Consider the following 72,089-nt stretch of genomic DNA (forward strand, 5'->3'; position numbering starts at 1 on the left):
CTGCAGAACCCACTGAGCTACAGCCTGCAGAACCCACTGAGCTACAGCCTGCAGAACCCACTGAGCTACTGCCTGCAGAACCCACTGAGCTACTGCCTCCAGAACCCACTGAGCTACTGCCTGCAGAACCCACTGAGCTACTGCCTCCAGAACCCACTGAGCTACAGCCTCCAGAACCCACTGAGCTACTGCCTGCAGAACCCACTGAGCTACTGCCTCTAGAACCCACTGAGCTACTGCCTCTAGAACCCACTGAGCTACTGCCTGCAGAACCCACTGAGCTACTGCCTGCAGAACCCACTGAGCTACTGCCTGCAGAACCCACTGAGCTACAGCCTGCAGAACCCACTGAGCTACAGCCTGCAGAACCCACTGAGCTAAAATGTTTTTAGTGGAGCAGTTCAGGGCTTTAGCAGCAGATGGCGCCACTGGAGAAATGAATGAATGAAATTATTTCTATGTATGTAAAAGTGTATATGTAAAATGAGCCACGTGTTCAGGTAAAATGAGCCACATGTTCAGGTAAAATGAGCCACATGTTCAGGTAAAATGAGCCACATGTTCAGGTAAAATGAGCCACATGTTCAGGTAAAATGGGCCACGTGTTCAGGTAAAATGGGCCACATGTTCAGGTAAAATGAGCCACGTGTTCAGGTAAAATGGGCCACGTGTTCAGGTAAAATGAGCCACGTGTTCAGGTAAAATGAGCCACGTGTTCAGGTAAAATGAGCCACGTGTTCAGGTAAAATGAGCCACGTGTTCAGGTAAAATGGGCCACGTGTTCAGGTAAAATGAGCCACGTGTTCAGGTAAAATGAGCCACGTGTTCAGGTAAAGTGAGCCACGTGTTCAGATAAAATGGGCCACGTGTTCAGGTAAAATGAGCCACATGTTCAGGTAAAATGGGCCACATGTTCAGGTAAAATGAGCCACATGTTCAGGTAAAATGAGCCACATGTTCAGGGAAAATGGGCCACATGTTCAGGTAAAATGGGCCACATGTTCAGGTAAAATGGGCCACACGGCTCAGGTAAAATGAGCCACATGTTCAGGTAAAAATGGGCCACACGGTTCAGGTAAAATGAGCCACGTGTTCAGGTAAAGTGAGCCACGTGTTCAGGTAAAATGGGCCACATGTTCAGGTAAAAATGGGCCACATGTTCAGGTAAAATGAGCCACATGTTCAGGTAAAATGGGCCACATGTTCAGGTAAAATGGGCCACATGTTCAGGTAAAAATGGGCCACATGTTCAGGTAAAATGAGCCACATGTTCAGGTAAAAATGGGCCACATGTTCAGGTAAAATGGGCCACATGTTCAGGTAAAATGGGCCACATGTTCAGGTAAAATGGGCCACATGTTCAGGTAAAATGGGCCACATGTTCAGGTCAAACGATCTGAGCCGTTTTAAATGAACTTTTCATGAACATTTGAATAAAAACAGTCAGTTTCACAGAGAAGTTTTTACTTTCAGAAAAACACTACGACAAACGACAACAACGTCCAAAGCATTTTATAAAACCATCTAAACAAAATAGAGCCAATATTTACACAAAGACAAATATTTACAGCTAAAACGGGCTAAACACGGGCAAAATATATATAAATGTTAAAATAAGTACAGCATTTATTGCAGACAAAACACACTGAACGCTTTGATGTTCAACACGGTCACTCCAGCGTTGCCATGGCAATCTCATTTTGTTCATTAGATTAATTAACTCATTATTTTTAACAGGTTTAACTCGGGACAAATATGAATAATTTAAAAATAAAACGAGTCGTATAAAACTTTGCCCTTCGCAGCTATGTCAGTCGTACAAATCTAAACTTTCGCTCGTGAGGTCATTATTTTTATTTATTCACAAAACTGCAATGTAAAGGAAAACCCCATACGTGCCCTTTAATGGCCCTTTAATGGTGGACCAGGCGTAACATTATGACACGCTGCTGAACGTTTCGCGTGGATCGACCCTTTAAAGACGCACTGCAGGACTTTGGCGTCCGCCGTCACCATAGCGACCACGGTGAATGAGATGTTCTGTGAGTGCGGCTCAGTTTGTGTGAGACGGGAACTAAACTCAATCACACGGGTTTATAGAACACGGAGCTAACGCTAGTGAAGAAAACAGACTCCAGAGGGAAAACTATCCATCTTTTACCTGCTGACGCTAGCGTTAGCGGCTAGCGTTAGCGGCTAAAGTTAGCGACTTTACGACATGACTCTTGAATAAAACCGAGTGGAAACAGGAGCTTTCATTCTGACACTTCTGGAACACGACGTCATGATCCGTCCAGTAAAAACGCCACTGCGCAGACGTGACGCGTGAACGATTGACCGTGGACGGCTCCGCCCACAGGTTAAAGAAAGACAATGAGAAGGTCCATCGCGAGTTCCCACTTCCTGTTGAAAGGCGACATTTTCAGGACTTTTGCCCGTTCAAAAGATTCAGTTTTTGTTCATTTTCTTGCTAATGTTCCATCTCTGAACGATTAATGCGGAACATTTCGGGACATTCCGGGACATTCCAGGCCTCGGCAGCGATTACGACTGCGACATGTGCAGCAGCTGCTCCTTGAAGTGCTGCGAGTGCTGGGACAGTTCCGTCACGCGGTCGACCATCTCCTGCACCGCCGCCGTGTTGGGGTAGTTGAGCGCCGCCTCTTTGGTCGCGCCCACCACCGTCTTCAGCAGGTCGCAGAGCACGTTGCTGGCGTTCATCACGCGGTTGGCGAGCTCGGGCATGGACACCTGGCGCGAGAGCGTGTCGCCGATGAACACCAGCTTGTGCGCGCTCAGGATCACGAACTTGCTGTGCGCCACGAAGATGCGCGGCGGCTGCCCGGCGCTCACGCACGAGAAGAAGGCGTCCATGGCGCTGAGCAGCGTGAGGAAGTGTTGACCGCACTGGTCCGAGTAGAAGACCAGGAGCTGCTTGTCCCGGGAGCAGAGGTGAAGGGCGGGGCCGGAGCCGCCGGGCGTCGGCTCGGGCTTTTTGGCGCTCAGATTGGGGGCGAGGCCAAAGCGCTGCTGCGTGATCCACTGGGAAATGTCGTTTTCCACTGGTTTGATCACTTCCTGTTCCAGACGCTTGAACTGGTTTATCTGCGAAAACCAGAGCGACATGTGTCAATGAGACGTGTCAATGAGACGTGTTAATGAGACGTGTCAATGAGACGTGTCAATAAGACGTGTTAATGAGACGTGTCAATGAGACGTGTCAATAAGACGTGTTAATGAGACGTGTCAATGAGACGTGTCAATGAGACGTGTCAATGAGACGTGTCAATGAGACGTGTTAATGAGACGTGTCAATGAGACGTGTTAATGAGACGTGTCAATGAGACGTGTTAATGAGACGTGTCAATGAGACGTGTTAATGAGATGGTTAGCACAGCAAGGGTTAGCACAGCAAGGGTTAGCAAAGCAGCGGTTAGCAAAGCAAGGGTTAGCAAAGCAGCGGTTAGCAAAGCAAGAGTTAGCAAAGCAGGAGTTAGCAAAGCAAGGGTTAGCAAAGCAGCGGTTAGCAAAGCAAGGGTCAGCAAAGCAGCGGTTAGCAAAGCAGGAGTTAGCAAAGCAAGGGTCAGCAAAGCAGCGGTTAGCAAAGCAAGGGTTAGCAAAGCAAGGGTTAGCAAAGCAGCAGTTAGCAAAGCAAGGGTCAGCAAAGCAAGGGTTAGCAAAGCAGGAGTTAGCAAAGCAAGGGTCAGCAAAGCAGCGGTTAGCAAAGCAAGGGTTAGCAAAGCAAGGGTTAGCAAAGCAGCAGTTAGCAAAGCAAGGGTCAGCAAAGCAAGGGTTAGCAAAGCAGCGGTTAGCAAAGCAAGGGTCAGCAAAGCAGCGGTTAGCAAAGCAGGAGTTAGCAAAGCAAGGGTCAGCAAAGCAAGGGTTAGCAAAGCAGCGGTTAGCAAAGCAAGGGTTAGCAAAGCAGCGGTTAGCTGCGGCGCTAACGACATACACTTGTACACGAAGTATAAAGGCGGTAAGTGTCACCTGCTCCGGCCCCAGCGCCACCTGGTGTTGCTTGATGATGTTCTCTTTCTCCAGCAGCGCTTTCTGGTGCCGCTCGAAGTCTTCTTTGCCCTGAAAGTTAAGGAAACAGATGCGTGTCACTCAACGCCAAAACAGACGCCAAAACAACGCTAAACAGACGCTCTAAAATGTGTTTGTCGGCTGTATTTTAATGTGTAACACTTCAAACGTGACACATTTACGTTAAGAAGCTTTTTTAGTCATTTAAATTCATATACTAAACTGTTTTTCTCCTCGTCACATACAATAATTCAATAAAAACACTTATTTACGGGGAATATTTCATTTTAAGTACTTGATCATGTATTTAAAAAGTCTCTGTGTTTGCGCAGTACCGGCGTGTACCTGCAGGTGGACGTAGTCGTAGTCCTCCATCCAGCTCTTCACACACTTCTCGCTGTGGTTCATGTTGTCTTTGTCCTGGAGGTGGGCGGCGGCGGGGGGGAGGGGCTTCCTGTAGCTCTCGTTGTCCGACGGCGGCGAGCCCAGCGCGGCGTGCGTCTCGTCCGCGCCGCCCTCGCCGTGCGGCCTCGGGAAGAGCAGCTCCGCGTTGGCGCCGATCGTGGACGCCAGCTGCTTGGCGTCGTCCGGCACCGTCCGGGACACCATCACGAACCGGTCCAGGTCGTCGGTCTTGTTGTGCCGCGCGGCGTTGGGCGTCGCCAGCGCGTTGACGGCCCACCCGCCGTTGTCCAACACCTGGTAAATCTGTATCACGATCTGCTGCGAGTCCTCGAGACGCGCCAGCTGCTTCCGGAGCTTAGCGTGGAGGCTACCGTCGGACAGGGCGCTAGCGTTAGCCGCCGCGCCCCTCCCGAACACCACGAAATCCGCCACGGCCGCTCGAACCCTGTCCATGATGGCGCGCACGTCGTTGGCGTGTCTCTCCACGAACGCGAACGTCCGCCAGTGGGGAGACGCCGCCATGGCGTGCAGGTTCCCGACGGCCGCCTCCACGTTCTGCAGCAGGCGGTACGACCTCTGCAGCGCGCCGTCCAGGTCCAGGGCGAGGCGGCCGTCGGACCCGGCGGAGGAGGACGACGTGGACATGCTGCTGCGGGTGCTGCCGGTGCTGGAGAACGAGAGTCTGTTCACGCCGTCGGTGAGATCGGACACGCGCGCGTCCTGCACCGGGACGTCGTAAATCCCCCGGCCGTCGGTCGGAGAGCCGCGACTCGGGACGCTGCCCCGGGGAACGTCGTAAATGTCCGACCCGGAGCTGGCCGAGGCGGGCGGGGGCACGTCATAGACCCCCTCGTTGTTGTTGTTGTTGTGGTAGTTGTGCGCGGGCGGGGCGGAGAGCTCGGGGTTGTTGGCGGGAGGGTAGTCGTAGACGGACTGGGGGGACGTCGGCGCCGGTTTGGTCAGAGCGGGAGGCGGGATGTCGTAAATGCCCTCGGCTTTGAGACACTTCTGAGGCTGAGGGAAGTCGTAGTTGGCGTCCTGGTGGTTGGAGGCGGTCCTGCAGGGAGGGGCGGAGTAGATCTGCGGACAGAGACGGAAGAGGTCGTTATTTCGGCGCAATTTTACCGAATCTCGAAGGATAACGGTCTCCAAAGGCAAGCCAAAGGGTAAGACATTCTGGTATTTAACTAACTTTATGTATATTTCTAGAGCGGGGGTTCTTTTTCTCATGATATTATATTTGTGTTATGGTGCACACGGCTAAATCAATGTCCGTTTACCGTATTGTCCGGAGTATAAGTCGCACCAGCCAAAAAACGCATAATAGACAAGAAAAAAACATATAAACATATGAAACAGATGAGAGAACATTGTGAATAGGTGTACGTATGCTAACATGCTAACGCTAACAGCTTCAGCTACATGACGTATGCTAACGCTAACACCTTCAGCTACATGACGTATGCTAACGCTAACAGCTTCAGCTACATGACGTATGCTAACGCTAACACCTTCAGCTACATGAGGCACAGACAGAACTGTGGTAAGTGTCTGGTATGTTAACGTAACATATGAACAGTTATTCAGATAACTATAGCATAAAGAACATGCTAACAAGTTTAGCAAAGCATCAGTTTTACCCCAAATCACTAAATCCATTGAATTCTTCTTCCTCTGTGTCACTTCTAAACAACTCCACAAACTCCAGAGGAAGAGGAAGTGCAGATTCTTCTTCTGCGTCGCTTGGAGACTAGAGCGCCCTCTTGTGGTTGCCAGTATGAAAAGTCGCTCTGGAGTATAAGTCGCACCCCGGACAAAACTATGAACTACGGATAAACACGTCGGAGCAGTTTTGGTTCAAAGTCCTCGTTTTGACGCTTGAGTCGACCCGCTAATGTTTTTGGAGCGACGCCTACTTCCTGTTTGGACTGAGCCACGTTCAAGCTGCGGGAGGCGTCGAGTTGTTTTTGAACGGGCCATTAAAGTGTAAGAAAAGGACAAGAATAAACACGCAGAAACGCCAAAAGTGTGTGGACGATGGAACTGACCAAAACCGTGAGTAAACGGTGTGTTTATGGGTCAAAAAGCAGATTTAAACTCCCAAATGTCTAAATAATCCACTCCACGTCGTCTCCTTCTGTTGCCGTGACGATTCCTCCTTTAAACCCTCAAAACAACGGCATAAAACTCCATAAAGAATGTGTTTGAGTCCTCACCCCCTGAGCGGGCGCGGCCGGGGGCACATCGTAGACCCCCTGAGACCCCCGCGGCTCCGGCTGGCACGGGGGCACGTCGTAGACCCCCTGAGGCCCCTGAGACCCCCGCGGCTCCGGCTGGCACGGGGGCACGTCGTAGACCCCCTGAGGCCCCTGAGACCCCCGCGGCTCCGGCTGGCACGGGGGCACGTCGTAGACCCCCTGAGGCCCCTGAGACCCCCGCGGCTCCGGCTGACACGGGGGCACGTCGTACAGACTCTGCCCGGCCGAGCGGCTCTGTGCTGGGTACGGGGCGCTCAGGGCGTGGCCCGGAGGGACGTCGTACACCTGGAGACGAGAAGGTGCGAGTCAGACCAGGCCAGGCTGTTATGATGATGATGATTATGATTATCCAAATGACAGTTGTATTACAGCTCCCCCTACAGGTCACATGACTCACTGAACTAAAATGCAGTTAAGATACTTTCATTTTGAATTTTGCAAAAAATTAAAAAAATGTTATCACGGAATAGAACATTGTTTTAGGTTTATAACGTCACTTCCTGTTTGTAATCAATGACATCACACAAGGAAATTACCTAGCAAACACTGGGCGAAAACTTAAAAAAAACACACAAAAAAAACATATGAGAGCGACTTTATTTTGTTGAATTAATGTTTTAGAGTCAGAAAAGTTGTTTCTTTGTGTAAATTCTGCATAAACTTTGATAGGAATGTGTGTCCCTGGTGTTATGTCACTTCCTGTATGAGTGTCCTTGCTGTGATGTCACTTCCTGTATGAGTGTCCCTGCTGTGATGTCACTTCCTGCCATTTTCTACAAATTTTTCAAAATTTTCTCCACAAATACCTGCTCGGTCGGTGTGAAACTATCATTTATACGTACGACAGGTACAAATACACCAAATAAAGTCAGAACTAGAACATGGTAAAAACCTGTCATGGGCCCTTTGATAATAGGGGAGGAGCCATTGCAGTCCAAGTAAGAAGTAAACATATTTATTTCAAATTTGCAATGAATACAATGACAAACTAACTAAGACAAACTAATCTCTTCTCTTAAACAGCGTAACATGTTTTCATGAGTAAGTGGGCGTGTCCGTGGGCGTGTCCGTGGGCGTGTCCGTGTGGGTGTAAACACAGTTAAAGGGCCCTCACCCCCTGAGCTCTGGAGGCCGGCACGTCGTACAGGTCCTGCTGGTTCTGCTGAGCGACGCTGAAGCTGTACGACTGTCCCACACGAGACGGGGTCACCACCTGTCAATCAAACACACACACACCTGTCAATCACAAGTGAACAAACAAACACACCTGTCAATCACAAGTGAACAAACAAACACCAGATAAACAAGCAGCAGCAGCAGTTCTGAGCCAGACGCGGAGGAGACGAGAATGCTTCATGTCTCCCCCGAGTGTCAGAAGTTTTGTGTCACGAGCAACAGAAAATAAAACTCTGGAAATCTTCTGTTTGGAAATGTCTTTAGAAAAACGTGAATCACAGAGAGAAAAATGTGTCAGTTTAATAGAAATGTGTAAAAGTGTCTTTAACTGTAATAGTTTAAGTGTCGGACAAAAGAGCAGAAATATCACTCATCTTCAATCGAAAATGTACAAGCAACTACAGCGCTCTGCCACACGCCGAACGCTCCGCCCACACGCCGAACGCTCCGCCCACACGCCGATCGCTCCGCCCACACGCCGAACGCTCCGCCCACACGCCGAACGCTCCGCCCACACGCCGATCGCTCCGCCCACACGCCGAACGCTCCGCCCACACGCCGAACGCTCCGCCCACACGCCGATCGCTCCGCCCACATGCCGATCGCTCCGCCCACACGCCGAACGCTCCGCCCACACGCCGAACGCTCCGCCCACACGCTCCGCCCACACGCCGAACGCTCTGCCACACGCCGATCGCTCCGCCCACACGCCGAACGCTCTGCCCACACGCCGAACGCTCCGCCCACACGCTCCGCCCACACGCCGAACGCTCCGCCCACGCGCCGATCGCTCCGCCCACGCGCCGATCGCTCCGCCCACGCGCCGAACGCCTCGCCCACGCGCCGAACACTCCGCCCACGCCTCACGGGAACTCCCACAAGCATTTCAACACTTTCCAAAACTGTTCAAAATGTCTTATTTTTAACGACTACTACTACTACTGCTGCTACTACTGCTGCTACTGCTACTGCTACTACTACTACTGCTGCTACTGCTACTACTACTACTACTGCTGCTACTGCTGCTACTACTGCTGCTACTGCTACTACTACTACTGCTGCTACTGCTACTACTACTACTACTGCTGCTACTGCTACTACTACTACTGCTGCTACTACTGCTGCTACTGCTACTACTACTACTGCTGCTACTACTACTGCTGCTACTGCTACTACTACTACTGCTGCTACTGCTACTACTACTACTGCTGCTACTACTGCTGCTACTGCTACTACTACTACTGCTGCTACTACTGCTGCTACTGCTACTACTACTACTGCTGCTACTACTGCTACTACTACTGCTGCTACTGCTACTACTACTACTGCTGCTACTGCTACTACTACTACTGCTGCTACTACTGCTGCTACTGCTAATACTACTACTACTACTACTACTACTGCTGCTACTATTTATTTAGGTCAGTCACGATTATGAAGTTGATTTGTATTGTATTTATGGTGTATCCGTGGGTTACAGTTAGTGATGTGATTCAAAGCGCCCCCTGCAGGTCGGACGACTCATTAAAACGCAGATACGTTTTATATAGTTCAAGTTTTGCTAAAAAGTATTAAAATGTTATCACAGAAAAGCTCCTTCTTCAGGTTTATAATGTCACTTCCTGTTTGTAATTGATGATATCACACAAGGAAATGACCCAATCGTGGCCTAAATGGGGCAAAACACGCTGTAGTTTGCTCCAGGCTTAAATGTGTCTTTACTTATTTATCCTTTACTTTTCTCTTTACTTACTTATTATTTACTTTACTCGTTACTTTCTCTAAAACGTCCTTAAAGTAACTGTATGGTCTGAAATGGGATTATGGTTCCCACAGACGCGCACGACCTCCCGCTAACTCGTCTGTGATGTGGATTCCCGTTAGCGCGCGATGCTAACATTCCGAGTGCGCGCGGCTGTGACGAGAAGCACATGTGCCGTAGTGAAAGGTTCCGAGCAGCAGACGGAGGAGGAATGTGGGAATGTGACTCATCCACCGACCAATGAGAAACACACGAGGAGCTCCGCCCGACACGCACTGTGACCACGCCACGCCGGGAATGTGCCGCCAGCAGGGCCGGCGGCCACGTTTGGGCCGGCGGCCACGTTTGGGCCGGCGGCCACGTTTGGACCGCCGTTTGGGCCGGCGGCCACGTTTGGGCCGTACGGCGAGTGTTTGTCCTGCTGCTGCCGGACAATGACCAAAATGTCTCGAAATCAAGAGTTTAAAGGCCAAAAAGCGTCCAAAAGTTGAGGTTTGCAGCGCCCCCTGCAGGTCAGTTTAGCCCTGGTTTAGTTCATCACCTGTTTATGTTTGTGTGTTTTCATAGTGACAGTGGGTTTGGTGGAGGACGTCCATAATCTGTCTTCTGGACTCACGTCTGGACGTCCTGCGCCTGAGGTGACGTCCACCAGGAGTTTGGACACTCCAGACTGATGATGATGATGATGATGATGATGATGATTATTATTATTAGGCCCGAGCGCCACAAGCTGGCGAGAGGCCTATTAATCTCGTAAGGCCGTGCGAAGCACGGCTGCGAAAGTGCGTACGTAGTGCGCACGAAATCGAGCGCGAAGCGCTCGCCCACTTCCAAACACTCACTAACACACTCCTCCACTCACGCACGCCCCGTGCATACTAATTAGTTGTAGGAAAATGGAACATTACCGTTGTAAACGGGCGAAGCCCGTGCAAAAGTGCGCACTAAACGAGCACTTTACATTGAGATGACGACCGCGAAGCGGTCGTCATCCCCATATAAAGCACTCATTTGCGCTAAGTAGCTCACGAATACGTTCCCCATCTCTTGCATGTTCCGTACATATAAGCATGTAATGCAAAAATTGAACATTATTACTGTATAGAGGGCCTAAAACACAAAGTGGGCGGAGCCCACTCAAAATTAACGAAAGTACCCGTCAGTGACCAGGGACCCACACCATGAGGTAGGAAAGCGCGAGCGCTTTCCGAAAATGTATAGTTTATGATATTTGAAAAATGGGAAACATTATTTTCGCATCGGAATATTCTTCTTCTTCTTCTTCTTCTTCTTCTCGGGACCAACCCCCCTATTTTTCACCCAGTGAACATTGACGAAAAGTCACAGTCAGTGCCTCTCTACATTCTGGCTATTTCCCTTTTCTAAAATAAAAAAAATTGGCGCGTCAGCGCCCCCAAATGTACCAAAAATGCATTGAGAGATGGGAAATGACCCAAAAAAAATCTGATCGTAGAATCATGAAATTTGGCGCAGAGGTAGATGGTGACAAGAGAAGTAAAAAATATTATTACGGCAACGCCGTCCGCCCAACCAAATGTCGGCCATATTGCTTCAAAAATGGCTAAACATGATTTTGGAGTTTTTTACGAACTTTTACGAACTCCTCCCAGGGCGTTGGCCCTAAAAAGCTGAAATTTGGTGAAAATGCTACTGAGGAGTGGGACATCAAAAGTTATCCAAATTACATTGATACCTCTCACGGTCTCTGTGCGGCGAAGCCGCAAACTGTAGCTAGAATTTCAGAAATCTCCCATATTTAAAATTTCTGCCGTTTGCGCAGATAAAGTCCGAATTGCGTCAAATTAGAATCAGTTGTTAAACTCTTTGCCCTAAACCTACTTGAAGTGAAATAAATTTATTTGGAGCCACAGCGCCCCCTACAGATTTTATATGGAGGTTAAATGTTTAGTTTTGCGAAATTATATGAAATTTGACACACAACTCAATTTTAGCATCCCCATCAAAAAAGTCAATGAGAGCCATGTCATAATTGTTATGGCGTTGCCGTAACGATGACCGAAACCTTCCATGTTATTCCAATGGGGAAATCGCCAGAACATGTTTACACTTTATACTTTCACAAACTCCTCTTAGGGCGTTAGCCCTATTAACCTGAAATTTGGTGAGACTCATCTTCAGGGGTGGACCATCAAAAGTTATCCACATTTTTATTCAAAGAGTGACGGTGTCTTTGTGCCAAGAATTCAAAATAAAATAGCTTTTTGATGGTAAAACAAAGGGGAGAAGATGTGACAGCGTCACAGATTCAGCAGTAGGCGCAATAAAAGGACAATTGGGGCGCGTTAGCGCCCCCTCCTCTTGCGGCGTGGCGGCGGCGTGGCGAGGGCCGATCATTGCCGCTTGCGGCTATATTTATTATTATTATTATTGTTACAGGACGACTTAAGACAGCAGCTCGTGTCATCGTAAGATTTACACAACGGGTCACGACAGAAGCTGAAGTCATTTGACCTGGTTTAGTCCTGGTTTAGACCTGGTTTAGTCCTGGTTTAGACCTGGTTTAGACCTGGTTTAGTCCTGGTTTAGACCTGGTTTAGTCCTGGTTTAGTCCTGGTTTAGTTCTGGTTTAGTCCTGGTTTAGACCTGGTTTAGTCCTGGTTTAGTCCTGGTTTAGTCCTGGTTTAGACCTGGTTTAGTCCTGGTTTAGTCCTGGTTTAGTCCTGGTTTAGACCTGGTTTAGTCCTGGTTTAGACCTGGTTTGGTCCTGGTTTAGTCCTGGTTTAGACCTGGTTTAGTCCTGGTTTAGTCCTGGTTTAGTCCTGGTTTAGACCTGGTTTAGTCCTGGTTTAGTCCTGGTTTAGTCCTGGTTTAGTCCTGGTTTAGACCTGAAAGAAGACATGGCCGTAGCACAAATATTGCTGATTCATTCTGTTCTCCCCCTTTTGCTCTCTCCTCCTCCTCCTCCTCCCTCTCTCTCCTCCCTCCTCTCCTCCTCCCTCTCCCTCCTCTCCTCCTCTCCTCTTCCTCCTCCCTCTCTCCTCCTCCTCTCCTCCCTCTTTCTCCTCCTCCCTCCTCTCTCCTCCTCCTCTCCTCCCTCTTTCTCCTCCTCCCTCCTCTCCTCCCTCTCCTCTTCCTCCTCCCTCTCTCCTCCCTCTCTCCTCTCTCTCTCCTCCCTCCTCCTCCTCTCCTCCCTCTCTCCTCCCTCTCCCTCCTCTCCTCTTCCTCCTCCCTCTCTCCTCCTCCTCTCCTCCCTCTCTCCTCCCTCTCCCTCCTCTCCTCTTCCTCCTCCCTCTCTCCTCCTCCTCTCCTCCCTCTCTCCTCCCTCTCCCTCCTCTCCTCTTCCTCCTCCCTCTCTCCTCCTCCTCTCCTCCCTCTCTCCTCCCTCTCCCTCCTCTCCTCTTCCTCCTCCCTCTCTCCTCCCTCTCTCCTCCCTCTCCCTCCTCTCCTCTTCCTCCTCCCTCTCTCCTCCTCCTCTCCTCCCTCTCTCCTCCCTCTCCCTCCTCTCCTCTTCCTCCTCCCTCTCTCCTCCTCCTCTCCTCCCTCTCTCCTCCCTCTCCCTCCTCTCCTCTTCCTCCTCCCTCTCTCCTCCTCCTCTCCTCCCTCTCTCCTCCCTCTCCCTCCTCTCCTCTTCCTCCTCCCTCTCTCCTCCCTCTCTCCTCCCTCTCCCTCCTCTCCTCTTCCTCCTCCCTCTCTCCTCCTCCTCTCCTCCCTCTCTCTCTCTCTCTTTTCCCTGTGGACCTGCTGAAGTCTATTAAGCACCAAACTCATTAAAACAGATAATGAAGTCTGGACCCGGCGAGACCTCCACGTCTCCACGACAACCGCCACTCGATCGGCCAATCAGGATGCGGAACGCGACCCCCTCTGGCAGATCGGCCAATCAGCAGCCGGCTCATTCCAACACAGGGATTAAAGCGCTCGTTTAATCCGGTGAAAATGTGACTTCTGCTTTTGGGGAAAACAAAAGCCATTTAAACACAAACTTAATCCAGACGTTTGAAGGTTTTTATCTCTGAACGTGGAGCACATCCTTCTGTGCGTCGTCATGGAAACGGGATGGAAACGTTACATTTGTGGGAAATCTATAGTGTTTTTAAAGGCGACAAACTGAACTTTATTATGATGGAAATAATCAACACTAATTAATGCTGAAAATCAAACTGTGACGTTTCCTGACACTTCATAAAACGCCGACTGAAACTCGTTAGCATTTAATAATAATTAGTCATGGAAAATAGTTTATTACTTATTCCACTCTATAAAGCTCCAGTCTTGTCATTCACAATAAAATAAACTTTAAAAATCCCCATTTAATGAAAACTAAGTCACATTTTGACCTTGTTAAACCTCTTTGTACAGTTAAAATTATGGTAAAAGTTATAAAGACTATATTTATTATTCCTTTTTATGACAATGACGTCGACAATATTAAATAAAAATGTCAAAAAACAGCAACAGAAATAATCATGTTAAAGTTACAGAAGAAACAAAAACATTGAAATCATGAAATTCGTTGGTAAATGACACAAACAAACGTCAAACGTTTCAAATGTGAAAGTTCGAGGAGTAAAAGTAAAGTCTGTGAAAGGATCGACTGTTCCAGCGGTGACGCCGGGGTCAGAGTTCAAAGGTCGCGCGCCGCCCACTCCCGCCTTATATGGGCACTTCCTGGACTTTGGAGATAAATGTGGGTTTTTCCGGTTTATATTCCAGAGAACGAGCAATAAAGAAATCACCAACGATGAGATAAAACGGTCCTGGTTTAGACCTGGTTTAGTCCTGGTTTAGTCCTGGTTTAGTCCTGGTTAAGTCCTGGTTTAGACCTGGTTTAGACCTGGTTTAGTCCTGGTTTAGACCTGGTTTAGACCTGGTTTAGACCTGGTTCAGTCCTGGTTCAGGAGTTTAGTGTACTTCAGTGTGTGTACTTCATGTGTACTTCAGTGTGTACTTCATGTGTGTACTTCATGTGTACTTCATTTGTACTTTGTGTGTACTTCAGTGTGTACTTCAGTGTGTACTTCATGTGTGTACTTCAGTGTGTACTTCAGTGTGTACTTCATGTGTACTTCATGTGTACTTCATGTGTACTTCATGTGTACTTCAGTGTGTACTTCAGTGTGTACTTCATGTGTACTTCAGTGTGTGTACTTCAGTGTGTACTTCATGTGTATTTCATGTGTACTTCATGTGTACTTCAGTGTGTACTTCATGTGTACTTCAGTGTGTGTACTTCAGTGTGTACTTCATGTGTACTTCATGTGTACTTCAGTGTGTACTTCATGTGTACTTCAGTGTGTACTTCATGTGTACTTCATGTGTACTTCATGTGTACTTCATGTGTACTTCATGTGTACTTCAGTGTGTACTTCAGTGTGTACTTCATGTGTACTTCATGTGTACTTCATGTGTACTTCATGTGTACTTCATGTGTACTTCAGTGTGTACTTCAGTGTGTACTTCATGTGTACTTCAGTGTGTACTTCAGTGTGTACTTCATGTGTACTTCATGTGTACTTCATGTGTACTTCAGTGTGTACTTCAGTGTGTACTTCATGTGTACTTCATGTGTACTTCATGTGTACTTCAGTGTGTACTTCATGTGTACTTCAGTGTGTACTTCAGTGTGTACTTCATGTGTACTTCAGTGTGTACTTCAGTGTGTACTTCATGTGTACTTCAGTGTGTACTTCAGTGTGTACTTCATGTGTACTTCATGTGTACTTCAGTGTGTACTTCAGTGTGTACTTCATGTGTACTTCAGTGTGTACTTCAGTGTGTACTTCATGTGTACTTCAGTGTGTACTTGGGCTCGACGTAAGGAAACAAACTGGACTGACTTGAAACAGGTTAAACAGGAAGTACAGAGAAAGTCTAAGTACTGCGTTTCCAACAAAACAGAACTGCAGCGGCATTCAGGCAGGACACACTCTTAAACCGGGACTAAACCGTGACTAAACTGGGACTAAACCGGGACTAAACCAGGTCCAAACCAGGTCCAGACCGAGACTACACCAGGCCCTTTCTAAACACAGACAATGGCTGTGTCTGCTTTCGAAGACTTTCTGACTTGTGCCGTTTGTTTCGAGATGTTTCAGGAGCCGGTCTCTCTCGGGTGTAACCACAGCTTCTGCCGCCACTGCCTCCAAAACTTCTGGCAACAAAACCCTCGGCGAACCTGCCCGATCTGCCGAAGGAGATCGTCCAAGGAAATGCTCACCGTGAACTTTGCCCTGAAAGAACTGTCCGTTTCACTGACGCAAAAGGCCGACGGGGAAGAGGCGGTGCAGTGGGAGCGCCACCCGGAGGAAATCAGGCTGTTCTGTTTGGACAAGGGACGCTTTTTGTGTCCCGTCTGTGAGTTCTCTCGACATTCGCGTCACACGGTGGTCGAGCTGGACAAAGCGGCAGCGGAAGTGAAGGAACAGATCCGACGGCGGCTGAAGACCTCGCGGCAGGAAAGGGACATCGCGGCGAAGGCGGAGAAGAGTTACGTCGAGCTGAAAAGGCATTCGCTCGAGCAGGTGGAGGAGTGCGAGCGGCGAATCCACGCCGAGTTCAGTCGCTTTCATCAGTTGTTGAAGACGGAGGAGGAGAAAAGCATGGAGGAGCTGAGGGAGGAGCAAAGGAGGCAAGAGCAAGCGATACAAGAGGAAATGGACCACGTGCAACGGCGGCTGGTGGAACTAAACCAGAACATTTCCAACATGGACGATCAGATCGCGTCCATCGACCGGAACGTTCAAGCAAGACACGGGAAACTGGCAAAAACATGGTTGGATTTCCTGAAAGATTACGGCAAATCCAAGAGCCAAGTCCAAGCGCAAGAGTCCAACCCGGTTCTGCCAAAACTGGGCTCAGGACTTTTGATAAACCAGGCCAAAATCGTGGGCAATTTAGGCTTCAAAATCTGGAAGAAGTTGCAGACTTTGGCGGAATATCGTCCGGTCATTCTCGACCCGAACACGGCGAGCCCTTCGCTGCGTCTTTCCCACGATCTGACCAAAGTCGCATTCGCGGAAGGTCAAAGGAACGTACTTCCGGATAATCCCGAACGGTTTACGAACGAAGAGATTGTCCTGGGAGCGGACGGGTTCGACGGCGGCGCGCACGGTTGGGAAGTCGAGGTCGGCGACTACCCGAGGTGGGACATCGGCGGCGTCCGGGCGTCCGTCGACCGAAGGGGGAAAGTGTTCAGCGACGGGGAATACGGGATTTGGTGCTTGTGGTGCGGCGACCGGGTCTACAACGACGGCGATTCGGAGCGCGTCGTCGCGGTGACGAAGAGGCCGGAGAGAATCCGGATCGCGCTGGACTTCGATCGAGGTTTCCTGACTTTCTACGACGCCCACGACTCCACGCATCTTTGCATGCACCATCACCGATTCACCGAGAAGCTCTTCCCGTACGTTTCCATCGGCGCCGAGGCGGAAGCGACGACGAAAGAGGTCAAGATCTGTGTCAAGCCCCTCCCCTGAGCGTTACCGTGGAGATCGCCTCACTAGTAACTCATGTAATACGTTTGTACGACACTTCGATAAAACAATTCGGCCATGTTGGCGACGTTTATAATGTCACTTCCTGGTTTGACATAGACAGAGGTCATTCCATAACTGTTACTTAGCAACCAGACTGTAAACAACACGTCCGTTTAAATCGTACAATAGTTAAAAGTGAACAAATAATTACACCCGACGACACTTTTGTTTTGTGAAATGATCATTTAAACTGTCGCAAAAAGGTCTTTGTATTTTCGATGGAACGGCGCTTTTTGATGACATCACAGAGGGGTTCAGTGCACTTCCTGTTTTTTTTATGATAATCATTCACCACAAGGACAAACTCACCAAACGACGCCATAATTAGAAAAACACGGCAATTTAATTTGTACAACTTGTATTTTGTTCAGGTTTTAGTTTGTTTTAGTTTGTTTTAGTTGACGCTTCAACTTTGGCTCCGCCCACACCACAAAGTTGCGCTGTGATTGGCCCAGTCCCAGTCACACTTTTATTCTTTCTTCTTTACTTTAGTCCCTTATGAAACCTTCTCAGATGAAATGAAATAAATCCAGATAAAGACACATTTTCTGACGTTCGTGTCGGAGATAAAACCTAAAAAAACCTTGTGCGTTTTGAGAGCGTTTTTCACAGAAACGTTTCAAGGTTTTCTGATTGTTGCAAACTTTTATCAGCTCCAAACTGCGGCGCGTTTCCGAGGGCGACGAGACGGAGACGAACACGGGCGTTTTACTCTCGTTTCCACGACGACCACGTCTCAAACTCGACTCTGAAAACACCACGAAGACAAGAGACGTTTCACTGCCATTTTATGTTCGAAGATTTGCCGTTTTTTATTTTCAAGACATTTAGACAAATCAAACGTTCACCTTTTTTGCGTCGTTGGGTCTTCGCGCAGCCGTTAGCTTAGCCGCGCACAGACTAACGTTATGTAAACAAACTCATTTTTCGTGGAGTCATTAAGATATAAATGCTAGTTTGGTCGAAAGATGCTGTGTCTGGGTTTTAAATAAGGATTATTCTAGTGATCGACGAGACCAAAGGTTATTTAACTCATTTATAACATTTATAACACATTTATAACTGTTATAAATGTGTAAATGTGGCGTATGAAGAGAGAATATTCATGATTAAAGTGGATTATTGATGGAAATAAGAAAAGATTTATCTCCTTTGACATTTGGATGTAATAATCCTGTCGACTTTAAAAGGTCTTTGTGTTTTAGAGTCTGTGATGTCCAGAGAGTGATTAAAACACGACTGTGGTTATTATTATTTTGATACATATATTTTGATTGAGACTTAAATGCAGAGAAAACGTTACATTTTTTCCTCTAAAGTCTGAACTCTGCTTTTGTTTGACTCTCAGAGGATCTGCAGAGACTCGATCTGATCGTTTAGAGTCAACGTCTGAAATGTTTGATTGACAGTTTAATTCTGCAGGATTATAATTCCGGGTGACACGTGAGGCTCCGGGGCCCCAGACGCACGCCGGGGCCTCAGAGGCGAGGCTCATTTCAACCCGGGTTAAGACGATTGAGGAGGAATCAGCCCTGAGACGTTTAAACTCATCCAGTGAGTAATTACAGCCAGAGTCCTGGAGCGGCTCGAGCGGCTCAAACTGCTGAAACGGCTCTACGCTCCGACACACCAGGAGTATTATCAGTATTAGTATTATCAGTATCAGTATTATCAGTATTAGTATTATCAGTATTATTATTATCAGTATCAGTATTATCAGTATTAGTATTATGAGTTTTAGTATTATCAGTATCAGTATTATCAGTATCAGTATTATGAGTATTAGTATTATCTGAGAAATTAAAGAGGACGCATTTATAAAGAAGAACTGGTTGATGTAAATTATTAAAGAAAAAGATCTGGAAAAGACATTCAGCTTATATTTTTGACATGATATTTTCTCTAACAAACAGTGTTGAAACTGCACGGATTTTATACAAGGTTTAGACCTGGTTTAGTCCTGGTTTAGGCCTGGTTTAGTCCTGGTTTAGTCCTGGTTTAGACCTGGTTTAGGCCTGATTTAGACCTGGTTTAGACCTGGTTTAGTCCTGGTTTAGGCCTGGTTTAGTCCTGGTTTAGTCCTGGTTTAGACCTGGTTTAGGCCTGATTTAGACCTGGTTTAGACCTGGTTTAGTCCTGGTTTAGGCCTGGTTTAGTCCTGGTTTAGTCCTGGTTTGGACCTGGTTTAGTCCGGGTTTAGTCCTGGTTTAGTCCTGGTTTAGTCCTGGTTTAGACCCGGTTTAGACCTGGTTTAGACCCGGTTTAGACCCGGTTTAGACCAGGTTTAGACCTGGTTTAGACCTGGTTTAGACCTCTTTTAGTCCTCTTAAATGGCGTTTGCTCTGCTCTCTGTGGCACTGGGGCCGGTCTGTGGTCCAGGACTTGGCCCGGTTCAGACCAGGACCAGACTAGAGCCGGGACCACGCCCTGTTACAGTTTAGAAGAGGAAGCAAACACAGACCAAAAGGGACAAAAGCGAGCGACAGACGAGTGCAAATACAGATGTCGGAGCTGGCAGCGCAATAAGAGCCAGACTGAGGATTAGAACCAGACCAGGATCATCTGCTGGTTCTGGCACCGGTCTGTTCTTTGTAATGAACCAGGACTAAACCAGGTCTAAACCAGGACTAAACCAGGACTAAACCAGGTCTAAACCAGGACTAAACCAGGACTAAACCAGGACTAAACCAGGACCAAACCAGGACCAAACCAGGTCTAAACCAGGACCAAACCAGGACTAAACCAGGACCAAACCAGGACCAAACCAGGTCTAAACCAGGACCAAACCAGGTCTAAACCAGGACTAAACCAGGTCTAAACCTGGACTAAACCGGGACTAAACCGGGACTAAACCAGGACCAAACCAGGTCTAAACCAGGACCAAACCAGGTCTAAACCGGGACTAAACCGGGACTAAACCAGGTCTAAACCAGGACTAAACCAGGTCTAAACCAGGTCCAAACCAGGTCTAAACCAGGACTAAACCAGGTCTAAACCAGGTCTAAACCAGGACTAAACCAGGTCTAAACCAGGTCCAAACCAGGTCTAAACCAGGACTAAACCAGGTCTAAACCAGGTCCAAACCAGGTCTAAACCAGGACTAAACCAGGTCTAAACAGGGTCTAAACCAGGACTAAACCAGGACTAAACCAGGTCTAAACCAGGTCTAAACCAGGTCTAAACCAGGACTAAACCAGAACTAAACCAGGGCTAAACCAGGACTAAACCAGGTCTAAACCAGGTCTAAACCAGGATATTTCATAATATTATTATTGTCGTGATAAAACCCTTCACAATGAGACGGCGACGCCCATCACCAAAGGAAAGCTCCGCCTCTGCGTTTCTTACCTTGTGGGGCGTGTTGTCCATCGAGAGGGCGGTCCTGGGGGGCACCTGGTACACGCCCTGCTGCGGGCTCTGGAGCGGGCTCTGGTACAGCGCCGCGGCCCCGGGCCCCTGCGCCTGGACCGGGGTCTCAAACATGGGCCCGATCAGCAGCTTCAGCCTGTTGCCCGGGGCGATGCCCTGGCGCCCGTGCAGCGAGCAGAGCCACCAGCCCTCCAGGCCGCCCGTGTTCTGCTCGATCACCGTCAGGATGTCGCCCTTCCGGAACGCCAGCTCCTCCGGCGACTCGGGCATGTTGTCGTACAGCGCCTTCGCCATCAGGTTCTGCGGGACGACACGGAGAGATCGGTTCAAGACGCCAGTCCACAAACTGTGAGAGGCGTGTCACGTGTGAGGGGCGTGCCACGCGCGAGGGGCGTGCCACGCGTGTCACGGGTGAGGGGCGTGTCACGTGTGAGGGGCGTGTCACGGGTGAGGGGCGTGTCACGGGTGAGGGGCGTGTCACGGGTGAGGGGCGTGTCACGTGTGAGGGGCGTGTCCACACACATGTAGTTTTCATCATGTCCTGTTTTCGGTGTAAAAACTGCCATAAATGTCACATATTTGGAACATTTAAATCTGAAAAATGGTTTAAATGTCTTTATTTTGTTGACTTTTTAAATACAAAAACATTTACTGAGAGGATTTGAGATTTATTATTCACTTTTTGACTTGACTGGAAAATTTCCCCCCCCCCAAAAAAAAAAAAAAAAAGCCTAATTTTTTCAAATTAAAAGTGAAATAAACCAGTTGTAGAATTGGAAATGAAACACATCCTTCTGTGGCTGGTCCAGGATCGTAGAGTTTGTGCCACTTTAAGGCCTGATCTTTGTGTCTCTGAGAGGAACATGTCCCAGAGACACATCTGGACACTTCAGTGGAAGAAGAAAACAGATTCAGGAAAAGATTGGACAGTTTCGTTGTTTCGATATGAAAAGCTTTTAACTCAAATTAAAAACAATAAAACTCTCTTTTCCTGAGCAGAGAACGACAGTCGGTTCAGTTCTTCCTCAGAGTTCAGCTGAAGCGTTTGTGTTTATCGTGTTCCGAGACGTTTGAGGGTCAAAGGAAGTTCAGGCTGAATATAAAAAATAAAAATGTTTGACACGTTATTGAGCGCGTCACGATCCGAGAGTTCAACGATCGCGCTCCAACCAAAGACCAGAGCGTTTTCTCTTTCCAATGACGCCAAACACAACAGTTCAAACCATCTTCTGAAGCTCCTCTCGGTGAATGTCCCATGTCGTTCTTCCTTCTGATCCTGAACGTTCCCAGAGTTTCCCGTCCTCTCGACCTCTCGTCCTCTCGACCTGCCATTACACGACTAATCGCGCTAATCGCCTCTAAATGCCTCTAAATGCATCCGTCTGTTTCCGCCATTTCGCCAAAGGAAGGAGCGAAGTGGGCGCGAAGCCACGACGCCCAAACACGTTTTGTACAGTACAACAAACAAAGACAGTGACATTATTAAACTAAAATGTCAAAAAAGAATAAACTACTTCAGATTCTCATCAATAATAGACTTTATTCATATTATCTCTCTTGAATCCGCTCGACTCTTTGGTCTTTCTCTTCTTCAGGCGTTTGTTCCCATGTGAAACTCTCTTTATCTCTAATACTGCACATGTGCGGCCCACGGCCCGCGGCCCACATACACACAACTACAGTTCCCACAATGCAACACAACTAGGTCGTCCCAGAGATCAAACAGGTTCATCAAAGTCAAGACAAAACAAAGCAACAAAATAACAGAATTGTCCTTTTAAATGACCAGAGTTTGGACTTTGACCCGGACTTTGACCCGGACTTTGACCCGTACTTGCCTGACTTTGACCCGTACTTGCCTGACTTTGACCCGTACTTGCCTGACTTTGACCCGGACTTGCCTGACTTTGACCCGGACTTGCCTGACTTTGACCCGTACTTGCCTGACTTTGACCCGTACTTGCCTGACTTTGACCCGGACTTGCCTGACTTTGACCCGGACTTGCCTGACTTTGACCCGTACTTGACCCTTATCTCCCCCCTCTCCGCTGAAGCTTCTGAATCCCCGTCGCCCACGGTTACCGCCTGCATTGTCCCCGCGTTGTTCTGATGCCCAGACGGCGAGTGAGTCGGTCGTTTGTTTTGGCGAGACAAGAATCAGCCGGCGACAGACGGAACGAGCTCACGGCGGAGACGGCGGCGGCTTTTGTCTTTGCTAATTACAACGAGCCGCGGCTAATTCTCTTTAAACGAGGATTTGAGCTCGTCTTTGTCAAGAAAATATGATGGGAGAAAGAAACAGACGTGAAAACGATTGAACGTGGAAATGTGTAAAATGTGTAAAACAATGAACGTGAATATTATCAGGAGGTCGTTATGGCGACGGGCGACATGACATGCCAACAATTATTACTCTTTTTAGTCCGGTCTTAATCATTTAATTAATAATATCTCGGATGTCGTTTTGAAGATAAGCTCAATTTAAATATTGTGTTTATCGTTTAAAGTAAAAATGCTACAAAAAGAGTCGGTTAAAAATACAAATGAACAAAAATGTTTGTTGTAAACGTTCAGATAAAGAGTATAATGTCATATTTGTGTATAATTTTACAGACGTGTCACGTTTATCCGACACGTTTAACACATTTATGTCACTCTTATGTAACGACACAATTTTACACACAAGTTTTTTAGTTTAATACGTTTTACATTTGTTTTACGTCAAACATTTACTGCATTTTTGACGTTGGCATTTTGTATTTTTCTAAACGAGATGTGATTTTTTAAACCGTTTTCCTGTAACCCGCTTTTGATGGTTCACGGTTACCACGACGACCGTCCTCTGTGACGCCGTGACCCAGTGGCCTGGTTTAAACCCCGTAAACTCACCCTTCGCATCGACCTCGTCTTTGTCAACAATGGGCTTCCTGTGCGGCGTTTGCACGTTCTGCCCGTGTCTGCGTGGGAGGAGTTGGGTGTTTCCGGCTCCGCCCATCGAACTCAAACACGCGCAACGGGTCAAATGCTCTGCTCCTGACAGGTTTAACCCAGAAACACTGAAGCGCGGGTCAAATACAGAAGACACATTTCACTAAAAAAAAAAACAAAATACTAAAAAATACTAAAAAAACTAAAAAACAAAACAAATCTCAGCTAAAACTAGAATCTAAATTCAAAAAACATGATTTAAATTGAACTTTAAGAATGAACTTGTGCTGATATAAATGTTCATTTTAATGCAACATCAAATAACAACAGTCTTGACGGCTGCGCAGACAAAAGGCTGTTGTTTGTACGTTTGTTAAATTCAAACGCTTAAATGTCAATAATTTATGCGGAATTTGTGACGCTTGATAAACTAAAACAAAAATGTCATTGTCAAACTGCGGCTCACTCTGTTTGTGGAGCGTTATTGTCTAGCGTAACGTTAGATTTGAGAACTGTTTGTTACGGGGTCGTTAGCATGTATGCTAACTTCTGCGCTACAAGAGTAAGCTAAACTAAACGCGTGGTTAGCTTTAGTAACGCTGGGTTTTCTGTCGCCAAAACAGCCCTAGATTTTCATAGTTTGTGATGCTAATGCTAACGTTCCCATTGAAACTGCCCTGGATTTTCATAGTTTGTGATGTTTGTGATGCTAATGCTAACATTCCCATTGAAAGAGCCCTGGAGTTCCATAGTTTGTGATGTTTGTGATGCTAATGCTAACGTTCCCATTGAAACTGCATTGGAGCTAACGAACGGAGGTGTTCTGTTTACAATAAATGGTATAATATTATGGAGACGATAAACTAGCAGGAGTTTACCACAAATTGTAACGTTTTTTTTGTTTGTTTCTTGCCCAAAATGTGCCGTAGTATCATAGCAACAACAACGCATGCCCTCCGTTTGAACCGCACAGGGCTAACGCTTCCCAAAATGGAAGAAACTAAGAAAGTGACGTCAGATTGTTTTTTGCTGACAAATTACCACGACTCATCATCACATTCTGTTCACTTGTGTTTTGGATTAAACCGTTTTCGCGCGGCGCCGCGGCGAGAAAAGACTTTTACATATCTGTGGTTTCGACACGTTGTTTTTCTCAGAGACTCGCCCGTTTCTCACACTGTGGCATCAACCCACTTCTGCTTCCCTTTACGGTAAAGTTAGCAAACGCCGAGCTAATCAGAGACGTGTGGTGTTTTTAGCGTCTTTAGCTGAAAGTGGGAGTTAACTGCAAAACTAATAAGTCTAATTGTATTAATATGATGTTCAGATTGCTTTATTTGTACCAGTGGGTCATTTGTTTTGCAGTTTAAACTAAAGTCAATCCCATAAAACATATTAAAAACCTGTTTACCATTTGACCAGGGACCACCACAAATGTAAGGTTATTCATTTGGATGTAATTGTGAATACATTTGTGATTTAGACTTCAACACGAGCGTTAACATCTGAGAGAAAACTCAAATCAAACTAAAATAAGAGTCCAGTGCATTTCAGAACATTTTGTAGCAGTTTAAGATTCAGAATGTGCAGCTTTTACACAAACGTCTGATGGAAATAGTGAGACGTTTAGGCCACGTTCCACTGATGCTAACTTATATGTCGAGCCTTAGCAACGCAAAGCGCCTTAGCGACAGCCGTTTCCTGTTCACTCGCTTTGTCAAGAGCCACAATCTGATATTTCCAGGTCATAAAGCGTCTGACATGATCCTAAGAGTATGAAATACTTATATACTCATGTTTTTGTCGTTTAAAAAAAAAAAGTAACGCTTCAAGTAAATTTTTTGCCACTATTAGTCACATTTTTGTCACATACAATCGAGTTTTTGATTCCTCTACTCACATTTTTGTCACACTCATTTGTCGATTTAATTTTTTTTTGTCACTATTAGTCATATTTTTCATTGGGGTCACGTTTTTGTCCCTTTTAGACACTTTTTTGTAGAATTTCCCCGCATTTATTTACATTTTGTTGCTTTTAGTAGTGTCGCACGGCAATATCCAAATCTGATATTTCCAGGTCATGATGCGTCTGACATTAGCATTAGCATGACATAAAGAGAGGTTCAAACGCGGCGTAGAGGCTTTGAGAGAAGTCAAAGAAATGAGGCAAAACTGTTCCTGTGCACGCTAGCTTAAGCCACGCCCCTCACATGCAGAGAAGTCAAAGAAATGAGGCAAAACTGTTCCTGTGCACTCTAGCTTAAGCCACGCCCCTCACATGCAGAGAAGTCAAAGAAATGAGGCAAAACTGTTCCTGTGCACTCTAGCTTAAGCCACGCCCCTCACATGCAGAGAAGTCAAAGAAATGAGGCAAAACTGTTCCTGTGCACGCTAGTTTTAGCCACGCCCCTCACATGCAGAGAAGTCAAAGAAATGAGGCAAAACTGTTCCTGTGCACGCTGGCTTTAGCTACGCCCCTCATATGCAGAGAAGTCAAAGAAATGAGGCAAAACTGTTCCTGTGCACGCTAGCTTTAGCCACGCCCCTCAGATGCAGAGAAGTCAAAGAAAGGAGGCAAAACTGTTCCTGTGCACGCTAGCTTTAGCCACGCCCCTCACATGCAGAGAAGTCAAAGAAATGAGGCAAAACTGTTCCTGTTCACGCTAGCTTAAGCCACGCCCCTCACATGCAGCGAAGTCAAAGAAATGAGGCAAAACTGTTCCTGTGCACGCTAGCTTTAGCCACGCCCCTCACATGCAGAGAAGTCAAAGAAATGAGGCAAAACTGTTCCTGTGCACGCTAGCTTTAGCCACGCCCCTCATATGCAGAGAAGTCAAAGAAATGAGGCAAAACTGTTCCTGTGCACGCTAGCTTTAGCCACGCCCCTCATATGCAGAGAAGTCAAAGAAATGAGGCAAAACTGTTCCTGTGCACGCTAGCTTTAGCCACGCCCCTCACATGCAGCGAAGTCAAAGAAAGGAGGCAAAACTGTTCCTGTTCACGCTAGCTTAAGCCACGCCCCTCACACAGAAACACTGGAATAACTAAACTTCTTTTTGTGACAGCTCAGATCGACAGCTCAGATCGACCTCAGGAATAATTTATAGACTGGATTTGCTAAAAAAAAGCATTTGTTATGTTTGTTGATGCTCGTTACCATGGAAACACAGACCGCCATGAACCTAACTGAGCTTAAGAACGATCTAGGGGGCGATCTAGAGGACATTATAATACCCAAACACATTGCGATGTGCTCGTTATGACCACCAAAACGTCTTCAACACGACTTTTTGTTTCTCCGACGCCGTGTTGTTGCTAACGGCGAAACAGGAGGCGCGCTACAGTCGCTTCTTTGTGCAGCTGATGCGTGGAAGCCCTCTGTTTGTATCGGGAGCGACGCCATGTCATTAAAACCAGGTGGAACCCAGAATTAGCCCCGTTCTTCAGATCTCCGGACGTAAACATCTGCCCCCGTCTGACTCCAAACATGTGCGCGGCCCACGCTTCGCCGAGACTCCCGCGCGACCTAATCTGGAACTGCTCCCACCAAAACAAAAGCTAAAAGAGGATTTGAGGTCGAGAGAAAAGAGGAGAGAACATTCGGAGGTATTTCGGGAAGAACGCGCGGCACGAATCCTAAAAATAGAGGAGGAAGTTGCGCAAGGGTCGATCCGCACGTTGCCAGGTTTTTCCGCGCGGAGGTCTCGAGCGGGCCGAGCGCTTCCCTCGTGTTTTCCTTGGAGAACGGAGCGTTGTTTTGATCGTTCTTTAAACCGTTGTGGTCGCAAATGTGACTGCGATAGAACATTTGGTACAGTACGTCGTGTTCTCGCCGAAGGAGTCAACGAGGTGGTCGAAGTTTGGACTTTTTAAAATCGATCGAAGCGCAATGAAAAGCGACCGATCAAAAGCGGCCTCTGCAAACATGTTCCCATTTCAGATGTTAACGCCTCATTCAAGCAATCATTCTCTTAATGAATGATTCATCCATCGCGTAAAACAAATTACCCCCCGGATTCATCTATAGCTCACCACAGAGATAAAGCTAAAGAACCTGAGGACATCTTTACGAGTGGATTTACAGAACAAAGACGGTTTTGCATCAGAAACACTAAATGTTCATGTCATTTTGATGTGATTCTCGCCTGTGTTTAGTCCAGATTACGACTATTTGGCGTCTAAATGAGTCGACAATTACCTCAACAGGTCCATTAGTTGTAGCAGTAGTCGTCTCGTCTTAAGCAGTCGTAGACGTCGTAGTAAAGTTCTGATTTAAGCGGCTCCCGTTTGTTGACACAGAAACTCCCACATTCCTCCGAGTCTGTGTCACTGCAGTAAAAAAGCCCACACAGTTTTACAGGCCGAGCCCACACCTGGGTCTGGATCTGGATCTGGGCCTGGACCTGGATCTGGACCTGGATCTGGGCCTGGATCTGGGCCTGGATCTGTGGATCTGGGCCTGGGCCTGGATCTGGATCTGGACCTGTGGATCTGGGCCTGGACCTGGATCTGGACCTGGATCTGGGCCTGGATCTGGGCCTGGATCTGTGGATCTGGGCCTGGGCCTGGATCTGGACCTGTGGATCTGGGCCTGGATCTGGATCTGGACCTGGATCTGGACCTGGATCTGGGCCTTGATCTGGGCCTGGATCTGGGCCTGGATCTGTGGATCTGGGCCGGATCTGTGGATCTGGACCTGGATCTGGACCTGGATCTGGGCCTTGATCTGGGCCTGGATCTGGGCCTGGATCTGTGGATCTGGGCCGGATCTGTGGATCTGGGCCTGGGTCTGTGGATCCGGGCCTGGGTCTGTGGATCTGTGGATCTGGGCCTGGATCTGGGCCGGGGTCTGGACCTGGGCCTGGATCTGTGGATCTGTGGATCTCGGCTTGGATCTGGGCGTGGATCTGGCCCTGGACCTGTGCCTGGATCTATGGATCTGGGCCTGGATCTGGGCCTGGATCTGTAGTCCGAGCCGTGGACCTTCTCAGTGAGGTTGAGTCCTGGTCCGAGACTTGGATCTGGGCCCGGTCCCGGCTGTAGACCCTCTAAAGCCCCCTCCTCAGTGACTCACAGGGTTTTTTCCACTACAGTCTGGACCACGGCACAAAAGGGCCCCAAGAGTCCTAAAATCACAGACACTTATGTAACGCGTTGTAAATGGATGACGAGCCGCAGAACTAAAACGTTCGGCGGTTATTTATAGTTTTTATTTGGTGTTTCATAAGAAGTGAGCGCACTACTCTGTCGCGCACTACTCTCTGTCGCCCACTACTCTGTCGCGCACTACTCTGTCGCGCAATACTCTCTGTCGCGCACTACTCTGTCGCGCACTACTCTGTCGCGCAATACTCTGTTGCGTACTACTCTCTGTACTCTCTGTCGCGCACTACTCTCTGTCGCGCACTACTCTGTGTACTCTCTGTCGTGCACTACTCTCTGTCGCGCACTACTCTGTCGCGCACTACTCTGTCGCGCAATACTCTGTTGCGTACTACTCTCTGTACTCTCTGTCGCGCACTACTCTCTGTCGCGCACTACTCTGTGTACTCTCTGTCGCGCACTACTCTGTCGCGTACTACTCTGTCGCGCACTACTCTGTCGCGCACTACTCTGTCGCGCACTACTCTCTGTACTCTCTGTCGCGCACTACTCTCTGTCGCGCACTACTCTCTGTCGCGCACTACTCTCTGTCGCGCACTACTCTGTGTCGCGCGCTACTCTGTGTCGCGCACTACTCTCTGTCGCGCGCTACTCTGTGTCGCGCGCTACTCTGTGTCGCGCGCTACTCTGTGTCGCGCGCTACTCTGTGTCGCGCGCTACTCTCTGTCGCGCGCTACTCTGTGTCGCGCGCTACTCTCTGTCGCGCGCTACTCTCTGTCGCGCGCTATTCTGTGTCTCGCACTACTCTGTCGCGCACTACTCTGTCGCGCACTACTCTGTCGCGCACTACACTACTCTTTGTCGCGCACTACTTTCTGTCGCGCACTACTCTCTGTCGCGCACTACTCTCTGTCGCGCACTACTCTGTCTCGCACTACTCTGACGGGCACTACTCTCTCTGTCGCGCACTCTCTCTGTCGCGCACTCTCTCTGTCGCGCACTCTCTCTGTCGCGCACTCTCTCTGTCGCGCACTCTCTCTGTCGCGCACTCCTCTGTCGCGCACTCCTCTGTCGCGCACTACTCTGTCGCGCACTACTCTGTCCCGCACTACTCTGTCGCGCACTCCTCTGTCGCGCACTACTCTCTGTCGCGCACTACTTTGCCGCGCACTACTCTCTGTCGCGCACTACTTTGCCGCGCACTACTCTCTGTCGCGCACTACTTTGCCGCGCACTACTCTCGGGTTGGTTTTTCGAGCGTTAAGCAGCGTTTAGCCTCCATCTTGTCCGGTTGACGCCACAAACGCTGACTATTCCCTGATATTTTGTCTGGAACCCTCTTTTCCAGAACGTTCCCACGTCATTCCACACCGGAGCGACTCGGCAGAATGGACCGCGCCGCTCGCCCGCCCTGGTTTCTGATAAAAATAGAAGGTAATTATAGTAACGCCGGCGCTTAACGAGGCCGATGACTTGCGCCGGCGCTCCGTTCCCGCTGGGTCAGAGCCAGGTCAAACAAATGGGCCGCGTGCGGAGCGGCGACGGCCCGTGGGAAAACGCGGGCCGGCTCCGTGCGCGGGCCGGTTCTGTCGCCGCGGCGGTTTGGGCCAAAAGGTTGGGTCTGTGATTAAACGCCGCTTTGTGACCAAAATTACACGAGAGGATTTCAGAGTTTTGCTGGACTTTTAGTTTTATTTTCGGGGGAAGGTTTTGAAGCAGATTTTCCCCGTCGGATTTTAAACACGTCCGATGTATTTCCATAAGTCACGGCGTCAACAAGAGCCATTTAATTTACATAGAGAAGAGTCACATGGGCCCACTGCGATGCTAGCACGGCGCTAGCATGGGCCCATGCTAGCACGGCGCTAGCATGGGCCCATGCTAGCACGGCGCTAGCATCGCAAGTTTTCTTCTCTTCTGACCCTGTTCTCTCTCTGTTCTCGCTCTACAAATCATCACCAGACTCATCACCATCAGAAGCAGTTGCATTGACAGATTTCAAAATAAAAGCTCATTTACTTTGGCGTCCCTCAAGGCTGTGGCAAAGTGACATTGTATTTGTCAAAAAAAATGAAAAAAATACAATTTGAAATGTCAAAGTAAAAGCCCTGAAAAGCATGTTTAAAGGCCAATAACAAAAGAAATAATCCATAATGTTACTAATGCATAATGTATATTACTTTCTACAATATAAACCAGGCAGAGCTTTAGTCTGAACTTTTCACATTGTTTTTGCTTCACAATTGGAATAAATTCAATGTTTTACAAAAGTTAAACCTCTGATTATCGACACTTTTCTTGTGGAATACGATCATATTTTCTCCCCGAATAACTTCAAGTCGTTTAGCGTCACAGAAACTACAAACACAGATTGAAAAAGGGACATATTTGACATATTTGCCGTATGTGGGTCAGAGCTCTAGTTTGTGGTCAAACGCGCCGCTGCCGGAGTCGGAAAATAAACGGGACACAATCGATCGACAATCCCACGAGTGTCGACGCAATATCATGATCATCCATGACAAACGAGGACGATTTCAATTCCACAGCGACGCAAAGTTCAGAAATGTGTTGAAACAAGAGATTTAACGATCAAAGTGTCAAATGACCCACAGAGATGCTGAAATATCACCTCAAAGTTATTAAAAATATCAATAATCAGCATTTTCTATTATAAACGATACAATCAATCTTCAAATGTTGCTGAAGCTTCAACTTTCATGTCACTTTGGCTTCTACTTTGAATATGAGTTAAATAATCAGTATTAATACATCGGATGCACCGGAGCGTTTTACACGTTACAGCGCTTTGACACGACTCGTCCTCTCGCTGCAGAGGAAGCGCCGCATGGAGAGTGAAACACCGCAGAGCGAAGCGGCTTTGCAGAGCGAAGCGGGCTAAAACCGCCGCCGCCGCGCTCGGGGGGGAAGCGGCGAGCGAAAGCGACATTTCCCGCGAGTCGAGTTTGTGTCCAGAGGTGTTCACAAGGAGAAGCCCCACTCAAATATACTATAAAAATGTAATAAATAAGTTTAGAAGTCTTTTTAGATCAATTTATCGTCCAGAAAATAGACTTAAATGTAAATAACTGTTTTTATCTGGCTGTTTTTGTCACGTTTGACTTTATTTTGTCTTTCAGAGAGTTAAATTGTGTAAAGTCGGTCACAAACTTGAGGAACAGTCACATGTCAGACCGCGGGAACGGAAGAAGAAGAAAGATTTCACTCTCGTTCGGTCTCGATAATCGTGAATAATGGTTGAATCGCGATAAAACGGTAACATTCGATATCGTGGCGTCGCCGTCGTCCCAAAAAGCTGCAACAAGTATTTTGAAAAAAACACAAATCCTCGAGTCAAATCCTAGCTCCTCGAGTCGTTTAAAGATGTGGATTATGATTATGTCACATCTCTGCATTACGCGCCTGAATAACGTCATAAATCTACAGAAACAAGGATTCAATACAACACATCGGTTTCTCTGCTTCAAACGCTGGTTCTTGAGATCATAAACGACGCTCTGAGTTCACGCGGCGTTTGTTTGGATCAGATTCTGGATCAGATTCTGGATCAGATTCTGGAACTACGAACGGCACGATTATTGTGGGAAGAATTTTTGAATTTTTTACGTGTGATGTATCAATGTTACTGAATTTGTTCTTTTAGTTGTCTTTTTTTGTGTGTAAATATGTGGTGAAGGTGGAATATTTTAGTTTAGTTTCGCGACTGTCATGTTAATTGTTGTTGTTGTTTAATTAAAACAAAGAAAAAAACGTCACGATTTAACGATAATTCGCCGTTATCAACATCACGACCAAAACAAAAACTAAATCCTAAATATTCTCTCCTTGTTGTTTTTGTCACACATGATATAATCAAACCTTCTGAACGATCGATTTGACATTTAAAAAAACGCTTTAAATTAAAAGAGCAGAACCGACCTCATTTCACTGCTAAAATTTAACTAAAAAACGCCTAAATTAGTTGAAAAACTTTGACTTTTCTACCAATTAAATAATTAAAAAAATAAATAAAAATCCTCTAAAACTGTCACGATTCTAATGCTTTCCGTCTTTCCCGTTACATCGTGACCTCCGTCGCCGTGGTTATCGATCCATTTCACTTTGCACATGAAACGCAGTAAAATTGTGAACCCTTTTTTGATGGTGTTTTTTTGGGTTGTTTTTCTGCAGATCTTTGTCGTTCTTCTGCAGAGGTTTCGCTTCATCTGAGGAGGAAACGGCAAAGGAAACGACTTCAGCCCAACCATGTAATCCACTCTTCAAACGTGGCTCTTAACAACGTTTAAAATCCTCAGGTTCTCGCGAGATGAAGGAGGCGACGCCCGAAGGGGCACTTTTAACACTTCTCTCCGGGCGAGTTTGTGTGTCTGAACTCGCCCTCTTCGCCCGGAACGTGTCGGCACCTGAAAACACGCCACGTTCTGCTTTCTCGATGGTTTGTTTTTTCAAAGCCTCCAACGCTTCCTGCTTTTCGAAAAACACCTCGTCATCTGCGGCGAACGAGTGAAGTGTGAAGTGTGAGCGTGGAGTGTGATCAAAAGACTCGGAAATGTGTCAAATTTAGCACAAAGCGTTTTATCTCGTTCTTTTGATTCATCGAAAGGATAATTGCAAGACTAATAAATGAGTAAAAGGATGAACTGGGCCAACGATTACGATTCTAGGGGAAAAAACATCCCGATTTAACCATTATTCACGATAAAAACATCACGATTTAACCATTATTCACGATTATTCACGACAAACAACAGTGAAATCTTTCATTTTGTGACCGACTTTATGCAATTTAACTCTCGGAAAGACAAAATAAAGTTAAATGTGTCAAAAACAGACAGATACATAAACTTTCTTCACATTTAATCTATTTTCTGGACAATAAATTGAACAGAAAAATACATAATTTTGTGTCTAAAATGGTCACGATTATTACTTTTTGGTTCTTACATCGATAAACCTGATAAATCCCGACTAAAACGTCTTAAATCCAGAATGGACCAAGAATAAAAAATAACCGTTGGACAGAACACATCAAATAATCTAGTATAATAATAATAATAATAATAATAAATATAGCCGCAAGCGGCAATGATCGGCCCTCGCTACGCCGCCGCCACACGGCAAGAGGAGGGGGCGCTAACGCGCCCCAATTGTCCTTTTATTACGCCTACTGCTGAATCTGTGACGCTGTCACATCTTCTCCCCTTTGTTTTACCATCAAAAAGCTATTTTATTTTGAATTCTTGGCAAAATGTGCGGCTTTGCCGCACAGACACCGTGACTCTTAGAATAAAAATGTGGATAACTTTTGATGGTCCACCCCTGAAGATGAGTCTCACCAAATTTCAGGTTAATAGGGCTAACGCCCTAAGAGGAGTTTGTGAAAGTCTAAAGTGTAAACATGTTCCGGCGATTTCCCCATTGGAATAACATGGGAGGTTTCGGTCATCGTTACGGCAAAGCCATAACAATTATGACATGGGTCTCATTGACTTTTTTGATGGGGATGCCAAAATTGAGTTGTGTGTCAAATTTCTTATAATTTCGCAAAACTAAATATTTAACCTCCATATAAAATCTGTAGGGGGCGCTGTGGCTCCAAATTAATTTATTTCACTTCAAGTAGGTTTAGGGCAAACAGTTCAACAACTGATTCTAATTTGACGCAATTCGGACTTTATCTGCGCAAACGGCAGAAATGTAAAATTTGGGAGATTTCTGAAATTCTAGCTACAGTTTGCGGCTTCGCCGCACAGACACCGTGACAGGTATCAATGTAATTTGAATAACTTTTGATGTCCCACTCCTCAGTAGCATTTTCACCAAATTTCAGCTTTTTAGAGCCAACGCCCTGGGAGGAGGTCGTAAAAGTACGACGTTTGGAAAAACTCCGAAGTCATGTTTAGCCATTTTTGAAGCAATATGGCCGACATTTGGTTGGGCGGATGGCGTTGCCGTACTAATATTTTTTACTTCTCTTGTCACCATCTACCTCTGCGCCAAATTTCATGATTCTACGATCAGATTTTTTTTGGGTCATTTCCCATCTCTCAATGCATTTTTGGTACATTTGGGGGCGCTGACGCGCCAATTTTTTTATTTTAGAAAAGGGAAATAGCCAGAATGTAGAGAGGCACGATTTTTAGAGGTGTGCAAATTTTTGTGACTTTTCGTCAATGTTCACTGGGTGAAAAATAGGGGGGTTGGTCCCGAGAAGAAAGAAAGAAAGAAGAAGAAAGAATAATATTCCGATGCGAAAACAATGTTTCCCATTTTTCAAATATCATAAACTATACATTTTCCATGGTGTGGGTCCCTGGTCACTAACGGGTACTTTCGTTAATTTTGAGTGGGCTCCGCCCACTTTGTGTTTTTGGCCCTCTATACAGTAATAATGTTCAATTTTTGCATTACATGCTTATATGCACGGAACATGCAAGAGATGGGGAACGTATTTGTGAGCTACTTAGCGCAAATGAGTGCTTTATATGGGGATGACGACCGCTTTGCGGTCGTTATCCCAATGTAAAGTGCTCGTTTAGTGCGCACTTTTGCACGGGCTTCGCCCGTTTACAATGGTAATGTTCCATTTTCCTACTACTAATTAGTATGCAAGGGGCGTGCGTGAGTGGAGGAGTGCGTTAGTGAGTGTTTGGAAGTGGGCGAGCGCGTAGTGCGAAAGTGTGCACTACGTGCGCACTTTCGCAGCCGTGCTTCGCCTTACGAGATTAATAAGCCTCTCGCCAGCTTGTGGCGCTCGGGCCTAATGATCTAGTACATGCTCTTTTAATTATATAAATTCACACCTTTTATGGCCAATGCTAATGCTAAATGCTAATGTAGCCAAGCCAATATTTTATTTAAAAGCCAAAATAATGCAGTTTTTTAATTGCTAAAATGCCTTAAATAAATTGTCACAAGTCGCCTCTAATTTATCCTAATATTAGTCTCTTTTCTAGATCCATAAAACATGAGCTTTCATCCTCTTTGTGCCCGGCGCACAAAGATGGCCGCCCGCCACACGTCGGCTTTGTCGGGCGGCGTCTTCTTCTTTAAGCGTGAAATCGATGAGACGTTTGGCCGATCGCGCTCCTGGTTTAGGATCTGTGTATGTAAAGCCTCCTGAGCGGGCGGGGCTGAGGCGGGCGGGGCTGAGGCGGGCGGGGCTGAGGCGGGCGCATGTGCCGCTGTGGCTAATGCCGCGCGCAGAGGATTAGCTCGGGGGCGGGTAGCGTAGCGCGCTCATGTATATTTTGGCATCGGAGGTGAATTTGAATCCTCGTCTTTCTGGGATTTTGGCTCCAGAAAACTTCACGTGAACTTTTCTTGCGTCGTTTTATTCAAAAATGAAGCTTTGATCAGTTAAACGTGCCACAATCACATGATCAGCACGAGACAAAAGAGAAAACTGGAAATAAATGGTGATTGTTTTATACATATTAATCAATAAATAATCAATTGATCAGAATTTGTCCAGATTAAACTTTATATTCAATATATTAAAAATACAGGACCATAAAGGCAAATCGTGTGTTTTGTAGATTAAACCAGGACTAAACCAGGACTAAACCAGGTCTAAACCAGGACTAAACCAGGTCTAAACCAGGACTAAACCAGGACTAAACCAGGACTAAACCAGGTCTAAACCAGGACTAAACCAGGACTAAACCAGGTCTAAACCAGGTCTAAACCAGGTCTAAACCAGGACTAAACCAGGACTAAACCAGGTCTAAACCAGGTCTAAACTAGGTCTAAACCAGGTCTAAACCAGGTCTAAACCAGGTCTAAACTAGGACTAAACCAGGTCTAAACTAGGACTAAACCAGGACTAAACCAGGTCTAAACCAGGACTAAACCAGGTCTAAACCAGGTCAAAACCAGGTCTAAACCAGGACTAAACCAGGACTAAACCAGGACTAAACCAGGACTAAACCAGGTCTAAACCAGGTCTAAACCAGGTCTAAACCAGAACTAAACCAGGTCTAAACCAGGACTAAACCAGGTCTAAACCAGGACTAAACAAGGTCTAAACCAGGACTAAACAAAATAGGTCTGAACTAGAAGACGAGTAAGAACATTTCCTAAAATGTCTTCTCTTCTTTTCTTCTGAATGAACTTGGACAAAGTGGTACATTTTTCTTCACCTTAACGACTTTGTCCTGCAGGAGGAATGTACACACAACTACACAACTATACACAACACAACTACACACAACACAACTTCACACAACTACACACAACTCTACACAACTACACACAACACAACTACACACAACTACACACAACACAACTACACACAACACAACTTCACACAACTACACACAACTACACACAACACAACTACACACAACTACACACAACTACACACAACACAACTACACACAACTACACACAACACAACTACACACAACTACACACAACTACACACAACACAACTACACACAACTACACACAACACAACTACACACAACACAACTTCACACAACACAACTACACACAACACAACTACACACAACTACACACAACACAACTACACACAACACAACTACACACAACTACACACAACACAACTACACACAACTACACACAACTACACACAACACAACTACACACAACACAACTTCACACAACTACACACAACACAACTACACACAACTACACACAACACAACTACACACAACTACACACAACACAACTACACACAACTACACACAACTACACACAACACAACTACACACAACTACACACAACTACACACAACTACACACAACACAACTTCACACAACTCCACACAACTACACACAACTCTACGCAACTACACACAACACAACTACACACAACTACACACAACTACACACAACACATACACACAACACAACTACATACAACTACACACAACTACACATGCACACAACACAACTACACACAACACAACTACACACAACACAACTCTACACAAAACACAACTCCACACAACTACACACAACTCTACACAACTACACACAACTACACACAACACAACTACACACAACACAACTACACACAACTCCACACAACACAACTACACATACACACAACACAACTACACACAACACAACTACACACAACACAACTCTACACAACTACACACAACTCTACACAACTACACACAACACAACTACACACAACACAACTACACACAACACAACTACACACAACTCTACACAAATACAGAGAACCCACGATACGATAATATCCTGATTGTGCGATACATGTGATCGTCGATATATCGCTCAACTCTGCAGCAGCCCACGATATCGATACTGTATCACCAAGTATAGTATCACGATATTTTGATACAGGCACAGCCCAAGTATTCGCCCTCGCAGTTCCCAAACAACTTGAACTATTACACATGTAGTAGTAGTAGTAGTAGCAGTAGCAGTAGCAGTAGCAGTAGCAGTAGCAGTAGCAGTAGCAGTAGCAGTAATAGTAATAGTAATAGTAATAGTAATAGTAATAGTAATAGTAATAATAGTAGTAGTAGTAGTAGTAGTAGTAGTAGTAGTAGTAGTAGTAGTAGTAGTAGTAGTAGTAGAAGTAGTAGAAGTAGTAGTAGTAGTAGCAGTAGCAGTAACAGCAGTAGCTGTAGCAATAGCAATAGCAGTAGAAGTAGCAGTAGAAGTAGCAGCAGTAGCAGTAGTAATAGTAATAGTAATAGTAATAGTAGTAGCAGTAGCAGCAGCAGCAGTAGTAGCAGTAGCAGCAGTAGTAGTAGTAGTAGTAGCAGTAGTAGTAGTAGTAGTAGTAGCAGTAGTAGTAGTAGTAGCAGCAGTAGTAGTAGTAGTAGTAGTAGTAGTATTCCAAGAATAAACTTTGTGAAAAAGCAGATTTGACATTATCACCACAACAGCCGGTCGCCGTGGAGACGAGCTCACGTATTGGCCCCGCCCCACTTCCTACTTCGACGTCGCACATCAGGGAAACTTGAAACTGAGTGTTGTGTGAGGCTCGTTACCGTGGGGACGATACATACGTTTAACCAATCAAGTCGCAGTATCAAACCCAAAAACAAACACATTTTAGAAGCAAATTTAAGCTTTTTTATCCGTCTGTTTTTGTCACTTTTAACTTCATTTTGCCGTAAACGCCGGTCACAAAGTTGAGGACGTGTCGGACCGCAAGAACGACAGGAAATGATAAAGATTTTGTGGCGTCTTTCCTCACAATAACCGTAACTCTCACGTTGGTTACCGCGGCGACCCGACGTGAATGAGGCTGAACACAAGAGCGCCCGTGTTTCCGATGCTCCTGATCTCCATGAGCGCTCGGCTGGAATGTGCAGCTTCTCACAGGACGCCTCCCCTGCCTCCTCCTCCCCTGCCTCCTCCCCCTCGGCGTGGCCCCGGCTCGGCCCCTGCACTTCCTCCGGGCCCCCACGTCCACACTGGTGTTTACATGCGCTCAGACGGGACGAGCGACGAGGTTTTTGTCCCGGGTTGAGTTCAAAAGAGCCGGATTCAAATGAGCCGCTGCTCGGCAACAGAGGAGCTTCTTACGCACCAGGTCTGGGTTTGGCGTCCAACACCAGAGGACGGAAGCTGCGTGCAAAATGATGAAGTATTAAGATTATCTACAGAGCTTCTGCGGATTTATAAAGGCCCCGAGAGAGTCTGCCGGGCCCCCAGAGAGCCTGCCGGGCCCCCAGAGTCTACCGGGCCCAGAGAGAGTCTGCCGGGCCCCGAGAGAGCCTGCCGGGCCCCAAGAGAGCCTGCCGGGCTCCGAGAGAACCTGCTGGGCCCCGAGAGAGCGATGTCACCACAAATACACAATAAAAGCAGTTTTCCCAAATAAACAGTATTTGATGGAATTTTAGGAACATTGTAGGACATTTGTCTAAGGACACGGGACCCTGGGACATTTGTCTAAGGACAGGGGACGCTGGGACATTTGTCTGAGGACATGGGATGCTGGGACATTTGTCTAAGGACAGGGGATGCTGGGACATTTGTCTGAGGACAGGGGACGCTGGGACATTTGTCTGAGGACATGGGATGCTGGGACATTTGTCTGAGGACAGGGGACGCTGGGACATTTGTCTGAGGACAGGGGACGCTGGGACATTTGTCTGAGGACAGGGGACGCTGGGACATTTGTCTGAGGACAGGGGATGCTGGGACATTTGTCTGAGGACAGGGGACGCTCAGATGATGACGTCGGGGAACTCAGACCTCAGTAAATACACTGTATCACCTGTAATGACTTAACGATGGGCGGTATCCACAGAAATGATGATGTATTTTAAAGTCTGTAAATGTCCTGTTGTTTACGCGTCGCCATGGAAACCACCAACCTGCAGGAACCTGCCTTTACACTCAACATGTCTGTCATTTTACATCTTTTCACTGTCGTTCTTCATCGTTTTAATCATAGCTGACGTCCTCAGAGCTGCTTAAAGGCCCCGTCCCAGAAGCACCAGAACCATCAGAAGCACCAGAAGGACCAGAACCACAAGAAGCACCAGAACCACCAGAAGCACCAGAAGGACCAGAACCACCAGAAGGACCAGAACCACAAGAAGCACCAGAATCATCAGAACCACCAGAACCACCAGAACCATCAGAAGCACCAGAAGGACCAGAACCACAAGAAGCACAAGAAGCACCAGAAGCACCAGAACCATCAGAAGCACCAGAACCACCAGAACCATCAGAAGCACCAGAACCACCAGAAGCACCAGAACCATCAGAAGCACCGGAAGGACCAGAACCACAAGAAGCACCAGAACCACAAGAAGCACAAGAAGCACCAGAAGCACCAGAACCATCAGAACCACCAGAAGCACCAGAACCATCAGAAGCACCAGAAGCACCAGAACCACCAGAAGCACCAGAAGGACCAGAACCACCAGAAGGACCAGAACCACAAGAAGCACCAGAATCATCAGAACCACCAGAACCACCAGAACCACCAGAACCATCAGAAGCACCAGAAGGACCAGAACCACAAGAAGCACAAGAAGCACCAGAAGCACCAGAACCATCAGAAGCACCAGAACCACCAGAACCATCAGAAGCACCAGAACCACCAGAACCATCAGAAGCACCAGAAACATCAGAAGCACCGGAAGGACCAGAACCACAAGAAGCACCAGAACCACAAGAAGCACCAGAACCATCAGAAGCACCAGAAGGACCAGAACCACAAGAAGCACAAGAAGCACCAGAAGCACCAGAACCACCAGAAGCACCAGAACCATCAGAAGCACCAGAAGCACCAGAACCATCAGAAGCACCAGAAGGACCAGAACCACAAGAAGCACCAGAACCACCAGAACCATCAGAAGCACCAGAAGGACCAGAACCACAAGAAGCACCAGAACCACCAGAAGCACCAGAACCACCAGAAGCACCAGAACCATCAGAAGCACCAGAACCACAAGAAGCACCAGAACCATCAGAAGCACCAGAAGGACCAGAACCACAAGAAGCACAAGAAGCACCAGAAGCACCAGAACCACCAGAAGCACCAGAACCATCAGAAGCACCAGAAGGACCAGAACCACAAGAAGCACCAGAACCACCAGAAACACCAGAACCATCAGAAGCACCAGAAGGACCAGAACCACAAGATGCACAAGAACCATCAGAAGCACCAGAACCATCAGAAGCACCAGAAGGACCAGAACCACAAGAAGCACCAGAACCACAAGAAGCACAAGAAGCACCAGAACCATCAGAACCACCAGAACCATCAGAAGCACCAGAACCATCAGAACCACCAGAACAATCAGAAGCACCAGAACCATCAGAAGCACCAGAAGGACCAAAACCACAAGAAGCACCGGAACCACCAGAAGCACCAGTACCATCAGAAGCACCAGAAGGACCAGAACCACAAGAAGCACAAGAAGCACCAGAAGCACCAGAACCACTAGAAGCACCAGAACAACCAGAAGCACCAGAACCATCAGAAGCACCAGAAGGACCAGAACCACAAGAAGCACCAGAACCACCAGAACCATCAGAAGCCCTAGAAGGACCAGAACCACAAGAAGCACAAGAAGCACCAGAACCATCAGAACCACCAGAACCATCAGAACCACCAGAACCATACGAAGCACCAGAAGCACCAGGAGCACCAGAAGCACAAGAACCACCAGAAGCACCAGAACCACCAAAAGCACCAGAAGCACCAGAACTACCAGAAGCACCAGAACCAGACTCCAGCTCAGAGGGCGCAGCTGTAAAATTGATGGTCTTCTCTGATCTTATTGATTTGAGTTTGCGAGCGGGATCTATCTTATTATCGAGCAGACCATGGATCTATTATATTATCGAGCGGGACACGGTGACGCAGATGTGACCGTTTGTTTGGGCCGTTAGCATACGCAGCGACGGCTAATTATAGAACGCTCCCGGTAACTGCATTTCACCGGCATCAGGACCAGGACCAGAGACCTTCAGCGTGCCGTGGGGTTTTGGTCACGTTTTGGTATTGTTTTTGTTCTGTTTTGGTCACATTTTGGTCCTTTTCTGATCATGTTTTGGTCCAGTTTTGGTAGTTTTTTTTGGTCACGTTTTGGTACTGTTTTTGTTCTGTTTTATTCACATGTTTGGTGATATTGTGGTCCTGTTTTGGTCCAATTTTGGTGCTATTTTGGTCCTGTTTTGGTGCTATTGTGGTCCTGTTTTGGTGCTATTTTGGTCCCGTTTTGGTGCTAATTTGGTCCTATTTTGGTCCCGTTCTGGTGCTATTGTGGTCCCGTTTTGGTCCTATTTTGGTCCTGTTTTGGTCCTATTTTGGTGCTATTTTTGGTCTTGTTTTGGTGCTATTTTGGTCCTTGTTTTGCGGCGTGCGTCAGTGGCTGCCATAGCCGCCACTCGCCCGTTTACATCTGCTAAACTGCCGGCGTCACATTTCACTCTCGGTTTCAGCTGGTGAATTATTTAGCGCTATTTTAAGTCGCGCTAAAGCCTCGAGCGGCTGATATCTGAGGACGTCCGGCGACAGGTGGGATCCAGGTGAGAGCGGAAAGAATAAAGACGCCGCGATAAAGACGTCGTGATAAAGACGTCGCTGTAAAGACGTCGCGGTAAAGACGTCGTGATCGGATTAACGGGGGTCGGTGACAGGAAAGGGAAGAATTAAAACCGAAAAGGGGCAAAATCTGAACGTCGGGTAAATCGTACGACATGAAAAATACATCTTAAACTGTTGCAAAAAGCGGATTTACAACCAAAAACTGAACTTGTAAACTAAACCAGGACTAAAGCCAGAACATAACCAGGACTAGATCAGAACTAAACCAGGACTAAAGCCAGAACTAAACCAGGACTAAAGCCAGAACTTAACCAGGACTAAAGCCAGAACTAAAGCCAGAACTTAACCAGGACTAGATCAGAACTAAACCAGGACTAAAGCCAGAACTTAACCAGGACTAAAGCCAGAACTAAAGCCAGAACTTAACCAGGACTAGATCAGAACTAAACCAGGACTAAAGCCAGAACTTAACCTGGGTTAGATCAGAACTAAACCAGGACTAAAGCCAGAACTTAACCAGGACTAAAGCCAGAACTAAAGCCAGAACTTAACCAGGACTAGATCAGAACTAAACCAGGACTAAAGCCAGAACTTAACCTGGGTTAGATCAGAACTAAACCAGGACTAAAGCCAGAACTTAACCAGGACTAAAGCCAGAACTAAAGCCAGAACTTAACCAGGACTAAAGCCAGAACTAAAGCCAGAACTTAACCAGGACTAGATCAGAACTAAACCAGGACTAAAGCCAGAACTTAACCAGGACTAGATCAGAACTAAACCAGGACTAAAGCCAGAACTTAACCTGGGTTAGATCAGAACTAAACCAGGACTAAAGCTAGAACTAAACCAGGACTAGAACAGGATCAAACCAGGACTAGATCAGAACTAAACCAGGACTAAAGCCAGAACTTAACCTGGATTGGATTAGAATTTAACCTGGACTAAAGCCAGAACTAAACCAGGACTAGAACAGGATCAAACCAGGACTAGATCAGAACTAAACCAAGACTACAGCCAGAACTAAACCAGGACTAAACCCAGAACTTAACCTGGACTAAAGCCAGAACTAAACCAGGATCAAACAAGTCCACATCAGCACTCAAATTGGCGCAATATAAACAAGAACAAACACATTGTAAATTACTCATTTTAACACATTTCTGACTGAAAATTAATACATTTTTGCCCACCACAAAATCAGAGTTAAATCATATGTTTGAAGAGTTTAACACGACCATTTTAGCTTAAATTTCGACAAAACAAACCCGTGGTATAAGCGGCTTTAGCACAGTCTGGCATTTAGCACTATTTAGCCTCTGTTTGTGAAGGAAGATGACCTGTTTGTCCTGAGTAAAAGCTGAAAGCTGCGGTCCACACAGCTTGTACACACGCCGCTGATGTCACGGTGAAGTCGACGGACACGAGTGAAGACGACGGAGCGGAATCCACTAAACCGTCACTGAAACAATTCAATTTAGCCATCGTTTAGCGGCGTTTTCTGGGCACGACATGTATGAAGGTGTTCGAGAGCTTATCGTCGGTCAAAATAGCTAAATAATGCCATATTTTCGCATTTTAAAATACGTTCCGCTCATTGTGCTGCTGCTGGTCGTCAATCTCAATTGACCAGATCTCAATTGACCAATAAATAAAGTCAATTTTAACCTAAAAATGGTCAAAATATCTCAACGTTTGGCCTTAATTGTTTATAACTGATAATAACGTGAGTTAAAATCAGAGCAAATGGCTTCACTTCCTGGTCCGCTTTCAAACGTGTTTTCAGAACACGGTTCGGATAAGCTTCTGTTTCTATTAATGATTTAAAAAAGAAACATCAGAATCCGCGTTACTATCACTGTCAAGACAAATAAACTAGAATGATATGTCAGTATCACAATGAGAACAAAATACACACAAAAAATCTAATTATTTTATACAAACCCATATTTCTTAACAATTGTCTAAGGGCTAAATAATGAATCAGGTCTAAAGACAATAATTTAATAAGGGCCTAATAATAATAAGCTCGACTTTAGCACTTAATCGCCACAAATATAAGAGAAAAGTATTACAGAGATTACAGTTACTGAAAAATATTATTATTCTTTTTCAATATGTGATTTATCCTTTGTCAAGTTACACTGTGTGTCAAAAATACACTTTAAATAAGCTCTATATTTCTCCCTCATCAACTCATTCAAACTATATTAACCAACACAAAAGACCACGTTTTACATTCAAAACCCTCTTTACAAACTCTGATTTCACTTTTCCTCTCTTTCATTACCATAACAGAGCGCGCGAGGGGGGCGCGCCGCCGGGGGCCGCTCCGCCTCGACTCAACACGTGCGCACGCCCCTGCTAAATGTCATAAACGAGTTATAATAAAGACATAAGTGACCGCACTGCACCGTGACCCGTCCACGAGCAAGACACGCCACGTACACGTAAAGAAGTGAGAGGAAACACGAGAGAAGTGCCGCGCTCTGCGTTTAACGGGAAATCCATCACTTTAAGAGTAACCGACGTGTAACGGTCATGACTCCAGAACAAACTGCGGCTAACGCGGCCGCGGAGAACAGGAAGTGGTCAACAGGCGGTGAAAACGTGAGGAAATAAGAGAGTTTGAGTCACAGATAAAAGCGGAATAGAAAGTCCGCGGAGCCGCGGCTCCACTCGGACTCAACTTACTTTGTATTTCATGTCGCCGCCGCCGCTCCTCCGCGTCGCGTCCGCGGGTGAAAACGTGTTTAAATCCGCTTTAGGAGGTGAAAATAACCGCGCCGCGTCCGTTTATGGCGCCATGGAGCGTGTTTGGTGCGTGTTTGGCCGGTGTGGACGGTGTGGACGCGGGAGAAGGCGCTGCGGTCCCGGTGTGCGCAGAGCAAGTCCCGGACTGTGGCTCCCGGACGCGACGCGACGCACTCCGATGTGGCGTCTGCATAGCGCCGCGCGGATTGGCTGAGAGGAAATCACAGCTCCGCCCACAGCCCTGAGGGTGCCCTGCGGGGTGACGTCACAAGAGGAAAGAGTGACGTCATCACGGGAAGATTCTTGGAGCAGATTCACGTTTGATGAACGAGTCTGGAAAACACAATGTTTGTAATAAGTTCATCAGAAGTGGGCGGAGCTTCCAAAAATAGCACTCAAATACGTCATATTAAAGGGGACGTATAATGTATAACGAGTGTTATAACCAGTGTTATAACCAGTGTTATAATGAGTGTTATAACAGCCGTAGATCATGGTTTTAAGTTTTATTCATCATAACACGTAATATTGATTAAAAACAGCTTAAAACCCGCCTCTTCATAGTGATAAGCCCCGCCTCATCATAGTGACAAGCCCCGCCTCTTCACAGTGATAAGCCCCACCTCTTCACTGTGCTAACCCCGTCTCTTCACTGTGATAAGCCCCGCCTTTTCATAATCATAACCCCCGCCTCTTCACAGTGATAAGCCCCGCCTCTTCACAGTGATAAACCCCGCCTCTTCACAGTGATAAGCCCCGCCTTTTCATAATCATAACCCCCGCCTCTTCACAGTGATAAGCCCCGCCTCTTCACAGTGATAAACCCCGCCTCTTCACAGTGATAAGCCCCACCTCTTCACTGTGCTAACCCCGTCTCTTCACTGTGATAAGCCCCGCCTTTTCATAATCATAACCCCCGCCTCTTCACAGTGATAAGCCCCGCCTCTTCACAGTGATAAACCCCGCCTCTTCACAGTGATAAGCCCCGCCTTTTCATAATCATAACCCCCGCCTCTTCACAGTGATAAGCCCCGCCTCTTCACAGTGATAAACCCCGCCTCTTCACAGTGATAAGCCCCGCCTCTTCACTGTGATAAGCCCCGCCTCTTCACTGTGATAAGCCCCGCCTCTTTATAGTGATAAGCCCCGCCTCTTCACTGTGATAAGCCCCGCCTTGGAAAGTTCTCAAAAACAGTCCATTCTCTCAGGTGCTTCTCAGGAGGAAGTGGCAGAGGAAGCAGCTGGAGCCACAGAAGAAGAATGGACCACGATCTAGAGCGTCAACGCCAACACTCAGGATGTGACCATACGTGGATGTGGTGTAGTAGTAGTAGCAGTAGTAGTAGTAGTAGTAGTAGTAGTAGTAGTAGTAGTAGTAGCGATGGTGATGGTGGGAGAAGTAGAAGTACGTAGACATGGAGGCACAAGATGGAAGTGTGTGTAACGTTCTGGAGCAGGAAACACTGCAGTTCACACCACACTTTTGAACAGTCTTTGTGTCGATTGACATGTTTTGTGTCATAATGTGGAATATTAAAGCCAAAGGAACAATATTTCCATGGAAACGAGCAGGAAGAGGTACGAGTCAGGTTTGTGGAGATGCAAGCCCGTTCACAGTGAGGACAATAAAAGGGTCATTGTATTCATTACAGTGAAATATATTTATCACAAACTTGGTACAACTAAATTGATATCTTATTCCTACTTATATAAGATTTAGAACATTCATAGATCTTGTACTTTTATGTCTTTTACGTTCTATAATTGCTTTTATCTGTAACAACATTTTAATATTACCATAATATTCCCCAATAATAATAATAATAATAACAGGATCATCAGCTATTTATGGTCATTTAACCCACTAAAAATATAAATATTTCAATAGATCCGTAACATTTTACTTGTAGTTAACACAGTCAATACTTCGAACAGTATTTTAAACGTGTCGTTTCGGTAAAAGTAGTTTCCCTCGTTCAACACGATGTGTGTGATGTTCTGGTGAGAACAGGAAGTTTTATCTTTTATTTCATTTATCAGACGTTCATCTCGTTTCTCTGAAAGAAGCTCTGGTTCCTCTTGAGATGAACTGTGAAGGTGGAACTGTCGTCATGGCAGCGCATCCGGAAAGTCTTCTTATTACACACTTATTACACGCTTATTACACACTTATTACACGCTTACTACACACTACACACTTATTACACACTTACTACACACTAATTACACACTAATTACACACTTATTACACACTTATTACAAAAAGGATTCACTATTTAACTCAAACTTGTACAAACAAAACACACAAAATGACCACGTGAAAGAGGAACTGTCTGTAGACCTCAGGGGAACTGTCTGTAGACCTCAGAGGAACTGTCAGTAGACCTCAGAGGAACTGTCTGTAGACCTCAATGGAACTGTCTGTAGACCTCAATGGAACTGTCTGTAGACCTCAGAGGAACTGTCTGTAGACCTCAGAGGAACTGTCTGTAGACCTCAATGGAACTGTCTGTAGACCTCAATGGAACTGTCTGTAGACCTCAGAGGAACTGTCTGTAGACCTCAGAGGAACTGTCTGTAGACCTCAGAGGAACTGTCTGTAGACCACTGTCTGTAGACCTCAGAGGAACTGTCTGTAGACCACTGTCTGTAGACCTCAGAGGAACTGTCTGTAGACCTCAGAGGAACTGTCTGTAGACCTCAGAGGAACTGTCTGTAGACCACTGTCTGTAGATCTCAGAGGAACTGTCTGTATACCTCAGAGGAACTGTCTGTAGACCACTGTCTGTAGATCTCAGAGGAACTGTCTGTATACCTCAGAGGAACTGTCTGTAGACCACTGTCTGTAGACCTCAGAGGAACTGTCTGTAGACCTCAGAGGAACTGTCTGTAGACCTCAGAGGAACTGTCTGTAGACCACTGTCTGTAGATCTCAGAGGAACTGTCTGTATACCTCAGAGGAACTGTCTGTAGACCACTGTCTGTAGACCTCAGAGGAACTGTCTGTAGACCTCAGAGGAACTGTCAGTAGACCTCAGAGGAACTGTCAGTAGACCTCAGAGGAACTGTCTGTAGACCACTGTCTGTAGATCTCAGAGGAACTGTCTGTAGACCTCAGAGGAACTGTCTGTAGACCACTGTCTGTAGACCTCAGAGGAACTGTCTGTAGACCACTGTCTGTAGACCTCAGAGGAACTGTCTGTAGACCTCAGAGGAACTGTCTGTAGACCTCAGAGGAACTGTCTGTAGACCACTGTCTGTAGATCTCAGAGGAACTGTCTGTATACCTCAGAGGAACTGTCTGTAGACCACTGTCTGTAGATCTCAGAGGAACTGTCTGTATACCTCAGAGGAACTGTCTGTAGACCACTGTCTGTAGACCTCAGAGGAACTGTCTGTAGACCTCAGAGGAACTGTCTGTAGACCTCAGAGGAACTGTCTGTAGACCACTGTCTGTAGATCTCAGAGGAACTGTCTGTATACCTCAGAGGAACTGTCTGTAGACCACTGTCTGTAGACCTCAGAGGAACTGTCTGTAGACCTCAGAGGAACTGTCAGTAGACCTCAGAGGAACTGTCAGTAGACCTCAGAGGAACTGTCTGTAGACCACTGTCTGTAGACCTCAGAGGAACTGTCAGTAGACCTCAGAGGAACTGTCAGTAGACCTCAGAGGAACTGTCAGTAGACAAAAACCTCCAAAATCATTCAACTAAATATATTACAATTAAATGGGGGAAAAGAGTCATTTTGTTTTGACGGTTGAAGAATGGGAAACTGTTCTTCACAGTGGGAGAAGCTTAGAGTCACATGTTGGGAAAATGTGGCACGTTTCTTCATCATTCCAAGTGCCCATTGTTCAAAGGTCAAAGGTGAATGTTGGAGAAAGTGTGTCAGGAGAAGACGGTCCTGATGCTCACGATGAGACTGATGAAAGGGTCACGATGAGACTGATGAAAGGGTCACGATGAGACTGATGAAAGGGTCACGATGAGGCTGATGAAAGGGTCACGATGAGGCTGATGAAAGGGTCACGATGAGACTGATGAAAGGGTCACGATGAGACTGATGAAAGGGTCACGATGAGGCTGATGAAAGGGTCACGATGAGGCTGATGAAAGGGTCACGATGAGACTGATGAAAGGGTCACGATGAGACTGATGAAAGGGTCACGATGAGGCTGATGAAAGGGTCACGATGAGACTGATGAAAGGGTCACGATGAGGCTGATGAAAGGGTCACGATGAGGCTGATGAAAGGGTCACGATGAGGCTGATGAAAGGGTCACGATGAGACTGATGAAAGGGTCACGATGAGACTGATGAAAGGCTCACGATGAGACTGATGAAAGGGTCACGATGAGACTGATGAAAGGGTCACGATGAGACTGATGAAAGGGTCACGATGAGGCTGATGAAAGGGTCACGATGAGACTGATGAAAGAGTCACGATGAGGCTGATGAAAGGGTCACGATGAGACTGATGAAAGAGTCACGATGAGGCTGATGAAAGGGTCACGATGAGACTGATGAAAGGGTCACGATGAGGCTGATGAAAGGGTCACGATGAGACTGATGAAAGGGTCACGATGAGGCTGATGAAAGGGTCACGATGAGGCTGATGAAAGGGTCACGATGAGACTGATGAAAGGGTCACGATGAGGCTAATGAAAGGGTCACGATGAGGCTGATGAAAGGGTCACGATGAGACTGATGAAAGGGTCACGATGAGGCTGATGAAAGGGTCACGATGAGACTGATGAAAGGGTCACGATGAGGCTGATGAAAGGGTCACGATGAGACTGATGAAAGGGTCACGATGAGGCTGATGAAAGGGTCACGATGAGACTGATGAAAGGGTCACGATGAGGCTGATGAAAGGGTCACGATGAGGCTGATGAAAGGGTCACGATGAGGCTGATGAAAGGGTCACGATGAGGCTGATGAAAGGGTCACGATGAGACTGATGAAAGGGTCACGATGAGGCTGATGAAAGAGTCACGATGAGACTGATGAAAGAGTCACGATGAGGCTGATGAAAGGGTCACGATGAGACTGATGAAAGGGTCACGATGAGGCTGATGAAAGGGTCACGATGAGACTGATGAAAGGGTCACGATGAGGCTGATGAAAGGGTCACGATGAGACTGATGAAAGGGTCACGATGAGACTGATGAAAGGGTCACGATGAGACTGATGAAAGGGTCACGATGAGGCTGATGAAAGGGTCACGATGAGACTGATGAAAGGGTCACGATGAGGCTGATGAAAGGGTCACGATGAGACTGATGAAAGGGTCACGATGAGACTGATGAAAGGGTCACGATGAGGCTGATGAAAGGGTCACGATGAGGCTGATGAAAGGGTCACGATGAGACTGATGAAAGGGTCACGATGAGACTGATGAAAGGGTCACGATGAGACTGATGAAAGGGTCACGATGAGGCTGATGAAAGGGTCACGATGAGGCTGATGAAAGGGTCACGAAGGGTCACGATGAGGCTGATGAAAGGGTCACGATGAGACTGATGAAAGGGTCACGATGAGGCTGATGAAAGGGTCACGATGAGGCTGATGAAAGGGTCACGATGAGACTGATGAAAGGGTCACGATGAGGCTGATGAAAGGGTCACGATGAGACTGATGAAAGGGTCACGATGAGGCTGATGAAAGGGTCACGATGAGGCTGATGAAAGGGTCACGATGAGACTGATGAAAGGGTCACGATGAGACTGATGAAAGGGTCACGATGAGGCTGATGAAAGGGTCACGAAGGGTCACGATGAGGCTGATGAAAGGGTCACGATGAGGCTGATGAAAGGGTCACGATGAGGCTGATGAAAGGGTCACGATGAGACTGATGAAAGGGTCACGATGAGACTGATGAAAGGGTCACGATGAGACTGATGAAAGGGTCACGATGAGGCTGATGAAAGGGTCACGATGAGGCTGATGAAAGGGTCACGATGAGACTGATGAAAGGGTCACGATGAGGCTGATGAAAGGGTCACGATGAGACTGATGAAAGGGTCACGATGAGGCTGATGAAAGGGTCACGATGAGGCTGATGAAAGGGTCACGATGAGGCTGATGAAAGGGTCACGATGAGACTGATGAAAGGGTCACGATGAGACTGATGAAAGGGTCACGATGAGACTGATGAAAGGGTCACGATGAGGCTGATGAAAGGGTCACGATGAGGCTGATGAAAGGGTCACGATGAGGCTGATGAAAGGGTCACGATGAGGCTGATGAAAGGGTCACGATGAGACTGATGAAAGGGTCACGATGAGGCTGATGAAAGGGTCACGATGAGGCTGATGAAAGGGTCACGATGAGGCTGATGAAAGGGTCACGATGAGGCTGATGAAAGGGTCACGATGAGACTGATGAAAGGGTCACGATGAGACTGATGAAAGGGTCTAAACCAGGGCTAAACCAGGACATAACCAGGACTAAATCAGGTCTAAACCAGGACTAAACCCGATATAAACCAGGTCTAAACCAGGACTAAACCAGGTCTAAACCAGGACTAAACCAGGTCTAAACCAGGTTTAAACCAGGCCTAAACCAGGACTAAACCAGGTCTAAACCAGGACTAAACCAGGTCTAAACCAAGACCAAAGCCGGTCCAAACCAGGTCTACACCAGGACATTACCAGGTCTACACCAGGTCTACACCAGGTCTAAACCAGGACTAAACCAGGACTAAACCAGGACTAAACCAGGTCTAAACTGGACTCGGTGATCCGTGTTCAGGTCGCACATGTAAATCCTGCTCTTTGTGTAAAAGGTAAAGACAGTGATGCAGTGAGCCGAGACGTGTGCCCAAAAACCAGAAGGAAACCGCTTCAAAGCGGGCGTACAGGTCTGAGCGTGCAGTGCTCCTGTTTTCATCTCCTGGTGTTGGAGCTCAGACTCGTGCTGAACGCCGCCGTGTGTCGCCTGAATCTTAAACACGGCGTTTTGGAAGTTGACGGATTGAGCCAGCGAGAGAAGTGTCAGCCTGATAAAGTGTTCACCGCAGAACAAGAGAGCACTGCAGGAAACACTCATTTAGTCCTGGTTTAGACCTGGTTTAGTCCTGGTTTAGGCCTGGTTTAGACCTGGTTTAGTCCTGGTTTAGTCCTGGTTTAGACCTGGTTTAGACCTGGTTCAGACCTGGTTCAGTCCTGGTTTAGACCTGGTTTAGTCCTGGTTTAGACCTGGTTTAGTCCCGGTTTAGGCCTGGTTTAGACCTGGTTTAGCCCTGGTTTAGACCTGGTTTAGTCCTGGTTTAGACCTGGTTTAGTCCTGGTTTAGCGCTGGTTTAGCCCTGGTTCAGCCCTGGTTTAGACCTGGTTTAGACCTGGTTTAGTCCTGGTTTAGACCTGGTTTAGTCCTGGTTTAGACCTCGTTTAGTCCTGGTTTAGACCTGGTTTAGTCCTGGTTTAGACTTGGTTTAGCCCTGGTTTAGTCCTGGTTTAGCCCTGGTTTAGTCCTGGTTTAGCCCTGGTTTAGACCTGGTTTAGTCCTGGTTTAGACCTGGTTTAGTCCTGGTTTAGACCTGGTTTAGACCTGGTTTAGTCCTGGTTTAGTCCTGGTTTAGTCCTGGTTTAGACCTGGTTTAAACCTGGTTCAGTCCTAGTTTAGATCTGGTTTAGTCCTGGTTTAGTCCTGGTTTAGACCTGGTTTAGTCCTGGTTCAGACCTGGTTTAGACCTGGTTTAGTCCTGGTTCAGACCTGGTTTAAACCTGGTAATGTCCTGGTTTAGCCCTGGTTTAGTCCTGGTTTAGACCTGGTTTAGACCTGGTTTCGACCTGGTTTAGACCTGGTTTAGGCCTGGCTTAGTCCTGGTTTAGTCCTGGTTTACACCTGGTTTAGACCTGGTTTAGTCCTGGTTTAGTCCTGGTTTAGTCCTGGTTTAGACCTGGTTTAGTCCTGGTTTAGACCTGGTTTAGACCTGGTTTAGACCTGGTTTAGTCCTGGTTTAGACCTGGTTTAGACCTGGTTTAGTCCTGGTTTAGACATGGTTCAGACCTGGTTTAGACCTGGTTTAGACCTGGTTTAGTCCTGGTTTAGACCTGGTTTAATCCTGGTTCAGACCTGGTTCAGTCCTGGTTTAGACCTGGTTTAGTCCTAGTTTAGACCTGGTTTAGTCCCGGTTTAGGCCTGGTTTAGACCTGGTAATGTCCTGGTTTAGCCCTGGTTTAGCCCTGGTTCAGCCCTGGTTTAGACCTGGTTTAGTCCTGGTTTAGACCTGGTTTAATCCTGGTTTAGTCCTGGTTTAGACCTGGTTTAGACCTGGTTTAGACCTAGTTTAGACCTGGTTTAGACCTGGTTTTGTCCTGGTTTAGACCTGGTTTAGTCCTGGTTTAGACCTTGTTTAGTCCTGGTTTAGACCTGGTTTAGTCCTGGTTTAGACTTGGTTTAGCCCTGGTTTAGTCCTGGTTTAGCCCTGGTTTAGTCCTGGTTTAGCCCTGGTTTAGACCTGGTTTAGTCCTGGTTTAGACCTGGTTTAGACCTGGTTTAGTCCTGGTTTAGTCCTGGTTTAGTCCTGGTTTAGACCTGGTTTAAACCTGGTTCAGTCCTAGCTTAGATCTGGTTTAGTCCTGGTTTAGTCCTGGTTTAGTCCTGGTTTAGACCTGGTTTGGACCTGGTTTAGTCCTGGTTCAAACCTGGTTTGGACCTGGTTCAGACCTGGTTTAGACCTGGTTCAGACCTGGTTTAGACCTGGTTTAGTCCTGGTTCAGACCTGGTTTAGTCCTGGTTCAGACCTGGTTTAGTCCTTGTTTAGACCTGGTTTAGTCCTGGTTTAATCCTGGTCTTTAAAACCAGCCAAACTGACGTTGAGTTTGACTTTTACGCTCTGGTCTCTGAATCACGTCGTCACGGTAACACTGGAGCCATTGAATCGTTGTGAGAAAGTGTTGTCACGGTGACACAAAGTGCAGCCGGAGCGGAGCCAGACCCGTGAGTGTCCAGAGGAAAGACGTCTCCATGACGATCAGGCCGTGAAGCTCCTCCCACAAACACCAACTTCACCAGAGACTTTGTTGTTGTGTCGTTAAAACTCATTTAGTCACCATTTAACAAAAATGAGACGAAATTAAAAAAAATTCCCGAAAGTCGGATTTAGTTTCTTTTCAAAAATGAAATGAGAAAAGCAAAATCCTCAAGCTCTGTTCATTTTTCACATTTAAATATATAAATAAAAATAAAATATCCCAAATATGTGACATTTTTTACACATAAACTGCCGACAAGACCCGGACCGGACCTGGACCCGGACCCGGACCAGACCCGGACCGGACCCGGACCGGAACCGGACTAGACCCGGACCGGACCTGGACCCGGACCAGACCCGGACCGGACCCGGACCGGAACCGGAACCGGACCCGGACCAGACCCGGACTGGACCCGGACGGGACCCGGACCAGGACCAGACCGGACCAGACCAGACCCAGACCGGACCTCTCTCCCTCTCTCTCTCTCTCTCTTGGCCTAAACCTTCTTGAAACTGAGTGTTTTTTTGAGGCTCAGATCCAGAGGACCGAGTGCCATGACGAGTCGCCTCTGCGTGTGCGGCGGCTCTTGGCGTCCAGCTCGAGACAGAGCCACAGAATCAGGAGGTTTGACTTTCAGACACTTCTCTTTCCTCGACTCTCGTCTCAATGTTTTGGACGTTTCCATCGGCTCAAGTCGTGTTCAAGACGCCACAAGTTTAGGCTTAAAAACAGCTCTTCTTCTGCTTCGTTCTGTCGTGTCGTTGAAGACCTGCAATGCATCGTGGGCCGCGCTGCGCATCATGGGATAAGATAACAAAAAAACACACGCACAAACACACAAAATAAAATGAATAAAATTATCAAAAATGAATAAAATGGATAAAATGAATAAAATGAATTAAATGAATTAAATTAAATAAATTAAATTAAATAAATTAAATTAAATGAATAAAGTAAAGTAAAGTAAATAAAATAACAGCATTGTACAGAGTCTTTGGTTCTTGTTTCTTGTGTGGAGCTGTGTTCTGCTCTAATAAGTTTAACTTTTGTGTTGAAGGATCTTTGTGTGCGCGTCACATTTAGAGCTCAGATTCTCTTTTCCACAGAGTTAATCCTTCCCTTTTGGCTCATGTTTCTAATCTGGTTTTGCAAAAGCATTTGTTCACGGAAACCAGAATGCTTTTTCCACTTCCACAAGCTTGTATCACCTCGGATCAATGTTTCATCCACATTCTTCTGGAAACAAGCGTCTGGCCAAACGGACAGTTGTTTTAACCATCGAGCGCCCGAAATGATGTTCACGTTTGTTTTTACTGGACTCTGGAGACTTTTTATTACACATGAAAAATGTCCTGCAACAAAAACCTCCTGTTTTTGGTGAACTGAAGACACAGTTCACAAAAAAGAAAGCAAAGAGCGAGTTCCAGATGGAGAATCACTGCAGCAGCTTCAGGCGTTCACGGCCAAATATGTGTTTTTGTCTCTGAGCTAACGGCTAACACACATTAGCTTGAATATAAAACACACAAACTTGATAAAAGTACATAAAGTGTTTGTAATGTACAAATTAAACATATCCACATCTGAAGGGTTTCTGTGCCTTTCCCCACATGTTGCTCCATGATATATTATTTTCCCTTGCACCCTTGCACATCGTTAGCACATGTATCTTTAGTACATGCGCCGTTAGCACATGCACCGTTAGCACATGTACCGTTAGCACATGTGCCGTTAGCACATGCGCCGTTAGCACATGCACCGTTAGCACATGTACCGTTAGCACATGCACCGTTAGCACATGTACCGTTAGCACATGTACCGTTAGCACATGCACCGTTAGCACATGTACCGTTAGCACATGTACCGTTAGCACATGCACCGTTAGCACATGGACCGTTAGCACATGCACCGTTGGCACATGCACCGTTAGCACATGTACCGTTAGCACATGCACCTTAGCACATGCACCGTTAGCACATGCACCTTAGCACATGCACCGTTAGCACATGCACCTTAGCTCATGCACCGTTAGCACATGCACCTTAGCACATGCACCGTTAGCACATGCACCTTAGCACATGCACCGTTAGCACATGCACCGTTAGCACATGCACCGTTAGCACATGCGCCGTACCACATGGACCTTAGCACATGTACCTTAGCACATGTACCGTTAGCACATGCACCGTTAGCACATGCACCTAAGCACATGCACCTTAGCACATGTACTGTTAGCACATGCACCTTAGCACATGCACCGTTAGCACATGCACCGTAGCACATGCACCGTTAGCACATGCACCGTACCACATGTACTGTTAGCACATGTACTGTTAGCACATGCACTGTTAGCACATGCACCATACCACATGCACCGTAGCACATGCACCGTTAGCACATGCACCGTACCACATGTACTGTTAGCACATGTACTGTTAGCACATGTACTGTTAGCACATGCACCGTACCACATGCACCGTAGCACATGCACCGTTAGCACATGCACCGTACCACATGTACTGTTAGCACATGTACTGTTAGCACATGTACTGTTAGCACACGCACCTTAGCACATGCACCGTTAGCACATGCACCGTAGCACATGCACCGTTAGCACATGCACCGTACCACATGTACTGTTAGCACATGTACTGTTAGCACATGTACTGTTAGCACATGCACCGTACCACATGCACCGTAGCACATGTACTGTTAGCACATGTACTGTTAGCACATGCACCTTAGCACATGCACCGTTAGCACATGCACCGTAGCACATGCACCGTTAGCACATGCACCGTACCACATGTACTGTTAGCACATGTACTGTTAGCACATGCACCATACCACATGCACCGTAGCACATGCACCGTAGCACATGCACCGTTAGCACATGCACCGTACCACATGTACTGTTAGCACATGTACTGTTAGCACATGCACCATACCACATGCACCGTAGCACATGCACCGTTAGCACATGCACCGTACCACATGTACTGTTAGCACATGTACTGTTAGCACATGCACCTTAGCACATGTACTGTTAGCACATGCACCTTAGCACATGTACTGTTAGCACATGCACCTTAGCACATGTACTGTTAGCACATGCACCTTAGCACATGTACTGTTAGCATGTGGTGTTTCTGTGTGTTTCCTGCTCATTGTGTGTTTCCTGCTCTTTGTCCAACAGCAGATTTATGCCTCCGCCTTAGAACTGCGCGGAGTCGACGCCGAGTCAATATTTGCCCCGCACTCCACTGTATACCACCGTCTCCATGGAAACGGCGTCAACATCTCGACCCATGCAGACCTCTCTCCTCTCCTCGGGCCCTCGGTGTTTGTTTCACATGCAGCGCGTTTGCCTCGTCGAGCTGAAATATGGATCGCGGCTCGGGTCTGGTTCTCCCCCCGAGGCTCGACTCTCCCCCGCCGACCCGGAGAGGGGAGGCGGGGCCGGGGGAGCGAGGGGGCGAGGGGGCGAGGGGGCGAGGGAGGGACCTGGGGCTGTGGACCACATCAGGCCGCACACACAACCTGGGACTGAAATAAACGTTGAAACATAAAGCTCAATCAAAGGGTTGTTGTTTCTGTTTTCTGCACGAAACACTCATAAAGTACAACATCTATTATTCCACTGAATCCACTCCATGGATTTATTTGGGACGTTGTAACGTCACAGGTCGTTTTCTTAAAATGCTTCGTTGAAATCGAATTCTGAGCCTGATTCATTCAACTTTTAAAATAAAAAAAATAGAATTTAAAGTTTTACAGCATTTTCCAGTCAGATCGAGTTTACTCAGAAACTAAATAAGAAATCCAAAATCTTCTCTGTAAATGTTTTTATATCTAAAACATAAAGAGACATTTGAACTCTGGACTCTCCCTGGACTCTCCCTGGACTCTTCCTGGACTCTAGTTGAACTCTCCCTGGACTCTCCCTGGACTCTTCCTGGACTCTCCCTGGACTGTACCTGGACCCTCCCTGTACGACTGACCCAAAGACCCAATGCGTGAGCTGGTTATGTAACTCTAAAGGCTGTAGCTCGTTGCCGTCGGCCGCTGTAGCTCGTTGCCGTCGGCTACCGTAGCTCTGACTGATCCAGGTCAGACTGTAACTGAAGCCTGTTCCTTTGGGAGTGTCGGATCCACAGGACACGTTTGTATTTGTGTTTATTGTGCGCTGCAGAAACAGAAGCCGCGCCCAACACCTGAGACGGAGGCGACAATCGGCACGTGAGGGGTTACATAAGAAGCAGCCGGAACATCGCCCAGGTTCAGTCGCGTGAAAGGACAGTCACTGTGTTACATAAGAAGCAGCCGGAACATCGCCGAGGTTCAGACGCGTGAAAGGACAGTCACTGTGTTACATAAGAAGCAGCCGGAACATCGCCGAGGTTCAGACGCGTGAAAGGACAGTCACTGTGTTACATAAGAAGCAGCCGGAACATCGCCCAGGTTCAGTCGCGTGAAAGGACAGTCACTGTGTTACATAAGAAGCAGCCGGAACATCGCCCAGGTTCAGTCGCGTGAAAGGACAGTCACTGTGTTACATAAGAAGCAGCCGGAACATCGCCCAGGTTCAGTCGCGTGAAAGGACAGTCACTGTGTTACATAAGAAGCAGCCGGAACATCGCCCAGGTTCAGTCGCGTGAAAGGACAGTCACTGTGTTACATAAGAAGCAGCCGGAACATCGCCCAGGTTCAGACGCGTGAAAGGACAGTCACTGTGTTACATAAGAAGCAGCCGGAACATCGCCCAGGTTCAGTCGCGTGAAAGGACAGTCACTGTGTTACATAAGAAGCAGCCGGAACATCGCCCAGGTTCAGTCGCGTGAAAGGACAGTCACTGTGTTACATAAGAAGCAACCGGAACATCGCCCAGGTTCAGTCGCGTGAAAGGACAGTCACTGTGTTACATAAGAAGCAGCCGGAACATCGCCCAGGTTCAGTCGCGTGAAAGGACAGTCACTGTGTTACATAAGAAGCAACCGGAACATCGCCCAGGTTCAGTCGCGTGAAAGGACAGTCACTGTGTTACATAAGAACCAGCCGGAACATCGCCGAGGTTCAGTCGCGTGAAAGGACAGTCACTGTGTTACATAAGAAGCAGCCGGAACATCGCCGAGGTTCAGTCGCGTGAAAGGACAGTCACTGTGTTACATAAGAAGCAACCGGAACATCGCCGAGGATGCACGTTTCCCCGTGTCTAAGCGTATGGATCTATCATAATATAGTTCCCTCAGTGACAGGACAAAATGAAGACAAAGACAGTTCGAGCTCAGAAGAAGATAGAAATCTTCGGAGACGAGAGATGATGCGATCCGTGGCGCTAACAAACAAACGCACGTCCAGCCACGAGGCTTTTCTCTGCGTCCGCACGGGGGCGGGGCCTCCGCACTTCCGCTTGAGTTCTCAAATCGGCAAAATATCGTCCATTACGTCTTTAAGTTCAGATTCAAAGACGTTCGTTTGGAGCAGCAAAACATTTTCACTCACAGTTTGTTTTTGCCACGTTTTGATCTAAAGTCATTATTTGGGTTTCGCGCTGATGAGGATCTGGGGCCGTTGCCATAGAAATTAACTACCGTATTTTCCAGAGTATAAGTCGCACCAAAAAATGCTTAAAAGAGAAGAAAAAAACATATATAAGTCTCACTGGAGTATGAAATGCGGCGTAAAAATAACAAATAATGTCACATATAAGTCGCTCCAGAGTATAAGTATGACATATAAGTATAAATATAAGTAAAAGTCGCACCTCGGCCAAAACTTTGAAAAAAGATTTATAGTCCGGAAAATATATCTAAAATAATATCTAAAACAAAATATAAAATCGTTTGAATGGGAAAGAGTCCTCAAAATGGTGCATTAAACAGCTGAAACGCATGTTTTCATGTTTGAAATGTGAAAAATAAAGTCAATTAAAATACAAAACCGAAAAGTGAAATACGCCAAGTCAGTGTTCACGATGTTAAAAATAACCCGTAAGAAATGCCTTTTAAGTCAAATAATACAAGTACATTCATCTACATGTTTACGCTAATAATACTAGACTCTCCAGTGTTTTTAAAAAGTATATTTACATTCTAAAGGTTTCGTTCCGCGCACGTTAGCTCGGCTCGTTAGCATTAGCCTAAAAAAAACAAACGCAAACCATGAAAATCCAGGTGTGTTTTGGCGACAGAAAGAGAGCAACACCAGCGCAAACATCTCCACGTGTTTTTCACTCATCATTCGTGTCATTGATTAGCGCAGAAATTAGCACGCATGCTAACGAGCTCGCAAAACGAACACGATGAAGGCGCCGCCGCCGTTTGACAATGACACGTTTGTTTGGTTTCATCGAGCGCCACGAATCCTGCAAACGTCAGAGGAAGTTAGATCGTATTACACTCTAACAAGCGCACAAACAACAACAACAACAACAACAACAACAACAACAACCGTTCGCTTGTAAACGACAGAATCCATGTTTTTCATTACACTGAACGTGATCGGTGCTTTTCCCGCCGAACAGACCTGAATCCAGGCTTGGGACGGACGTTTTTCTTTCTTTGTTTGAAACGTTTCAGTCGTGTCGGTTTCATCGGCGTTTCCTCCGGAACATTCGGACGCAGCGAAGGGGAATGAAGCCCCCGAAAGACCATCTCTGCCTCTGCACGACGAGGTCATTATGAGATCATCCACACACTTTGTGACGAGGATGGAGAGCCAGAGATGTGTCGCTGACCTTTCGCTGACCTCATAAAGAAAGGTGCGGATTCTCTGCGTGAGGAAGATTGTGAGTGTCACTCAGGCTTTTTACACTTGAATCGCTTCGAGAAGAGATCGAGTCCACGGGGTCGTTTTGGAGGGAAATCGTGCGGCAAGAAAGTGTCTGGTCAGTTTAAGTCTGGTCAGTTTAAGTCTGGTCAGTTTAAGTCCGGTCAGTTTAAGTCTGGTCAGTTTAAGTCTGGTCAGTTTAAGTCCGGACAGTTTAAGTCTGGTCAGTTTAAGTCTGGTCAGTTTAAATCTGGTCAGTTTAAGTCTGGTCAGTTTAAGTCTGGTCAGTGTAAGTCTGGTCAGTTTAAATCTGGTCAGTTTAAGTCTGGTCAGTTTAAGTCTGGTCAGTTTAAATCTGGTCAGTTTAAGTCTGGTCAGTGTAAGTCTGGTCAGTTTAAATCTGGTCAGTTAAAGTCTGGTCAGTTTAAGTCTGGTCAGTTTAAGTTTGGTCAGTTTAAGTCTGGTCAATTTAAGTCTGGTCAGTTTAAGTTTGGTCAGTGTAAGTCTGGTCAGTTTAAGTCTGGTCAGTTTAAGTCTGGTCAGTTTAAGTTTGGTCAGTGTAAGTCTGGTCAGTTTAAGTCTGGTCAGTTTAAGTCTGGTCAGTTTAAGTTTGGTCAGTTTAAGTCTGGTCAGTTTAAGTCTGGTCAGTTTAAGTCTGGTCAGTTTAAGTCTGGTCAGTTTAAGTCTGGTCAGTGTAAGTCTGGTCAGTTTAAATCTGGTCAGTTTAAATCTGGTCAGTTTAAGTCTGGTCAGTGTAAGTCTGGTCAGTTTAAGTCCGGTCAGTTTAAGTCCGGTCAGTTTAAGTCTGGTCAGTTTAAATCTGGTCAGTTTAAGTCTGGTCAGTTTAAGTCTGGTCAATTTAAGTCTGGTCAGTTTAAGTTTGGTCAGTGTAAGTCTGGTCAGTTTAAGTCTGGTCAGTTTAAATCTGGTCAGTTTAAGTCTGGTCAGTTTAAGTCTGGTCAGTGTAAGTCTGGTCAGTTTAAATCTGGTCAGTTTAAATCTGGTCAGTGTAAGTCTGGTCAGTTTAAGTCCGGTCAGTTTAAGTCCGGTCAGTTTAAGTCTGGTCAGTTTAAATCTGGTCAGTTTAAGTCTGGTCAATTTAAGTCTGGTCAGTTTAAGTCTGGTCAGTTTAAGTTTGGTCAGTTTAAGTTTGGTCAGTTTAAGTCTGGTCAGTTTAAGTTTGGTCAGTGTAAGTCTGGTCAGTTTAAGTCTGGTCAGTTTAAGTCTGGTCAGTGTAAGTCTGGTCAGTTTAAATCTGGTCAGTTTAAGTCTGGTCAGTGTAAGTCTGGTCAGTTTAAATCTGGTCAGTTAAAGTCTGGTCAGTTTAAGTCTGGTCAGTTTAAGTTTGGTCAGTTTAAGTCTGGTCAATTTAAGTCTGGTCAGTTTAAGTTTGGTCAGTGTAAGTCTGGTCAGTTTAAGTCTGGTCAGTTTAAGTCTGGTCAGTTTAAGTTTGGTCAGTTTAAGTCTGGTCAGTTTAAGTCTGGTCAGTTTAAGTCTGGTCAGTTTAAGTTTGGTCAGTGTAAGTCTGGTCAGTGTAAGTCTGGTCAGTTTAAGTCCGGTCAGTTTAAGTCTGGTCAGTTTAAGTCTGGTCAGTTTAAGTCTGGTCAGTTTAAGTTTGGTCAGTTTAAGTTTGGTCAGTTTAAGTCTGGTCAGTTTAAGTCTGGTCAGTTTAAGTCCGGTCAGTTTAAGTCCGGTCAGTTTAAGTCTGGTCAGTGTACGTCTGGTCAGTGTAAGTCTGGTCAGTTTAAGTTTGGTCAGTTTAAGTTTGGTCAGTTTAAGTTTGGTCAGTTTAAGTCCGGTCAGTTTAAGTCTGGTCAGTGTACGTCTGGTCAGTGTAAGTCTGGTCAGTTTAAGTCTGGTCAGTGTAAGTCTGGTCAGTTTAAGTCCGGTCAGTTTAAGTCCGGTCAGTTTAAGTCTGGTCAGTTTAAGTCTGGTCAGTTTAAGTTTGGTCAGTTTAAGTTTGGTCAGTTTAAGTCTGGTCAGTTTAAGTCTGGTCAGTTTAAGTCCGGTCAGTTTAAGTCCGGTCAGTTTAAGTCTGGTCAGTGTACGTCTGGTCAGTGTAAGTCTGGTCAGTTTAAGTTTGGTCAGTTTAAGTTTGGTCAGTTTAAGTTTGGTCAGTTTAAGTCCGGTCAGTTTAAGTCTGGTCAGTGTACGTCTGGTCAGTGTAAGTCTGGTCAGTTTAAGTCTGGTCAGTGTAAGTCTGGTCAGTTTAAGTCCGGTCAGTTTAAGTCCGGTCAGTTTAAGTCTGGTCAGTGTACGTCTGGTCAGTGTAAGTCTGGGGTGTCCAAACTATGACCCGGGAGCCAGATGTGGCCCTCAGACCAATTTTTCTTCCCCTAATTTGCCCAAACACCAAAAAAAACACACATTTGAATGAGATTTAGACCTAATATGAATGTAACGAGCTTTATTAAAGGTGTGGAGCCTCATCAAAACTACATCCATATAATATTTCCATCATCATCATCATCATCTGTGGCCCTCGGCGCTGTTTATGTTTCAAAATGTGGCCCTTGGTGAAAAAGGTTTGGACACCTCTGGTTTGTGATCCAAAGTGGCCCCCGAGAGGTTCTGGCTCCCAGACGGTCAGTCTCTCTTGGGCTCCAGGTGGACTGTAGCTCAGGGGGAGGAGCTTCACCGCACAGCCAGATGATTGGACGAGAGAGAACGCAGACTCAGGCCAAAACAAGAGGCAAAAAGCAGAAAAACACAAAAGAATCATGAGTCTCCAAACAGAAAAAAGCCACAAAAACTAGACTAAAAACGACTAAAACTTGATTAAAAGAATGCAAAGGGCAAAAAAAGTGACAAAAACATGACAAAATGCTACAAAACACAACTGACTATTAGCAACCAAGTGACCAAAAGTGACCAAAAAGTACCAATATATCAATAAAAATGCAGTTAGAAGCAACAAATTGCAACTTTAAGCAACAAAAAGTGACAAAAACATCACTTGATCTCGTGCTAAAGCGTCGTGTTTGCACTGATGCTAACTTACAAGTGGAGCCTTAGCACACAAAGCTAGCAAAGCACGTTAGCAACAGCTGTTTCCTGTTTACGGCCGCACGGCACTCGCTTTGTCAAGAGCCACAATCTGATATTTCCAGGTCATAATGCGTCTGACATTAGCATTAGCATTAGCATGACATAAAGAGAGGTTCAAACGTGGCGTAGAGGCTTTGAGAGAAGTCAAAGAAATGAGGCAAAGCTGTTCCTGTTCACGCTAGCTTTAGCCACGCCCCTCACACACACACACACACATGGAAGTTCTAAACTTCTTTTTGTGACTCGCTCAGATCGACCTCAGGATTAAAACGTTTCATTCAACCGAGTTTTTGTTGGTTTAAGTTACGTTTTTGTTCCTTTTTTGTTGCTTGTTGTCATGTTTTGTCTCTTTTTAGTCCAGTTTTTTAATTCACAAGCTTTTTAGTCCTGTGTTTCTGGCATTTGGTCACATTTTGTCACATTTTAGTCCTGTTTTTGTGGTTTTGGTCACATTTTAGTCAAGTTTTTTTGCTTTTTTATTCTTGTTTTTCTTGCTTTTTGTCACCTTTAGCCACACAAACGTCTTTTTATGAATCGCTGAGCTCGGCCTCATAATTAATGAGTATTATTCAAGTAGAATTTAGTTTTTTTTAATTGAAGAAAACCTTTGTTATGTTTTTGTGACTTCTGTTTTCACACATTTAATAAACTAAGAGGCTATTTTAAGATTAAACACACTAAAATAGTAAAAACACAGACTGCACTTCTATCAAATGTAAAGTTACTGTCGTTAAATCAATAAGAAGTCTAAGTTTTGGTGCAGTTTAGCGCCTCAGATCCTCTTCATCACTGTTGTCTCCCCGTGGACGCTCCGCCTCCCGACGTTCCCGTTTCCCCGTCTGCTTTTGATATCTGCGGAAACATATCTGTCCAAACCTGTCACGGAATAAAAACGGGTCAAATCGATGCCTTTTTGTCCCGGCGGGGCCTCCGTATGCGCCTCCCGCCGCTCCACAGATGAAAAACGCAGGATTTCTCAGCGGGAATCGGAGGCTTCGTCTGAAAACGTGACCCAGTTTTTCCGGCGCGGATACGATCGCGTTCCGGGAGTTTCCGCGTTGAATCGAGCGTGAAATGAAGCGAGCGCGGAATCGTCAGAGAAGAGTTGTGTTTTTTTCCTCCAGTTTGATTGACGGAAAACGGCGCGAAAGATAATAATGTTGACAAATGAGATGAAGAAAGATTAGAACGACGGGATTAGAACGACGCAAAGAGCCAAACAGAGAGAAAATCATGAGTAAAAACATTAAAAGGTTAGAATCTGGGGAAAAGAGAAACTTAAGGCACATTTAGTCCAAAATGTAAGTCTAATTTATCCAGTTTCAAGTTGAATCCAAATGTGATTCGTTTCCATTTTCCGCATGTCAGTTCTTAGTCATTTTACTTTTGTGATGATCTTTTCGCTGCCAAACGTATCCACTTCCTGTGTCCATGGCAGGAGCTGTAAAAACCTTGCTAGCATGTAGCACTAGCCTCCGCTAACCAGGACAACTCCAGTCTGATATTTGAATTGTTGCGTGAACCGCCCGGGAACCATCCCGTGAACTGTCCCGTGAACCGCAGTGTGAACCGTCCCGTGAACCGTCCCCTGAAACGTCCCGTGAACTGTCCCGTGAACCGCCCGTGAACTGTCCCGTGAACCGCAGTGTGAACCGTCCCGTGAACCGTCCCCTGAAACGTCCCGTGAACTGTCCCGTGAACCGCCCGTGAACTGTCCCGTGAACCGCAGTGTGAACCGTCCCGTGAACCGTCCCCTGAAACGTCCCTTGAACTGTCCCGTGAACCGCCCGTGAACGTCCCGTGAACCGCAGTGTGAACCATCCTCTGAACCGTCCCGTGAACCATCCCATCAACCATGTTGTGAAATGCCCCTTGAACCGTCCCCTGATTTGCCGCATGAACAGTCCCCTGAACCGTCCCCTGAACTGTCCCCTGAACTGTCCCCTGAACCGTCCCGTGAACCATCCTGTGAACCGTCCCTGAACCGTCCCCTGAACCGTCCCCTGAACCGTCCCCTGAAACATCCCCTGAACCGTCCCCTGAACCGTCCCCTGAACCGTCCCCTGAACCGTCCCCTGAACCGTCACCTGAACTGTCCCCTGAACCGTCCCCTGAACAGGCCCGTAAACCGTCCTGTGAACCGTCCGGACAGTGTGCAAATCCAAATGATCACCTCCAAAATTGTAAAAATGACTCAAATCCAGATACATTTGCTGATGTCTTTAATTTGTTGACTGTCTCTGATGTCGTTCGCTCGTCCACCACAGAGGGCGCTCCTCAGGCACAGGGGTGCTCCTCAGGCACAGGGGGCGCTCCTCAGGCACAGGGGGCGCTCCTCAGGCACAGGGGGCGCTCCTCCACCACAGAGGGCGCTCCTCAGGCACAGAGGGCGCTCCTCAGGCACAGGGGGCGCTCCTCAGGCACAGGGGGCGCTCCTCAGGCACAGGGGGCGCTCCTCAGGCACAGAGGGCGCTCCTCAGGCACAGGGGGCGCTCCTCAGGCACAGGGGGCGTTCCTCCACCACAGGGGGCGCTCCTCAGCCACAGGGGGCGCTCCTCCACCACAGAGGGCGCTCCTCAGGCACAGGGGGCGCTCCTCAGGCACAGGGGGCGCTCCTCCACCACAGAGGGCGCTCCTCAGCCACAGGGGGCGCTCCTCCACCACAGGGGGCGCTCCTCCACCACAGAGGGCGCTCCTCAGGCACAGCTCGGGTCAAGCCTCATGTTCTTGCTGTAAACCTGGACCGGATCATGTGACCTCTCTCTGACCTCTGGCCTGTTTGACACGCCCGGAGGTGAAGGTGACGCTGTGGTTTGTGGGGGAAACATCTAAATCTGCTTCAGTGTCAACAATGACTGTCGGCGAGGATCAACGCGAGGTCTTTGAGTTCATCCTCTGTTTTGTGTCCTGGAAAACGGGATTTGTCACGTTAAGACAGTTTTTTCACGGCTCCCAAAGATTAGATCCGAGTCGTCACAACTTTAGGTGCAGAGAGTGTGTATTTTCTGGATTAATAATGTTTACAAGGTCAAAAAGGGTGAAAAGGTTTAATGCTTCTTGTCGTAGCTTGTTGTTGTTCAGACAATCGGCCGCTGTGATTGGCTCAAACTGAAAGACCTCGTCCTGAATCGTTCCAAAAAGTGTCATTTCAGATCAATAATCCAGTTTCTGACGTTTAGAGATGTTTCTTTCCTGATATTTACCTTCTTCATGCGGTTTTCTCTTTTTAACACATGAAACAAACATTGCTCTGGCCCGTTTAAACTTCATGTTCTGTTTTTAACGCAGTGAAGTTTATCTGAGGTGAAATCCACGCCCCTGAACGTGACCATCTGCAGAGCGGCCGAGTCCAACGTGAAACCACAAGAATCTGAACCAACCCGACGCTTCTGGAGCAGGAGGAATGTGTTTCAAAGTGTTTAGGACAAAGTTTAGTTTAGTTTAGTTTGATTCAGCCCAATATCACGGAGTAAAAACCGGAACCAAGCACAAAAAGTGTCATTGATGATTCTCTTAAACATCAACCAACAACGCCACGCCCTTTGCCCTTGACACGCCCTTTGTCCCGGACACGCCGTCTGCCCCGGACACGCCCTTTGCCCCGGACACGCCCTCTGCCCCGGATGCAGTTAAGATACAGTAAATATATTTTAAATTTTGCCAAAAATTATGAAAATGTATGAAAATGTGAGTTTATAATTTCACTTCCTGTTTGTAATTGATGACATCACACTAGAAAATTACCCAGCAAACACTGGGCCAAAACTCATCTAATGCCACTTTTTTTTTTTTTTTTGACAAATACAAATATATGAGAGCGACATTATTTCTAAAGACTCAAAAAGTAGTTTCTTTGTGTAAATTCTGCATAAACTTTGAGTGGAATGAGTGTCCCTGGTGTGATGTCACTTCCTGTCCCTGGTGTGATGTCACTTCCTGATGTCATTTTCTACAGATTTTTAAACCTTTTCTCCACAAATACCTGCTCGATCGGTGTAAAACTATCATTCGTATGTACGACACCAAATAAAGTCAGAATGAGACCTTGATAAAGCCTGTGACGGGCCCTTTAATGCTGAACACATATGTCTTATTTAAGGGGCAGCGTTACTACAGTCGGCACATTTTACAGTCTGTACAAATCCCCTCTTCACTTCTTCCGCCTCTGACACTTGTTTTATGGTTTTTGTTTCAGGTCCGGTTAAATCCACAAGGTCTCGAATCCTCTGCACACGTCTGAAAAAACTCGATTTTAAAAACACATGTGACTCTGGGCCGCGGTTCAGTCTCCGTTTGGTCCAAGGAAAAGATTGATGTTATGTGACGTGGACCTGGACCTGGACCTGGACCTGGACCTGGACCTGGACCTGGACCTGAGCCTGGACCTGAGCCTAGACCTGGACCTGGACCTGGACCTGGACCTGGACCTGGACCTGGACCTGGACCTGAGCCTAGACCTGAGCCTGGACCTGAGCCTGGACCTGAGCCTAGACCTGGACCTGGACCTGGACCTGGACCTGGACCTGGACCTGGACCTGGACCTGGACCTGGACCTGGACCTGGACCTGAGCCTAGACCTGAGCCTGGACCTGAGCCTAGACCTGAGCCTAGACCTGAGCCTGGACCTGGACCTGAGCCTAGACCTGAGCCTAGACCTGAGCCTGGACCTGGACCTGGACCTGGACCTGGACCTGGACCTGGACCTGGACCTGAGCCTAGACCTGAGCCTGGACCTGGACCTGAGCCTAGACCTGAGCCTGGACCTGGACCTGAGCCTGGACCTGAGCCTGGACCTGAACCTGAGCCGAGACCTGAACCTGAGCCTGGACCTGGACCTGGACCTGGACCCGAGCCTGGACCTGGACCTGGACCCGAGCCTGGGCCTGAGCCTGGACCTGGACCCGAGCCTGGACCTGGACCTGGACCTGAGCCTGGACCTGAGCCTGGACCTGGACCTGGACCTGGACCTGGACCCGAGCCTGGACCTGGACCTGGACCTGGACCCGAGCCTGGGCCTGAGCCTGGACCTGGACCTGGACCTGGACCTGGACCCGAGCCTGGGCCTGAGCCTGGACCTGGAGCTGGAGCTGGAGCTGGACCTGAGCCTGGACCTGGACCTGAGCCTGGACCTGGACCTGGAGCTGCTGAAGGACGAGATGGAACAAAAACAACATGGCCGCCTCCAGCGCCACTGAAACCAGATCCTGCGACGCGGATCAGGTACGACTCATTCACACCTGAATAAAGAAGCTCCAACACGACTCACACAAAAGACCGGGGGAGGGGAAGAGGGGGGGAGAGAGGGGGGAGAGAGGGGGGAGAGAGGGGGGAGAGAGGGGGAGGGGGGAGATGGAGGGGGGAGATGGAGGGGGGAGAGGGGAGAGTGAGGAGAGAACAGAAAGAGGGCTGGAGAGTGGACACATTTCAGCGTTTAAACCTAATCTTTTAAAATAGACTGAAATACAATAAAGATAAGATAAAAGAAGATACTAAAAAAAAGTTTTTTTTTAAACTCCCCACCCCCCGCAAGCTCGGTCCTCCTCCAGAGGCCCCTGGGAGCTCAGGTCCTCCTCCAGAGGCCCCTGGGAGCTCAGGTCCTCCTCCAGAGGCCCCTGGGAGCTCAGGTCCTCCTCCAGAGGCCCCTGGGAGCTCGGTCCTCCTCCAGAGGCCCCTGGGAGCTCGGTCCTCCTCTAGAGGCCCCCGGGAGCTCGGATCTCCTCTAGAGGCCCCTGGGAGCTTGAGGGTTCTTCAGTATCTTTGCTGTTCCTGCACTTTTCTGATGTTTTTCCTGGATCTGCTCAAGTCATTTTTCCAAGTGCTCCGGTACAATATATATATATATATATATATATATATATATATATATATATATATATATTTATGGCGGTTGCCATGTGTTGCATCACCTCCAGACTTTATTCCTCAGACTCTGTGGAAGTTCTTCTTTCGTTACAAAAAGCATTAAAAGCATTGGGAGAATCTTAAGTCTCTTTAAACTTCCTCGTCTTGTTCCTTCTCGATCCGTGACGTTCGACCTCAGCGACCTCTGACCTCTGACCCCTCGTCCCGACACATTTCTCACCTCAGTTCAAACACTCTGGGGTCAAAGGTCAGATGCAGGAGATAACCGCGCTCTCAAAAGAAACATGTTGGTTTATTTTTCCAGACAAAGATGGAAACGTTTCGGACACAAGTTTATTATTTATATCCAAAACTATTTAAGATAAAACAGTTATGAAGATCATGTGACACTCAAACAGTAATTATAGTTTAGTTTACTAAACCAGGACTAAACCAGGACTAAACCAGGACTAAACCAGGACTAAACCAGGTCTAAACCAGGACTAAACCATGTCTAAACCAGGACTAAACCAGGGCTAAACCAGGACTAAACCAGGGCTAAACCAGGACTAAACCAGGAGAAGAAGAAAAGGCAATGAACAGACACAAGTGAAATTAAATATTAAATATTGTTTGATAGAATAAGTCAGAAGAAGAGGATAGTGCTCAAGCTGCCATACTTCCCCCAGAGTTGCTGCTAGGGCAGCGGAGCTGAAACTCTAGCTGTTCCTCACTGGCCTGAACATAAGTCATTTAAAGAGGAACGTTTTAAGCCTGGACTCAAATGAAGAGACTGTGTCGCCTCTTTAACATGGACAGGAGCTCTACCTCCTACTGTGCTTTTAGAGACTCTTGGGACCAACAGAAGGCTCTACCTCCTACTGTGCTTTTAGAGACTCTTGGCACCAGAAGGCTCTACCTCCTACTGTGCTTTTAGAGACTCTTGGAACCACCAGAAGGCTCTACCTCCTACTGTGTTTTTAGAGACTCTTGGCACCAGAAGGCTCTACCTCCTACTGTGCTTTTAGAGACTCTTGGGACCAACAGAAGGCTCTACCTCCTACTGTGCTTTTAGAGACTCTTGGAACCACCAGAAGGCTCTACCTCCTACTGTACTTTTAGAGATTCTTGGCACCAGAAGACCAGCATTTTGAGAGTGAAGAGCTCTGTTTGGATGAGATGGTTCTATAGCATCTTTGAGGTGGGAGGGGCCATGTCGTTTATGGCTTTGTAAGTCAGGAGGAGGAGCTTAAATTTGATTCTAAACCTGACAGGAGCCAGTGAAGAGACTCCAGCACCGGCGTAATGTGTCATTGTTCTTCTGGATTGTGTTTGCGACGTGACGTGATGTCTGACACAGCTATTTTGAACTTCCTGCAGTTGTTTACCTGGACGTGTTTCTGAATTATGACCCACATGAGGCCGATGAGGTCATCGTCTGCTGCACACTAGTCTTCTTCTTCTTCTTCTTCTTCTTCTTCTTCTTCTTCTTCTTCTTCTTCTTCTTCTTCTTCTTCTTCTTCTTCTTCTTCTTCTTCTTCTTCTTCTTCTTCTTCTTCTTCTTCTTCTTCTTCTTCTTCTTCTTCTGCTGCTGCAAAAACCAGTCCAGGAAACGCCTGATAAATAACTCTGAAACGCTGTCCAAACGTCGTACATCACTGGCCCAAAAGACACTGGAAACAGACGAGATTTAAGAGCAGCGGCCGTCCACGAGCGAGAGACGCTGAAGGTGGAAACATGTCAAGGCTTCAGTGGTTTTAATGTTGAACTGGCCACATTTACCCGCTTCACCTCCGTCGCCATGGAGACACAGAACCTCTGACTCCAGTCGCTCAGTTCATCTGACACTCCCTTCAGCTGTTCATGTTCTCCAGGCAGAACGTGGTGATCGGCCGCAGACTTCCATCTCTGCAGGACCTAGACGAGGCCGCCAGGGTCAAAGTTCAGAGGTCAGCGTGCACTGCAGTAGAATCACACTGGGGGAGCACCTCGTCTTGATGACTGACGGCAGTTGAAGTGTCCAATGAGAGCGGAGACCAAACGCCCAGCAGCCTCGTGCTGACCAATAGGATTAAACCGTGAACTTCTGGTTTTGAAGTAAGGTAAAAGTACAA

The 72,089-nt window shown here is 46.9% G+C and overlaps 2 protein-coding genes across 2 annotated transcripts; one reads left to right on the forward strand and one right to left on the reverse strand.

Moving 5' to 3' along the window:
* Window positions 1-1,471: 1,471 nt before the first annotated feature.
* Window positions 1,472-45,470, reverse strand: nedd9 (neural precursor cell expressed, developmentally down-regulated 9). The gene is made up of 7 exons (XM_072448310.1): window positions 45,276-45,470; window positions 20,493-20,813; window positions 7,804-7,902; window positions 6,648-6,974; window positions 4,372-5,511; window positions 3,988-4,077; window positions 1,472-3,105 (listed from the first exon to the last, which is right to left on the reverse strand). The coding sequence occupies exons 1-7, from the start codon at window positions 45,285-45,287 to the stop codon at window positions 2,545-2,547; spliced, it is 2,550 nt and encodes an 849-aa protein (XP_072304411.1). The 5' UTR covers window positions 45,288-45,470; the 3' UTR covers window positions 1,472-2,544.
* LOC140362297 (zinc-binding protein A33-like) lies at window positions 15,645-17,084 on the forward strand. Its single transcript, XM_072448409.1, has one exon. It carries the CDS (start codon window positions 15,645-15,647, stop codon window positions 17,082-17,084), a length of 1,440 nt encoding a protein of 479 aa, XP_072304510.1.
* Window positions 45,471-72,089: the final 26,619 nt, after the last annotated feature.

This window comes from Eucyclogobius newberryi, unplaced genomic scaffold (assembly GCF_026437365.1).
Source record: "Eucyclogobius newberryi isolate DKJ021-1_F unplaced genomic scaffold, fEucNew1.0.hap1 SCAF_16, whole genome shotgun sequence".
In the NCBI taxonomy this organism is placed as follows: Eukaryota; Metazoa; Chordata; class Actinopteri; order Gobiiformes; family Gobiidae; genus Eucyclogobius; species Eucyclogobius newberryi.

What these genes read in the sequence shown, in the direction of transcription:
- LOC140362297 (XM_072448409.1), top strand. Translation starts at nt 15,645, where the DNA reads ATGGCTGTGTCTGCTTTCGAAGACTTTCTGACTTGTGCCGTTTGTTTC.
- nedd9 (XM_072448310.1), bottom strand. An exon ending in CGGCCTCCAGAGCTCAGGGG is followed by an intron (nt 6,975 to 7,803) that starts GTGAGGGCCCTT and finishes TCTCGTCTCCAG; the next exon opens with GTGTACGACGTCCCTCCGGG. An exon ending in CGGCCGCGCCCGCTCAGGGG is followed by an intron (nt 5,512 to 6,647) that starts GTGAGGACTCAA and finishes CTCTGTCCGCAG; the next exon opens with ATCTACTCCGCCCCTCCCTG.